Here is a 62,910-nt window from a genome sequence, read left to right on the forward strand (position 1 = left end):
TACTGTACCTGCCCGGGAGCTGACAGCTGACCAGGCAAGAGTTGGCAGGCGGTCTTCGACTTTACCAACCTAGACTTTCTCTCTCTCTCTCTCTCTCTCTCTCTCTCTCTCTCTCTCTCTCTCTCCTGATCTTTTACAGTCTATACTAGTGGCAAGCATTGTTTGGTATGGACAGCATATGAAAATGTGTAACTCTTACAAAACAGTGTAGCTCTTACAAAACAGGGTTATGATCAACCAGTTACAGTAGTTCTGGTGAGTTATTGAATGGGGTGAACTGGATAGAACTGGCTACTTATGCTCCTTAACCTTCACCGGGAGCAACAGTGTTCGTGTGTTTAAAATGTCGACAGTATAACTTCTGTTGGATTTCGCTGAAACTATAGTCTGCTGAAACAGACACAACTGACTGACGTTGACTTGCCTACAATAAAATTTACATTCACAAATATTTAAGTATAATACACACTCATTCTACAGTACAGTAGTAGAGAGTATATTCGCTGTGAGCTAGACTTGCTGCGGTGGATGTTTACCTACAGTAGAATACGCGTTCACATAATATAACTTAACCCTAGAAGCACAAGTTCCAGGATTTGTGAAAATATGCGTATACTACAAAATATACCAGGACTAGTCAGAAAATAATTATAAGATACGTAGAAAGGAAATTTCCATGGAAGGTAACCGATCCGTTTAATTTTCACTAGTGATGTATATGGCTGTTTCATCCAAAGATATAATAATGTTTGTCAAATGCTTTGTGCAGAGACTATATATTTAATTAAGATTTAAAATTTCTTTTGTTACCGAGAGCATCCTTTTTGTGTCAACCTTGACGTTGGTATAAAAAGGGGTTTTAATCTAAATAACCTGCGAGTCCATATTTTTACATTGTGTTCATTAGGTGCTCCAGTCAGTTGATCTAAGGTGCCAGTACAGAATGCCAAACACTAGGCTTGGATCGCTCATATAGTCTTATTACGTAACCGAGACTACATTTTAGGGCTTTTTGTTTAGGGCTCCACTTGGTTGTTGCTGAAGGACACATTCTAGCTCATTTCACTAGATCTACGCTGTTGTGATTGTAAAACGTTAAGTAAACACAATCTTCAGCGTAGTACATTGATGAAATATATTGTTTACGTCATGAGAACGTACGCGTCCGTCTGGCTGGTTATTGATTGGCTACTCCTGGAGGTGGGGTGGCAGGTAGCCAATGACAGCGCGTGATTCTGTTACGTCAGAACAGCATCATAAGACTCGAGGCATGTGGTAAAACAGTTGCCGCTTATCAATAATTGTTTCTAATTTTAAACTATTATTTTAGTTATATATAATATACCAACGAAGTAGAATTTCGAAAGGTTACGTTCACATAATTTCCGTGCCTATCATATATGAAAATATTAGAAAACGCTGGGTATTATCGTACGGTGCAAGGGTGCCACCTGCCTCTAGATATCGTTGGCATAAGCTGCTACCTACATGTCACTGTTAAACAGTTCTCGTTGCACAGTGCACTAAACTAGACGAAAACACGAATCCTCCTTCACCACAAGTCTCCATAAGTTAACATCCGAACCTACAGGCAAGTATTACACTCCTTGATAACATTGTCATTAGTAATGGTTGCATATGTATGTTCCAGCAACTCATGGATAATAGCATGTCCACTATCACATATCGATAAGAATCGGTGAGTAACGTTGAGGGTCAAAAGTATCGTTTACTTAATGTTCTTGTACAGTGATATTTGTCGGATTAACTTTCCATTTTTTAAACACAAGAGAAATGATTTTATGTCATCGTTGAGAATATCTTATCAGTTTTTGTGTGTTGTGATTGTCTGTACTGCATCCTGATTTTGGTTTCTTCTCTTGTTTCACCGCATATATAATGATTAATTCTACTTAACCTCCAGTTAGCTATAATTAAATTAAAGAAAGTGCATCAAATTCATTATACTGTACAGTATAGTGACTGCGTTGATTGTATACGTTCATTTGGAATCAGGAGACAAAATTAGCCTATATATTTTTTTTCTCGAAATATCTACCACAATACGCTCTGCTGACCACGTGAACATAACTAGTTTAAACAAATAGTAGTATAATAATTCTGATGTGTTTTATGGACTTAATTTTTCAGTTTTTACCTTAAATCAACCAGTTAGATGCATTCTTACTTCTTCACTTGAAAGGAATATTCATCGTACGGTCTTCTGATCAAGGTGATGCTAGGGTGTGCCTGGGATACAAACGGGTTTAGAAGGTGGGTGTCCTACGTCGCCCAGTATTCTGCGTATCGTCTACCACTCAGCATCCCATGCCCTTGACCTGTTTTCTTCCTTAGGTGATCTGTCATATCGCAGCTTGTGGCGTTATCTTACTGACCTGATCAGTTGTCTTATGTAGCTAGTCTTCTTGATAACTAATCTGTTATCTTACGTAACTGCGATTATTATTTGACGTAACTGAACTGTTATCTTACGTAGGCGAACTTATACATTACGCGATTGAAGTGTTAATTTACTCAGCTCAGTGTTTCCTCTAGCTTGAAGACAGTCTCATAATTTCATATGTTGTATTGCTAAAGTTATATTTCCTTATTTTCTTTACATAATATTTAACTAGGCTAATGACTAGTGCTATTTCTGTATATCAATGCTAAATATGTATATGCTGAAAATGAAAGCTATGTTTAGTCTTAAATATCGGTGTTGTTTTTTCTTAAATTCTGACAAAACAATATAGTCCTGCATTTCCAATTTTACATTCAATTCTGTGGAACGCGGTGCTGACTTACGTTGGCTTACTTGTACCATTAAGTGGCCGACTAGTGTATAAAGGTTGTGGACCCCCTGCTCTAGGTGAATTGTTATCGTACGCAGATTAAGTTTAATATTACACAGGTTAATCGTTACCCCATGCAGATGAAGTGTTACCCTATGCAAGTAAACTGCTGAATTGCGATCGCTCTTAACGTGGTAACATATTACGTAACTGAACTGTTATCTTTTTAAATTTAGTTACCGTTTTATATTATTCAGGTGTTTCCTAAACCTGCTGATTTTATCCCAAGTAAATAATATAATTATCTTTGATATTTTTTTTTACTTTGTTGAACCATTTGTAATACAGTACTGATTTTATCTTGCATGATTTTGTTATCTTACTTATCTACCTCCTTTCATCACTGACTTATCTTGCATATCTCACATGTCTTCCGTGATTGAGCTCGGTAGTCTCCTGAATGTGTTGAAACTTGAGAGTTTTTGTGACTGCCTTATAAGTAGTATATTTCGGGGTATCTTAATCAACCCAGTATCCGTCTTTCCTAAATAACACTTTTTTTTCTATCCGGGTTTTTCTTTCAAATATATCCTGTTACATTTGCTCTCCGCTGCCGGGCGAACGACGAGGGAATGGCAGAAAATGTAGAGCTCCAGAAGTTGGGGTGGCGCGGTTTTATAATCTAACCTTTACACAAAAACTAGATTACAATACAAAATTGGGATAAGAGTTGACCTTTAAGTAATTAGGATTGACAGAACGTTAGATCTATAATGGATTAATGGTATTTAATTAAGATGTGAATGTAGCAGTTCTATCACATAAAAATAAATGTGTAATACCCCCTGTACCATTAAAGCATTAGTCACGCACAGTATGCGTATGCAGTATATATTGTGTGGTATTATTTAATTGTCATATGAACTTTTGTCGTCACCACGTAGATTGAAAACGTAAACAATCTGAAAGACAAGCGTGAAAATTACAAAAAACAAAAACAAAACTCAGTGGGCAGCGTTGAATATTTTGCACTTCAATTGTCATATAAAGTAGATAGAAGAGGGAAAGCGTGATAATTACCTTATAACTGTTAAAGCGCTGTATAGCGCACTTTAAACACCTATAATTTTCGGTTAGATATAGTTAATTATTGATAAAACTTATATTACCTGATAAACATTTGGATAATAGTTTGTAGCTTGTTTACCGTGTTCCTTGGCAGTATAGTATATATCAGTTATGAATGTTAAAAACTGTTTAGAGTTAATGTATAGAAAAAAAATGATTAACATTATGACTATAATATTAGATCTGCTGTTTACAGTATAGTCCAGTTTGAAGTACTTCAAGTAGCAAAACAAAAAAAATGGCTGTCTACCCATGTACTCAACCCTAATCGAGTGGCGATTGTTAGTCTGCGGGGCCCTGTAGTCCATACACACTTCTGCTGGTGGCGATGACAATGGAAGATGACATCGTCCAGGAGATTCTCAAATTGGAGGAAGAGATGAGCATCGATGATACCCCGAGCACTAGCCAGTCCAGCACCATAAGCCCGGTAGTATTTTCCTCTCAACCTAATATCTGTGTACCAGGTACCTTTAGTAATTTGGGTCTTGATACAGAAAAACCTTCCAATTCGTGCCCACCAGGTGTGCCTCGAGGGACGAGTGCAGCTTCTGGGAACAGTCCTCAAGTAGCGGCCTTCTTGAAGGACAGACGAAGGAGAGAAATTCACAACTTCTTCGAGCGAAAACGACGATCCAACATCAATGACAGGGTGAAGGAACTTGCCGCGCTTCTGCCCAGGAGGAACGAGCCGTATTTTGAGGTTTTCCGTGATAGCCGGTGTAATACGGGACAGATCTTGAAGGCGTCAGCAGATTACATTAGGAGGCTTAAGATGGATGTAAACCGTAGCAAGAAGATGGAGGCTGAGCGGCGCACCTTGACACAAGAGAATCAGCAACTCCATAAGCGAGTGGAGGCGCTGGAGGCTAGGTTGTTGATCCGGGACGGCGACATAGAGGTGACAGTCACTCACCCAGATTCTGCTACCAGTTCTCGACAGGTCAAAGACGACACTACTGGCTCTTGAGTAACATCGATATGCGGCAGGTTAAGGGTGCTTAGAATAACGCGAAGTTTGAATTAAGTTATAGCTTTATTAATATATGAATTACTCTACATTGTGTCTACTAATCAACCAAATACATGTGAGAAGTGTATAAAGTAGAATTAATAACATTTTACTCATTTTGCTGTTGAAATATGTTGTCCATTGTTATACATGTAACTGTAATTAAAGTTTGTTTTTAAAGGATCTGATAGATTACAGAATATTTGAAAACATAAAAGTAAAATATGGAGATGGTGCAGTATAATCATTCTTCTTAGGCCACTACATACATACGATGTAGCATATGACAAGATATTTCTAAGTGTTGTAGGATACTTATTTAATTGCCTTATATACCGACCAGCATTGGGACGGCGTCATGTGAATTTATTTTTTGTCTTTAACTTTTAGAATGTACTCGCAAAACTTAAGCAAACTGCATTTGCCACAGCTTAAACGAATTGAAGTGGACGTTTGAAGTAACTATTAGTCCAGCGTATGGTGAAGCTCGCATAAATGTACGAGTAAAAAAATACATGGGTTAGAGGTCAGGGAAATTACGAAAGTTAATTAGTTGATTATGATAAGGGTTATTAGTTTGTAATCGGAGCACCTCCAGCTCACCCAGTTGTAAATGGGTACCTATATGTATACAGTAGCTTTATAGGTAAGCGAAGGCAGTCGAGAGAAGTGCTGGCGACATCTGCCTGTGTTCCCAAGGCTTAGTATTCCGTGTGCTGTATCCGCATACCAGGTAACAGGCTGTCAGGTCTGTAATTCTCTTACTTTCATCATTAATTTGCGAGATGTATTAAAAAAAAAAGAGCGCAGTCCACGAGGACCAAACATACATAATAATGTAAGGGAAAAAATCTTAAACACTATGTAAATCTACATAAGATTATTTAAAGATGAAAATGACTGTCTTTTTTTTAAGTGCAGGTTCGCAACGCATTAATTTTATATTATGGCATTTTAATGTGTTTAGAATGTTACATCTGAAATAGGAATGACATAATGCTAGGTCTGTACTATGTTTGCAGTATAGCTGCGAGTTTGAAGTTCTTCAAATAGATAAACATTAAATTGGCTGCCTTCACCAGACTCTTCCAACCCTAATCGAGCGGTGTTATCATACTGCGGGGTCCTGTAGCACATACACCTGTCTGACGATGGTGGAGGACATCGTCGAGATCCTCAAATTAGAGGAAGGGTTGGACATGTATGATGCTTTCGGGACAAGCCAGTACAACACCCTGACCCCAGGTCTATACAGGGTTTCTTTCGTGAGCTCTTGGACAAGTCCAATCGTAAGTGCCCCCCAGATGTGCCTCAAATGAAGAGCGGACCTATTGTTGGCGATCCTCAAGTAACTGCACTTACTTCAGGCAGGAACAGAAGGAGGAAAGAAATTCACAACTTGTTCGAACGAAGAAGAGCCAACATCAATGACAGGGTGAGGGAACTCTCCACTCTGTTGCCCAGGAGAAACGAACAATATTTTGTGTTAGCTCGTGGTCTTCGATATAACACTGGACAAATCCCGAAAGCTTTGGTAAATTATATATGGAGGCTTAAGGTGGATTTGGAGCACAGCAAGAAGGCGGAAATTGAATGAAGTGCCTGGAGGAAGAGAACGGAGGAACTAGAGGCGAGTCTGTGGTACCTCAGCAACGAGAGTGGTGAGACCAACGCCATCTTACTCTTGCTGCCAGCGCTACTCAAGCTAGAGATATTGAAGATATGAAGCAACTGCAATGTATTCACTAAGTAGCAAGGGGATGTTTTAAAGTTTGTTAATAACTGTTTCTGATAAATATATTAATTTCAAGTGGTTCACATCGCAAATACCTTTGAGTTTGTTAACTCAGTGAATTTACTAAATGTTAATTAATGAAACTGTACTGTAGTACCTCTGTCGTAAATTCACACCACTGGCAATGATGATCAGTTTAGATAACTGCGAGGTGTTTCAACACTATTGTACAAACTTAAAATATTGTAATTTATATCAAATAGGAACTTAATTGGTTATGAATGTTCATTAAAATTACAGTATTGCGGGATCTGATGAAAGAGTAAAATATCTATTGATGTAATCTCGTAATGTAGAATTCACATTTGTAGTTTAATCCACTTGTAATATCCAACAAAAAACTGGATCTTACACAAATTATGTTTTACCTCCTGTATCCATGAAATTATGTAGTATAAGTGAAAGGGTTTTCCTGTTTACTTATAATATTAGTAGTGATCATTGTATTTATTTTTACCGTGTTACATCATATAAATTATTACTTATTGTTAGTTACTACTGTTATCGCTAGAATTGTATTTTTTTTTCTTTCCACAACTTCATCGGTTGGGTAGTGCCGGTGGAAGTTAGTTGTACTGAGGATATGTATAATATTCCTTTTTGAGAATGTATGAGTTATATGGAAGAAGTACCAATGAAAGTTATAGTACAATGTTTCTGAAGGAAATGTGAATGGATGGATAAGCGTTGGAGTAAGAATAAATATATGTACCTGCAAAAGATATGTGATGGAGACAAACACAGCTGGTTAAGTGAGACCTGTGTACTGAGTATCTCAATAAAAGTTTATAACTATTGTATTACTAACCAACAATACACGCTTAAAGACCTTGATTGTTGAAGCGCGGTATTACATTATAACATCAAGAGCTGGTTACAAAATCGGTTCTTATTTAATGCAGTTATATTATTGCAGTAAAGATTAGACTACTATTTTACTAGATGGGGGGAAGGTGAATATTAAACTCTGGTATACGGTATATGCTATGTTAATGGTAGGGAATTGTAGTGGACACAAAAGGCATTCTGTTTCATGAAAAGATGCAAGTTTTAATTTTGTATATTTCCACAAAATAAATTTTGTCATAACATTCTCTTAATATCACTGTGCTTACTATAGTTTTTTTTTTTTTGCTGAAGATAATAGGCTATGGATACCCAATTCTGGCTCACTTTAATACTGAATTTTTTATGTATGTAAAGTCATAACTGCTTGAAAACATTAACAGGATACGCTGTGTTAGATATGAAATAGTCTTAGTGGGTGGAGGCTTTGTTTACAGGATGGTCACTGCCAATGACAGAATGATTTAATTCACATGTCATAATATAAGTTGAATGTTATATTACCTTTAATGTTATTAGTTGCATGTGTTGGCAGAAGAGTGAATGGAAGAGGATAGACTGTTTAAAATGTACTACAGTATATATTATATTTACAACTCGTTCATGTTTTTGTTTTTTATGTATTTATGTGATTCAAGAGCTAAGGTCATGATGCACATTCGCCGAGTTTTCACAAAAGACAACACGGATTACAGATTAAAAATATATAATTGTTCAACTTGTGTAATGTTTATATTTTTTATACATTGCATAATAAAGATAAAGCTGCAATATGGCTATGTAGCAAAAAAACATTACAGTGAAATAAGGAATATATGTTCTTGTATATGAAATAAAGAATCAAGCCTATGACTGAGATGGTGTTTATAGTTTCACCAATGAAGATAAACAATTAATTTTATATTCGTGTCTAAACCTCAAAGAGACATTCATCTATACTGTGTCCCAGGCATCAAGTAACCAAGGTAGTGTGGTCGCCAGTTACAGTTTTTAGTAAAAGAGGGGAGAAATAATATCAGTACAGTCATGATAACAAATATAATGGCCTCTGGTATCGTTGTTGTGTGGTGGCAATCTCGGGCATACATGTCCCAAATTTGTCTAAAGCAAAATTTCACACAATAAAGTGGGAAAGTGTCGAGTTGTGAAGGGTGAATCAGGGCGCTGAGGGCATGTTATGATGGTGAGTAGATTTTAGTTTTTTTAAGGCATGTTATGCTTGTTTTGTTTTGTGTGTGTGTATGTAATTTTTTACATTAGCTACTAATTAGGCAAAAGGGGGAGGTGGCATGTGTGGGGAACAGGAGGGCTGTGTAAGTCACATGAACATACTGTAAATAAGCTTGTCTTTTGTAAACAATTCTTAATTCCCTGTCCGCCCGCGGTCTGTTTGTGCGTATGAAATATTGCTGTCATCTGTAACGCGTACGTAACACTCACTTTTTTATCATGATTGTAGGTTACATTTTCTACATAGTTTGGTAATGAGCTGCTGGAACATAAAATTGTTTAATCAGTGCATGTAAAGTGTACTGGACTCTTACAACTTTGTGCCTTTATTATACTATACTTCCACTAATCTTTTATTTCTACGTAATTTTGTAATCACTGTAACTAATGAATATATTTCCACTTTGCCTTTTAACAGTGTACGAGTACATGTAATAACAATAGACATGTTGCCGTTCTCTGTGATATACTGTAATGCATTCTAATATATGATGTACCGGGCTTATAAGTGTAATAAAAAATAATAACGCCCTTTGTGTTATTGTCCCAGTCACGTGAGTTGAGTGCAATGACCAGTTGTTTAGCGGTCAGCTGGTAGGTTCTATAGTCTGGTGGTTGTGTTGAGGTCTCATGGTTGGCCCGTCGCCCACCTTAGACCTCCTACCACGCCTATTGCTGGCAAGTCTAACCCAGTAACCCACTGTGACACACTTCGGTTACTCTCCCGTGTAGTTTGTAAGTAGAAATAAGAATGTATTTATCGCATCCATAAGAATGTTTTAAATAATTTTGTGTATTGTGTTTTTAATTTGGGAGCAATATGTTATCAGGCTCTCACTCCCACTCTAGTCTGTTTAAATATACTCAGTAGTCAGCAACAATTGGTTTTAAGGTGACAGGTTTCGTGTTTCGCCTCCAGATAAACAACATTCACGAGAGCTCATTTCAAAGTCGTCAGGGACCTTACCAGAGTAAAACCTAATAATATTTTACAGTTCGACAAAGGATACAATACCTTCGTTTTCCTCTCCACAATTAATCAAGATTCTCTGAAGGACATGTTAAAGTCATCACAACATTTACTAACACAAACCTTAAAATTTTTTGCGTTCAACCAAAGTTTACTCATATCTATACCATTGATTCGACAATTTTTTCTAGGGGTATAGTTAAGGAGTCACACGCCTCGCAAGGATAAATAACAAACATCATTTTCCGAACATGACGTTATGTTTTGTCAGAAAGTAATTCAGACCTGTCGTTCGCCATTATATGTATATGGCTCGGCTTAAATTATTGTTTTTAAAAGATTGATTATATCTTTTGTGGTAAATAGCAGAACGTTTTGTCTCGTGGGCCATGCTTGTTAGTGAGCGATATCAACCAATCACAAGCCATCTATTATTTTATTATATTTTTTTGGTTGATGACAAGTGCTTGCCCTGATGTACAACTTCTTGACCATGAAAAATACACAATAAGATTAGACTAAAATACACTAGAAATAAAGGCCTTCGCGTTAAATGATCGCGTCTTAAATATTAGATGGATACTCTTCATAAAAAAAATTTAATTTGCATAGACAGATCATCAATAAAAGAACGTATAAACATGACAGATAACGTCCTTAATACCTGACAGGGATCGTTAATTAGAAGATAAAATGTTGACGGATAATCTTTGTAAAAAAAAAACGCAACTGTCTGGGAAACATTGACACACACTCACATACAAAACACTTGGCAATAAGAACTAGATCCCAAAATAACCGATTGCTCAACAGTTTGTGCTCTTTCATCTCATGGCGACCACACGTGAACAGTTTGAGTGAGACCCGCCAAAATAGACGCTGAAATTATACTTATTCTCGGGACAACGTTTGAGTGTCAGTTCTAAAGCCTCGTAACTCACAGTAAATATAGACCAGTAGACGGGAACGCTATTTGATGTACCGTAGTTACTCTGTATTTTGACACAGTTGAAAATTAAGATGAAATGGGCATTATGTCAACACGAGCTGACATACCAACGACAATTCTTTTCTATTACTGAACATTTTGTCGTATTCAAGAAAAATTACTTTATGATCATACCTAACTTGAAGCAACTTAGGTCCGATTATGGTGAAAATGCATGGTTAGTTAGGATGGGTTAGGTGAAAGTGTCTTATTAGGATGTGTTGGATGATGATGGCAACGAGCTATGATGAGTATGGTGACGGTAGATGGGGGTGGTGAGGGATTATTTTTGTGGGTCACGTAGAGATGCCCAGAAGTGCCACACCCTTGTGAGTCTGACAGCTATGACGCAACTCTCTCTCTCTCTCTCTCTCTCTCTCTCTCTGTCATATAATAGTATTTTTAGTTTACAAAGAGACTAAATATTGCCACTGTGTACCATTAACATAGTATACAGATAAAAGTATGCACGTAAACAGGTTAAAGCAACGGAACATTAGGAAATCCTATACTGTTGACATAGATAACATTGTTGAGGACATTTTTTAATATCGGTGTTACCAAGCGTTGGTCTATCCGGTACGACCTAAAAAAAAGAAACTTGCATAATATTTTTACTTCACAAATTCGTTATTTTGTTTAGTTTTACCAAATTAATGTTCCAGTCTTATTGTTACATGTTCATAGTGAAAATGATGCGAGCTTTGATTGATATTGATTCATTAAAAATAAGTAAAATAATAGCCTCGGGAAGTTAGGTTAGGTTAGGCTAGTCTTTACCCAAACTTATTCTAGCGACTATACAGACACAAGAACAGATACAGGGTACTAGTACAGGTCCGGAGATCTCAAAAGGATAACAGCACACACACACACACACACACACACAAGTAGAGATCGGGAGCTCTGATAAACATACCAGTTCCTGAAGTAGACAAACAAACAGCACTCAGCTTATCTCAGCTTAAAATTTCTCCTTATTTCCCTCTGTTCTTAAGGCCTTTGCTCTCTTCCCCTTTTATCATTCGTTCACTGTTGCCACGTTTATTGTTTTACGTCCGTTTTTTGTCTTTCTTTTTGCTCTTGTTTTGTATATTATTATTATTATTATTATTATTATTATTATTATTATTATTATTATTATTATTATTATTATTATTATCTTATTTTCCTTTTATTCCCTCTTCGTCTCTTATAGTTCTCATCTACTATTGCTCATAAGTAGCGCAGCCTCTCGCTAGTTCTCCTTCCCTCACTGTTCCATAAATAACTGTCCCCCCCCCCTACCCTTATTTCCCCCCGTTTGCTGTGACCAGTTTACCTTCTCCCTTGGGCTTCACTCTCCCTCGCTCCCTCCCTCCCTCCTGAAGACATCCCCAGCCCTCCACCCCATGTGTTAAGTTATCACTACTCTCCCTCACTCTGCCACGAGCACCTCATCCATCACGTGGTCTTCAGTCTCTCCCCTCCTCAGCCATTATCAACACTACCTTGGTTCTTGCCGACGGTGTGTTCAGGTTGTCAGGGGTTCATACGTCGATGGATATTCCTGTAATTGAAGATGTAAAAAAAAAGAAAAGCATGAACATAATTATGAGATTCTACCACACGTAGTAAATGCGTTTAGCTAACGTTCGTTCATTTTGTCTGGTTAAAAGTAATCGTGTCTAGTTTATGTATAGTCTCAGTATAATCTTGATGCTATTACGTGTTGTAGTTTAAGTTAATCAGTTAGATACATTTTCACATTTTCAGCTACGATGAATATTCACCTTAAGACCCTTTAAGAATCTTGACCTGGGGGGCCGGCACTTGCCGCCACTACGCCGGGCTTTATTTAGCTGGGTGACGCTGCCCTCACGTATCGCAGATGACCGCCTTCACTGCCTCTTATTTCCGTCCCTCAAATATTAAGTTTTTTTGTGACTCACCCACCATACGCCACACTGCATAGTTAATTATAAAGCTCTCCTGCACATCATAAGTGGCGCGTTTGGGCAAGGGTGAGGGGAAATAAACACTAATTGGCACCCTGGTTCTTGTTATAAAGCTGTCCCTTCTTTTGAGATGACCGCTCTTTTTTCCTCTTATTTCGACCCAACTCTCCTGGTGGTCCGTTGATGATCTCATCTTTGTGTACGACGCACCAAACAGATGATAATAACTCATCCAGCACCTGCTAATTAGTGCCAGGTAAACAGACAGGGCGGAAAGCGGCAAATAAAAATAATTCGGCAACTTGTCTCAGGAGGTATCACCCATTCCTGGGAGATGACCCTCCTCAGTCTGCTCTTATATTTCCATCCTTCACTTCTCGTGTTGTGTCATAATCTTATCTGAAAGTACGCCACACTATATATATATATATATATAGTTATAACTCCATCTAACACCTGGTAATTAGGTGTTTGAGTTGAGCGGATCGTGAGATAAACGCGCGGTGGCAACTGAGCCAGGACTTGGGGTAGGCTCTGGCAGACAGATTCGCCACGCGAGTCGACATAAGTTGTATTTACGTGGCCGCGGCCGCATCAATTATCACAGCCGCACCGTGCTACCGGCACCTTGCTGCAGTGATTAGGTGGGTGCTTCAGCCCTAACCCGCAAGGGGGCACGAACCCTGGTACAGTACTGTCAAGTCTCCGATGGGAAACTAACACCAGCAAAGGACTTGAAACATGCGTTCTGTTGATAATTTTCGAACTAATTATTTTGTTCTACAAATTAATTTAACGTGCAGTGACATTCATTCAACACTCGAAAGAAAAAATCAATTAAAGATCAATTCTTATGTCTGAGTGACGTTTTCGGAGGTTTATATATATTTGTGCTGTAAGTCAACAAATACCGGGTACATGAACAATTTGACACACATGATGTGATGCTTTGTGCGAGATGCTTCCCCCGTTGGCCTTGTCTGGTGTCATGGCTTGAAAGTGGAAAGTTGTGGTTTGTTCATGGTCGATCACCATTACTCCAGATGACAATTACAGATGTATTGTGAAGGTTTGCCTTGTCGTTACTCCCAGGTGGACCATAGCAAGTAAACTTTTCCTCAGTCTATCACCTGTTGTGTAATGGTGCCTTGGTATGCTTACGGTTCAGAAGTTTTATTCCGCATCATTTGGACACTATTTCACCTAAGATTAACCACCCTAATGTTACATTGGGGGGGAGGGGTAGGTTAGGTTAGAGTAGCGTTTGGGTGAAATTATTGAGGGGGCCAATCTTCTTCAGGTGATCCCCACAAAGACTTCAGACATGTTCAATTATCAAGGTGTGTTAGTTGAGGGATAATTTTAGTCGCATCAGCATGAAGTAAATGTTCTCAGTGATATAAAAGTCTTATGGTGTGACCTCCAACCTTGGCCCAGCGGGAGAGTTGTAATGGCGTGGTTAGATTAGGTTATTCGATCATCAGGTGACATAAAGGGGGGGGGGGTGCTAATCTTCATATGATCCCTTTCTTCTATTGTATATTTTCACACTGATTCATCTCTCTCTCTCTCTCTCTCTCCACCAAGGTATTTTGTACATTCTCAGACTACCACCACCATCTTAGCCGTTTTGTGTTGGCGGTGCCCATTGTCTGAACTGTATTACATTCAACACCCTCTCATACCGGATTCTTGGAGGTTCGTACGTTGAATTTTTCCTCGTAAGTCGGATAAAATAATACAAATAACAGTGATTTTAAGCCACACCTAACATTCCACTACTAGAGATTGTTAATGTACGGTAAACGTTATCTTAAAGCCAGTTGGGTGACGCCTGAGTAATAAGAGGTCAAAGGTTAAGGTCAAGTAAAGGATCACAGTGACTTGTAATTTATTGTTTGTCTTATATGACTTCTTAAATTATCTGCTTAGCATTTCAAGTTGTTTTAATTACCTGAAGAATCTCCACCTCAACTTATTTCACCTATAAAGATTAACTAACCACCTTTACACTGTTTGGGAGGGGGTGATTATATTACGTTAGCGTTAGGTGTTGTTAGGTTAGGTTAGCGTTAGTTGTTAGGTTAGGTTAGCGTTGGGTGAAGTTAATCTTTAGGTGAAGTAAACTGGGGTGGAGTTTCTTCGGGCCAGTGGGAGCGTATGGACCACTGTGGCTTACAAACAAACACTCAAATTATGTCTCTTCTGTCTCCTTCAAATTTGAGTTAAATATGGTAGAGTCTCGGTGAAGTGTCGGCTCCATTTTGGTTTTTGATTGGCTGTCAGGTCGTAGCTGAAGTGAACCAGTTATAATAATCAGTTACACTTAAGTGGTTTTATTGCGGGTGAAAAACATCGAGTAGTGACTGTGGAGAGTGAGAGAGAGAGTGGTGGAAAGTGAGGGTGAAAGCGGTGGAGAGTGAGGGAGAGAGTGGTCTGTCAGGGTGGTTTAGAACTAACAGGTACTTATAGAGAAGAGGATGTTGGTGGCTGGGACTGGTGTAAGATATTACTAACTACATCGCTTGGTTGATGAGAATTCCCCCGGTGTTTTTGAGGTGGTGGGAGGAGCCTACTTCACTACGGTGTGTGACGAGGATGTGGCACAGAGACTTAAGTGAGTCAGGGGGTGAGATAACATGTGACACCCACGACCTGGCTTACACACCTAGGCCCCAGGTGGTGGTGACCTCTGGCGCCAGGTGGAGCTGCCAGGTGGCGACAGTGGCGCCACAGTAGATGGGGTACACTGCAGGGCTCACCACCCTCTGCTCACCACATATAAACACACAGCCCGACGCTGCTGGCGTTCTTCATTTGTTGTGATACGAGTGTGTGTCGAGTCTTCACCACGGTCCTGACACTAATCCAGAAGATCCTCCACATCCTAAAGTCCCCAGGAGGGCCCCTGCAGCCTCCTGATCCAGGATGTGAGGATCGTTCTGGGGTGTTTGAGTTGACCCCTGGGGCCTCTTGGGCCTTCTGGGAGAACCTCACCTCCCGGGGCCGCAGCAGACAACCCACCAGGTCTGCTCCCCCACCACCTCGCTCATCCTCAACTGGTCGCGTGTGTCGAGGACCCCCGGAGAGTGTCAGAGCCTCCAGGTCCTTTTCCAACAGTCCCGTCTTCCGTCGGTGTGTGTGGGCGTCTCCCAGCCTGCCAGAGGCGCAACAGGAGGCTTCATCACTCTCACCGTGTGGTCGGCGAGGCTCCCCACCTTTTCTTGTGTATTACCTTGACGATAATCCCGATAGTTCACCTCCAGAAGTTTCTGATTTCCTCTCTGACGAATCCTCATCCTGCCCCAGGTCCTCCCCCGCCCTAGAAATGCCTCTGCCAGCCACCAAATCTCCGTCGGTGAGCTTCGACGTCCAGCCCAGGCCAGGACCCGAGGTATCTGTAGAGGGGGTTGTCGCAATAGCTGTAGAAGAATGATGCTGTGACTCCGCTTGGTCCAACAAACAGCTTAGTGCCGTGTGTTAGATGTAAACCTCCACACACTTCGCTCAGGACTTTGAGAGATAAAACTTGATTAATTGCTTCGTTAAACCCTTTCACTGTAGCACAACGAATACAGTTTAATCAAGTGTAATGACAAAAAGGAGGGCATCTAAGACCAGCATAATACACACCCTATCACCTCTGTGCATGGGGCCGACACACTCACCTATACGAAACTCTGCTTGTGACGTGTGTTTAATGCCTATACTCCCTTCCCAGTAGTAAAGGAGAACAGTCTTATGACTCTTGTAGCATTATTTTTAACCCCATATGTTATTAGTGGTTAAAGTTAGTTATGAAAGCTTGTCTTTACACGCTTACTCCCTTTACTGTTAACTAAGAGGAAGCAGCATTAGGGATCACCTGAAGATTAACCTCCCCACTTTATTTCACCTGATAATTAAACACCACCTATTCTACCTAAGTGAGGGGAGGGAGGGGGGTGGATTACGATGTTTAATCTTAAGGTGAAATAAACTGGGAATGGGAAATATTCAGTAGATTTAGTAATTTGTTTGATAGAAATAAAACCTTTATTTTTAGTGATGATGTTAGTCATTAGCGATGTCTTAATCATCCAGTGAGAAAGGTGGCAGGTTTTTTTTCCACTAGATTTTGGGGTAGGTGCTAACGGGAGGAAAGCCGTGTGATGCGAACTGTTATTGTCTAGTGTAAATGTGATAAATCTCTTGTAAGGTCTTTAAAATATTATTATTATTGTTATTATTATTATTATTATTATTATTATTATTATTATTATTATTATTATTATTATTATTATTATTATTATTATTATTATTATTATTATTACACCTTGTACTGTATCAAAAGGTAAGGGCTTTATGATACGGCTCTTAACATGAGTAAGTCTGGGGGGGGGGTTACTTGATTATGTACGTGTGAGGCGCGCGTGGTGGTCATATGCCTGGCAGTGTGATGTAAAGAGACGTGATGGTATGTGATAAAAAAAAACTCCCTCGTGTGAAGAAAAAAAAACTTTGTTACTCAGTTATTCAGGTAAGGCTGTATACCGGTTTATGTACAATACCCATATAGATACACCTAATTTACCGATATGGGAACACCTGCTTTACTAATATAGGAGCACCTAATTCACCGATATAGGAACACCTAATTCACCGATATAGCCACACCTGGTTCACCGATATAGCGACACCTGTCACTGAGGCAGAGAGCCAGGTGTAGGCTTGATTATGCGTTGAAGTCAAGTGCGTGCCAGTCGCCATTATGTGCGAAATAGGTCATCTGACTGTTGACTGTGGGAGGCTACTGACTGTCGTGGCTACTGACTGAGGGAGCTACTGACTGTCGCGGCCACTAACGATGAGGGGACTACTGGGGGAGGGGAAGTGGTGGGTAGCGAGGAGCCACGTGCCAGTAGAAAGGTATCACTAGGAAATACACAGAGGCTGACATCACTCCTGAGTTAACTCTTCCAATAGCTTGCTGGGAGGTGGGTGTGAGGGCAGGTAGGGTGGGCTAGGGTGTTAGGAGAGGTGGGGTGGGCTAGGGTGTGAGGGTAGGTAGGGTGGGCGAGTGTGAGGAGAGGTGGGGTGGGCGAGTGTGAGGAGAGGTGGGGTGGGTTAGGGTGTGAGGGTAGGTAGGATGGGCGAGGGTGTGAGAAGAGGTAGGATGGTCTAGTGTGAGGAGAGGTAGGATGGGCTAGTGTGAGGAGAGGTAGGATGGGCGAGGGTGTGAGGAGAGGTAGGATGGTCTAGTGTGAGGAGAGGTAGGATGGGCTAGTGTGAGGAGAGGTAGGATGGGCTAGTGTGAGGAGAGGTAGGATGGGCGAGGGTGTGAGGTTAGCTTGGTGATTAAAAGGTGTTTAAATAAGGTGTAACAGGTATTAAGAAGCCTACGGTATAAATACGATAAGGACACGTTTGAAGCACAAGGGAGAGATTAATAAAAACATAAATCACTTACTCCGGACCCTCGAAGGTGCAGCCGCTAGTTTACCTTTAATGTAAACGTTGGAACGCATCTAATTGGCTGACTAATAATAAAGCGATGAATTAAGTTAGCTGTTAAAATTTTATCTATGCCGTTCACCTCTCCTACAACCATATGATAAAGGCTGATACCGACAAGTTTGTTCTGAGTATGGCAGATGGCGGTATGGTTGTGTCAAAACGAAACGCGGGCGGTTTCATTAGTGTTTTTATGACTCCTATCTCCGTCGGTACGCTTCGATAAAGATTCCTCTTCTTGTCATTAACGTGATATTTTATCTGTGCTGGTAAGATTGATGTAAGTGTTTGTGTTTAGTCTTGTACCTCGCGTCACTCCCAGGAACTCAAGGTGTCAACATGGTGTGGGTTTTAATTAACTGAACTATAGTGTATTCGGAGTGTCCAGTTGTTAAAGTTCGATACCTAAGATATCTATTGTTTGTGTTTTATGTGAGTCACTCCGAATTTATATTACTAATATCAGATTCAGAAGTAACATTAGGAAGAGTCAGTGTTGTTTCGGGAAAGATACTTGAATGAATCTTAGGTGTGGCAGGGGTGCATCTGTACGGAATTTTTTTTTGAAATGAATTATTGGACCAAGAAAACATTTTGTTCCAACCTCCCATCGTCTTAATCCACCTGCTGATCCACCTCAAACCCTTATTGTTACTGATGCCGTATTAGTAAGATGGTGGTGAAAGTTACTGTGATATTCATACTGTATTCTTAATTTACCTCATTTCCCCGCGTTAGTCGCCTCTAGTTAGTCACCTAAAAGAACGCCTTCCTTGACTAAGAGAACCCCCCTTCCCCTCTCCTCTCTCCGTCTCCCGGCCTCCTCACAACACTCGCACCTAATCAAACACTTATCAGTCACTAGTGCAGGGATGGCCAGTTCTTGGTGGCCCTTGTTGTCTTAATCTTTTTTTTCTTAATATTTATGAGGTTTAAGTCATGACCATACACCTGGTTCTTGAGATCTTACAAGTTACATAAGGTGTTGGGATGTGTGTTGATGGTGGTGTTAAACAGAAGAAGACCTGCCTGTACACACACTGGTTTAGAAGCCCCTACGTGTCATATACTACTCAACTACATAATTCAACACACTGTAGAAGACACAACCACTGTAGTTTCATCTCTACATTAACTACATCATTATATATACATACATAAGAAAAAAAATAACCGGGTCACCACAATGATTTACAATACATGAAACCATACAGTACGTAAACCTTCTCTAGACATGTAAAATTAATTCCGGGTTGGGAACTTGGGTGGCATGTTAGGTGTCTGAAGGCTTGAGTCTCTCTCCTTCAAGGGCGGAGCGTGACCTTGGACTGACGTGTATCTCATTCCTGTGTGTATGTGTGTGTCATTAACCCCAAAGTACGTACGATAACAACTCATAATGGTGTACGATATTTTGTGCTTCTAAATGTATACAAGGAAACCGTATTCATATCTGCATGTAATCTTCGTAAGGTTAATTTTATTATTATTTCTGTTCGTTGTATTTTGTTATATTTGTTATTAATAATGGTAATGGTGGTATATATAGTGTAGTGCAGTATGTTGGTGTGATATTGTGATGGTATGGTGATGGTAGTGATGTTAATGGTGAAATTTCTTGGTGTTAGTGATGAGTGAGGGTGTGAATGGTGTTTGCTGGTGATGGTGTTATAGTGATGATGACCTGTTGGAAGGTGTGGTTCAGGTGTAGTGTGTGGTGCAGGTGTAGGGTGTGGTGCAGGTGTAGGGTGTGGTGCAGGTGTAGGGTGTAGTGCAGGTGTAGGGTGTGGTGTAGGTGTAGGGTGTGGTGCAGGTTTAGGGTGTGGTGCAGGTGTAGGGTGTGGTGCAGGTGTAGGGTGTGGTGCAGGTGTAGGGTGTGGTGCAGGTGTAGGGTGTGGTGCAGGGGTGTGGTGCAGTGTGTAGTGGTGGTGCAGGTGTGGGGTGTGGTGCAGGTGTGGGGTGTGGTGCAGGTGTATGGTGTGGTGCAGGTGTAGGGTGTGGTGCAGGTGTAGGGTGTGGTGCAGGTGTGGGGTGTGGTGCAGTGTGTGGGGTGTGGTGCAGGTGTAGGGTGTGGTGCAGGTGTAGGGTGTGGTGCAGGTGTGGGTGTGGTGCGGTGGTGCAGGTGGGGTGTGGTGGTGTGGGGTGTGGTGCAGGTGTGGGGTGTGGTGCAGGTGTGGTGTGGTGCAGTGTAGTGTGTGGTGCAGGTGTGGGGTGTGGCGCAGGAGGAGCTGGGTGGGTCGATAGCGCTCAGGTAAAACGACCTTGACATAGCTTTTTATACCTCCACCGGCCCCGTCCTGGAACCCACCTATCTCGTCTAGAACCCACCTATCTCGTCTAGAACCCACCTATCTCGTCTAGAACCCACCTATCCCGTCTAAAACTACTCCATCTTGCCCTAGAACCACCCTATAAAGCCTACCATCCAGCACTTTGTACCTGGTCCACTGTGTGTGTGTGTGTGTGTGTGTGTGTGTGTGTGTGTGTGTGTGTATATATGAATGTATGTTTGTATGTATGTATGTATGTTTGTTTGTATGTATGTATGTATGTATGTATGTATGTATGTATGTATGTATGTATGTATGTATGTATGTATGTATGGGGGGAGTTTAAAAGGGTAAAGAAAAGCTAGATTTTAAAGTATAATTTATTGTGTCACCTGAGCAAAACATAGATTTTTTTTTTTATAATTTCCTTGTTAAAAAACTTTCCAAATTTGTTGATTGTCATTGATAACCTTTATTTGTATACTGAGGAGCCCAGCTTCTTATGATATATATGGCTGTTGAATTATCTGAAGATTAGCCCCTCAGCTTAATTTACCTGAAGGTGAAATAAGCTGAGGGGGCTAATTAATCTTCAGGTGATCTCTTTTGTTTTATAGTGTGGTGACATATTTGAGCCCACACATAGTATATATATAACCCTTGTGTCACGGTGGTCACGTCCCGCCAGAGTGTACTGTCCCACGGCGTCCATCAGTCTCCGCTGCCCTCACCGCCCGGCTCCAGGACTTCCACGCCCACGGGTTATCGCACGCCCACCGGCTACCAGACCTCGGCCCCGTCCTCGCTAGAGGGCTCACCCATCCCACGCAGGAAGTGTCGCCCAACGAAAACCTCTACTTCTAGGAAGGAGGAGGACGCCGCGGAGATGGTGGAAGTAAGTGGGAGTGAGACGGGAAAAGGTGGACTCACTTGGCGGTCACGGAAGGAGGCTCCCAACCAGCGTGCGGTGCCTCCCTGGGCAGAGCCTGACGCTCAGCCACCCCCGCCGCCCTCACAACTCTATGCCAACCTCACACCGCCAACCTCACGCAGGACTATGAAGCCAGCCTCACCCCTCTCCTCGGCCACGGACACCAACCCCACGCCCAAACACTTCAACATACCGACGGCCGGAGCCAGCCCGGTCATGGTACGCAGGTCCCTCTTCCGCACAGAAAGCCCCGCCAGGGCCAAATCCGTTGACTCCCTTACCCGTTCAGTCCCCTGGGCTGAACGTAAGCTCCGGGCTACCCCAAGGACCGACTCGCCATCCAGGGCCGCGTCTAAGACCGAGGCACCGTCCTGGGCCATTCCAAGAACAGACGCACCAACTCAGCAGGCAGCCAGGACAGAGGGAGCACCCAGTTCAGCTCCAGCACAGCAAAAGGCAGCACCCAGTCCAGCACCCAGTTCCAGTCCAGCTTCACAGCAACGGGCAGCACCCAGTCCAGCTCCAGCACAGCAACAGGCAGCAACCAGTCCAGCTCCAGCACAGCAACAGCAGTACCCAGTCCAGCTCCAGCACAGCAACAGGCAGCACCCAGTCCAGCTCCAGCACAGCAACGGGCAGCACCCAGTCCAGCTCCAGCACCAACAGGCAGCACCCAGTCCAGCACAGCAACAGGCAGCACCCACAGCACAGCAACGGGCAGCACCCAGTCCAGCTCCAGCACAGCAACGGGCAGCACCCAGTCCAGCTCCAGCACAGCAACAGGCAGCACCCAGTCCAGCTCCAGCACAACAACAGGCAGCACAGTCCAGCTCCAGCACAGCAAGGCAGCACCCAGTCCAGCTCCGCACAGCAACGGGCAGCACCCAGTCCAGCTCCAGCACAGCAACAGGCAGCACCCAGTCCAGCTTCAGTACAGCAACGGGCAGCACCCAGTCCAGCTCCAGCACAGCAACAGGCAGCACCCAGTCCAGCTCCAGCACAGCAACAGGCAGCACCCAGTCCAGCTCCAGCACAGCAACGGGCAGCACCCAGTCCAGCTCCAGCACAGCAACGGGCAGCACCCAGTCCAGCTCCAGCACAGCAACAGGCAGCACCCAGTCCAGCTCCAGCACAGCAACAGGCAGCCAGGACAGAAAAACAACCCCAGTCGGTTCCCAAAATGTACACACCATCCCAGGCTACCCCCGGGAGGGACGTCCCGCTACAGAAAGGTTCTAGCAGCAAAGCGTCGTTTCGCAGTGAGGCCATGTCGTCTTCGTTCTCTCATGAGATGTCTGTGAGTGAGAAGGTAACGGTGTCATCGCGTCACCAAAGTGAGGTGATGACGCGCACCTCACACGCAACAACTGACTCATCAGCCACACAATGTACACCCCGGGACCCTCCATGGGGTGTTCATGGGGGACGAGACACCGGAGGTGGCACTCAGCCCCAGAGTAAGGCCGGGCAGGGTGCCAGTAAGGGTCAGGGAGCGCCTCGCCCACAGACCCATAGTCAGGCCACGGGCCAGATGACCCACCGCCCACACGGGAGCTCAGACGCGCCCCGGCACTCACCCGGGATGATGGTCAGCGCCAAAGCTGCTACCGAGGGTCAATCCGCCCCTGGGAACTTAACACAGGAGCAGAGTTCTCCCACACCCTGGCGTAAAACTGTCAGCCAAGTGGCGGGTGCCAAGGCCGCCCCCTCCCAGCAGCCATCACACAAGGATGATGCCAGTGTTGCTTCTGGTAGTGCAGAACCCAGCGCTGCCTCTCCTGCTTCTAGAGAGGGACAAGTGCCCAATCAGACCCTTCATCAGGGGCCCCAACAAGCCCCTTGGAGAAGAACGACAGGTACCGTGGAACAAGCGCCTGCTGTCACGCAGGCCAGCCCAGAACCTAATAAGTCAGAACCTAATAAGTCTCACGTGACGGGGAGTGATAAGCACAAAAAGGAAACTGTCTTGCAGGCAAGCAGCGCCGCTCAGGTGGCCGATTCTCAGCCCAGCTGGCGCAAACAGAACTACAAGAGCCGCCAAGCAGCAGCATCAACTGCTGCTGCTGCGCCTACTCAGCCTCCTGCATCCACTACCCCTCTGGGCAAAACTTCCCAACAAGTCACTGTCACGCCTGCCTCCAATGCTACCACTGTAAACAAATCTATTGTCACTGCTCCTGCAGGAAAATCCACATCGCTTACCCCTGCTGTACACAAACCTGCCTCTCCTGTCCCTTCAGCTGCAGACAAGCCTGCCTCTCCTGTCCCACCAGCTGCAAACAAACCTGCCTCTCCTGTTCCTCCTGCAAACAAGCCTGTCTCTCCTGCAAACAAACCTGTCTCTCCTACCCCTCCTGCAAACAAGCCTGTCTCTCCTGTCCCTCCTGCAAACAAACCTGTTTCTCCTGTCCCTCCTGCAAACAAGCCTGCCTTTCCACTCTCTATCACTACAAGCAAACTTGGATCTCCTGTCCATGTGCTAAGCAAATCCGTTACTTCTCTCCCTGCTGCTACCAGTCCAATCCCCACTGCGGTCAGCCCTGTCCCTATTGCAATCGGTCCTGCCCCTGTAGTGCCAAGTGCCGGAGGCCTTCCCATATCAGCACCAAGTCCGCCTCAAGTCAGCGGGGCGGCGGAGACCCTGGAGGTGGCCGCAGCTGAGGCCCAAGTTTGTGGCAACATAGAAGCCAGGCGGGCCACCAGCCAGCCGCTAGCACCTCCCCACACCACCACCCACTCACCAACACCGCCCCTCCCACCCAAACAAACCGCCGCAGCCATCGTCAGCGCCCCGACAGTGCCACAAGCTCCCAAACCAGCAGTCAGTCCCGTACAGCCCATTCCGTCCGCTCCTGTAACTGTACAGCCATCCTTGGCAGCACAGCCAACCCTAGCCCCTGCATCTGGGTTGTTAACAGTTGCACCAACACCTACTACAGCCCTGATTGCCTCATGTGTGACAGAGACCAGTCCAAGTGAGATCGCGGCCACAACTGTCACCACACCACAACACGCCATGCCAATCCCAACACCACCACCAGTGCCAGACGCTAAATTTCTGAAAAGTGGAGGCCAGATATTAACCTCATCCTCTGTGACTGCCACCCAAGGAATAAGTCCTGCTACTGCCCAGAAACACACGGCCATATCTAGTCAACTAGAAGAATCACCCAAGGAACCGGCAACAGGGATGAAGCCCCCGCAGCCTGAATTCCCGCCTCCACCTCCCGTGGATCAAATTGAAGTGCTTCCAGGATCTAGTGAACTTGACCCCGGGCTTCCACCACCCCCAAGTTTCACACAGGAGGAAAGAGCTGCCTCGTCCTTGGGGATCACGACGCGGCTTCAAGATCTGGTTGAACAAGAAGGGGAGAATTTACCCTCGCCTGAGTACGTGCGAGAGTCGGTAACGAAACGCATCAAGGCCTTCGAAAAGCAGGCGTCTAAAGAAGAGGAACCTCCTATAGTTGAACGTCAAGTGCCTGTTGCTAGACCCGTGGCACCCTGGGTGAAGAAAACTTCCTCGGGACTCGTCCACCAGGATCGGTACTGGGATATGACCTCCCCAGAAGAGCCTGACGTCATCTGGCCATCACCTCCTCCACCGCAGCAGAAAGAAACCGAAAGAACGAAATCACCCTCGATTCCCGCTCCGTCCAGCTCACCCCTGAAGGTATCGTGTGGCCCTCCTGAACCCCATATACACACACACACACACACACACACACTTCTCTTGTCATGTACTCTTTTCCTCCTCCACTTAATAACCCCTAAATTGTTGTCTTTGGCATCGTTGACAGAATGAACTAACCTCAAAACAGCGACTGTGTATCTGAAACCAGGAGGACTCAAGTGCACCAACTAAAAGAGTTCATCATTACTATAACGTGTGCTAACCCTGTTGTATAAAGTCCTGATGTGTGTTATATAAGCAGTGTAGCAGTAATGAATGTAAACTAATGGCAAATAACGACTCCTCTCTGAACTGTTTACTTACGATGTGTATTAACGAGCAAGATATATTTTAATGGTGTGAATTATTTTGTGGTGATCCTTTTGTATATTGTGATTTTTTTATTTTGTGTGTACATATGAAGGTGACTCCTGCAGTGTGTTACTTGTTTGTTTATTCTGGATATATATATATATATGTATATACAGTATATATATATATATATATATATATATATATATATATATATATATATATATATATATATATATATATATATATATATATATATATATATATATATATACATGTATTTATTTATTTTCTTTGTCTCAGAATATCCTTGCTTACAGTGTTATTAGAGTGTTGCATGTTTAAAGCCTGTGACGTTAACAATATATCGATCGAAAGTGTTACGGTGTGACGCTAGTTGGTGTGATACAAGTCTCTCTCTCTCTCTTTCTTAACTTGTGTTGGGTAGTTTTAGTTACAAAGCTCCACTCATTCTCCCTCTGTTATTAATTTATTTATTTTTTTGGTCTCTAAGAGCTGCGCAGTAAACTACAAACTTATTGGCTATGAAATATTTATTAGTTACTTTACCTCGTCCTTGTTGTATTGCTCCTTCCTTAGCGTCTGTTTACATATAATCCAAGCTCAGGTTAATCCAGTTTAGTCGATGTGATTATAGCTGGAGTTGTGTGTGGATTACTATGCATTGTGTCCGAACTAATTTCTGGAAAATCTGAGACTTCACCAGTGGAGAAAAAAATTACTCTTGGAACCAAATTACATTAACTTTAAACTTTGGTGCTTACGGAAGGGTGAATCAAGGAACAGTTTGAGATCTTTCCAAGACGGATCTCAAACACTTATTCCTTCAAAGTTTTCACAGGGATGAGAAACAATTGCAGCAGATATAATTTGGTACCGTAAAGAGATTTTTTTCCTATCGAGTAAATATTTAATGTATTTTTGAGTGGATACATTCTCTCAGGAGATGGTGTAGTGATGAGGGTGACACCTACGTAACATCCCTCCCAGGTGAGATGTGACCTGCTGTGACCTTGCTACAGTAATATGCTTTCCCTCTCTTCCGCAGGCACCCTCGGCCATCCCCGTAGCTCCCCCACCCAAGGCTGCCGCTCCAGCAGTGACACCGGGGCCAAAGGTCAGCCCCCTCCCCGTGACCGCCTCTAAGGTTGTCCCCCCACGCGTTCGACCCCGCCTACCCCGGGAGAGGTCCGTCTCCGTCGGCGATTACCACGCCCACTACATCACCCCCGACGGTAAGTCAAGGATTATAATATAGTGCATGGTCAAGGATCAGATATGCCTCACGATGGACATTAACCACACCACACTCAACACACCACAACACTCTTCCATACACCTTAATACACATCACACTACCACAGACACAGACACACACACACACACCACATTCCGACGCTGCTATATTAAAGCACTGCCTTAACCAACAGTCTGTCACTGGAGCACAAAAACAGAATTAACGTCAGTTCCTGTATAAGAGTAAGTGGGTGGCGGAGGGAAGGAGAGTAGGGGGTAGGTGGAGGGAAGGAAGGTGGTAGAGGCAGGTGAGAAGGAAAGCAGCCCTCCTGACACTGGTTATGGGCTTCAGTATCCCTCTCCCCCTCGCGTCTACCGACAGACATGGTGAGAAACCAGGGATGGAATACGCTTGGCTTGGGCACACATACCACACCTCCACCACTACCCTACATACCACACACACACACACACACACACATGTACGTATTTACTGGGAGGCGTCAACCAAGTTGTGTCGGGGAATATTAATGGTTTGCTCTTCTTTAACGAGATCATTAATTTTTCTCCTGTTACCACTGAGGTGACGACACTGCGTCAAAAATGATCGCACTGATAATCAAATCAGCCCTAATGAACGTAGCCTAGCCATTTAAGATAAGTTCCTTGGACCTCGGGGACCGTTAGGGGCAGTATGGATGCAGCACCTGTGATTATACTTCTCGACCATAGTAACCACACTTCATCTCCCTTCACGCACTCTCGAACCGGTATTCCCACTTTTCGGTCATAATACGCTCATATCTTAACGCAAGATATTAACTACATAAAATTAGGAAAGTAATGATTAGTGATTTTGTTTCGGCAGACCGGCAGTACTAACTCGTGTGGCTCTGGGAAAAAATTTTGATGATTGAAAAGGAGACTTGACCAACACTGGAGTAGGTTCAGGTACATTCAGGAGCCGGTGCATGCCCAGTACTTGCCAGCAGTGCGTAACAGAGACGTGACCGATCGCCCAAGCGGCTAACGAGCCGATCAGTGGTGAGGAGGATAAAAGTACAAGTAAGAGATAACCAAGGTTAAAACTGCTAAGAGTGTAGAATTAGTCTGGCAATTTTCCAACGTAACGAACATTCACCCTGCAGATAACTAGCAAAAAAGTTCTTTTTCTGGTTGTGACGCTTCCACGGCCAAATGGCAACAGCAACCGACTAAGTTGAGACTTGGGATAGCACTTGTGTTTCGTAACGAGAGTAACCCGTCCGCATTCGTACAACTAATTATCATTGAGACACAATTAAAATTTAATTGCAAACTTGACGCATTGCACGTGATATTACAGTGATATAGTAGCACCCCATAATCAAGTTCGTGCCTTTGCTTATCTTTTTGTTTGCCACACTGAGCAATGACGAGCCAGCGGCGCCACTTTGACTTTGGAAGATGGGTTGTAGTACGGTTTTCCGTAATTAATAAGTCCCATAACCAAGCCTAACCTATAGCAATTCATTTTTGTTTAGGGTGTGAGTGCAGGACGACCACTCATTCGTAGTTCAATACAAGTAAACAAAGCACTGGGTCATTGACATTAAACTTCCGGTTTCCATCAGCAGGCGTGGTGTCTTGATCAACAAATATTACGATGTCATTTGTAATGTGAAGATTAAAACATTCTGGTGCAAAAGGTATGGAACAAATATTACGCTTTACTTACTTGAAACTCCAGAGATCTTTTCTTTTACATGCTTCTATCCATTTTCTTGTAAGCTTGGCACTCCGTGGAAATCTATGAAAATACAGTAACTAACAAAAATAAGACGAATTTCTTCTATGGCAATTTCTGCGCTGACGAGAAATAACGGAGATATGGCGAGTTAAAAAAAAACTACAACATTCACTCGAAGAGCTCTGTTCTCGGCAATAGGTAAACAATTAACTGAGGAGAATGGTGCATTATGGGTTTTGTGGTGCCCGGACTCGACAACTGGCTGTTAGTACCAGAAATGAAGGTCAGATTAGTTAGAACCACAGCAAGAACCATAGGAAAAAAAATATGGAAAAATCGAAACCTGGCTACTATCATAAATTGACCAAACCTTTTCTTATTCTTACACCGAACCCTTCGAGAAGCTTCTGCACAAGCTACCATTGTTAAAAAAATGTATGAACTTGATCACTTTAAGAATCGCGCCTTCACTGTTGACAAGATGACCAATGGAAAAGCCAAGTGACGTCACCTTAGTTGACCCCTCAGCACGCAGAACGAGTCGCTGAGTTGTCATTAATTTTCTTTATTTTGTACCATGCCTGGTTTGCCCAGGAGACTTTACCTTCGTTCTCACTCATAAACAGTATATAATAATCATTACTCATACAAATCAGTGGAATAACTTACTCTTAATGATGATTATATAGTGTTACGATTTCTTTTAACTTTTAACCTGCAGAACTTCCGCTTGTCAAGATGCCTGCTGAAGGTGCCACAACTGACTCCTCCCCTGAACATGGAAAAACTGCCCCAGTTAAAGGTGATCCTCCATTTGACCCATGGTGTGACCCCAAGAATCCTAGGGTCATTAGCTTCCAGGTTTGTCCCCCCAAAATTATTATTTCAATAGCAAGTAGGATTTGTTGAGATACCTGCCTCTCTATCCACCGCGTTTCTCTCAAATGTCAATTATTTTGGGTAAAAAAAATATTAACATTTTATTTGTTTTTGCATGTTTGTAAGTCCTAGGTTATATGCATGTACAGTATATAACTAGTTATAAATAGAAACTGGACAGTGGCATATATAAGTTTCTGGAGGGGAGGGGGGCAAGATTTGAAGATGGGCCACTATTTTATTTCTTTCCAAGGGTGTAAACAGGGAGTGAGCCCATACATCTGGGGTGTCACTGTTTAACTCCCCCCCCCCCCATTTTTTTTTATTGACCAATTTCAAGTACTTTTTGAGGCCATATGCAATGAATAATAGCGACATATTTTATGGATACTATTAGTACAGTACTTTTGTTAGAGGCTTTCTCCCCAGACTATAGGCCTGAATTAATGTTTAATTCCTTATTTCCTTGGGAACTGGTTAAGTTGGGTTGACAGTTGAGGGCAATTGCAAGAAAGGGGGTGGGGCATGGCCACTTGGCTCCCTATATATGCCACTGATGAAACTTTTCGAATTAAAAATAGCAAAAAAAAAATATTGTAAATTGCCCAGCATTATACATACAACTGTACAATATGGCACTTAGCGTGTTCAGAATCACCCTTTGAAGTACTATTACTAGGACATCCATTTAATGAAAACTGATCGAAATGCCTGTTTGTGATTAGAAACTTTTCATGCCATGGTCAGTTGTGGACAAAATTCCCTGGACTTGGCAGTATCTAGCGTGCAAGTACAGTACCCTGTACTTGAGGATCATTAGGTGAAGGGGATAGTAATTTGAACACGTTTTTTTTTGTGGTTGTGACATAATAAGCTATAAAAATGAGTATTATTATATATAAACCAATTTATTTATGACCCAGAAGTACATGCTAGATATTGACAAGCGTTCAGGGAATTTTTCTGAAACTATACATTAGATTTATGACTTGATAGGCTGTATGTATAATAAGAAAACTGTCTTGGATGAACAGGTTATGTAAGAACAACTTAAAGGTCACAACAGTTAAATCTTTGACATAACATTCCAAAGAGTCACCACAGTCTGTCTTTCCATGGTTCAGGATGTGAGTGCTGCTGCCTTCAAGATCAAATCTGGGATCATGAACACTCCATGTACCAAGTCCCACATGTCCAGCTTCACTGACATGGAAATATTCTTCAAGAAAGAGTTCAACCAGTACACTGGCAGCTTTAAGGTTAGTATATCCATTAATTGTATCTTGAGGTGGCAGAGATAAGCAGTTGCTCGAAAGAATATGGCCAAATTTATTCATGAAAGCACTCATGAAGAAATAACTTGGCACCTAGTCTTTCACTGATGTTCTTTTCTACTTATTTATTCTTATGGTTTTATGTAATCTCCTTGTCTATCTAGCCTAAACAACAATCATACTTTGAAATGCTTTTATTTTACATTGTAAGTACATGTTAAGTGTTTCTGCAGAATTTGTTAACATTTTCTGAGGAGATGTTTATTGGTAAATATCTTTTGGGAAGATTACATGGTATGTACATGCTTAAGTGTCGCTTTCCAGGTCATATCAAGCGACTATACTAGTAGGTCTTATAAGAAGAGCATTCACACATCTAGATGGTGCGACCCTCATAATGCTCCTCAAAAGTGAGGTGCTTCCCCTTTTGCAGTACATGTACTATCACTCCAGTCTGGTCCCTGAAATATGCTAGAGACTGTCTAGTTTATTGAAAATGACCAAAGGAGGTCCACCAAATAGGTACATTCCCAATGACATTTCAGTTACCCAGAGAAATTAGAATGTCTGCAGTTGCCTAGTTTATATTATAGGCAGGCAAGGGGTGACAATAGAAATCTACTATAAACACCTCCGAGCTCATTACACAGTCGAGTGTTCATACCTAGAGCTGGCAGATGCCTGCCCCACAAGGGGTCACAGCTTAAGGTTAAAGAAGCCACAGGTTCAGAAAATTGTCATTGGAATTTTTTTTGAAATGAGAGTTGTGAACTCTTGGAACACCCTGCCGGAGACTAATTGTGAGAGCACTGAGTGTAAGCTCATTCAAGACCAAACTTAACCAACACTGGCACAGGTATGGATACATTCTGGAACCAGTACATGCCCAATACTTGCCAACAGTAGTGTGAAACAGAGTTGTGATCAACCACCAAAGTGGATAAAAAGCCAACAAATGGCAGAGGATAAACTGAAGTAAAATATGTGGCACTGGAACCTATGACTGTGCATGTAGCAGTACGGTATATGTTGACATATAGTATCAATAACTTCATTACTTTTCATATTTTTTTAGGAGCGTGGAGCTAGGTACACACTCTTGATGTTGTCAGAGGAACAACAGAAGAAGGGAGTCATTGCTGCTTCAGCAGGCAACCATGCTCTTGCCCTTTCCTACCATGGCCAAGACCTGGGCATTCCCGTCACAGTGGTGAGTTACATATACTGTACTTATTAGTTTTTCCATGTTTATTTGATTTTCAGAGTTCACACTCAGAACTATAGGTTCTGTAGAAAGAATTATTGACTTTGTGTGTGTGTGTGTATGTGTGTGAAGTTTCATTTTAAGTTGTAGAGGCAGATTAAACAAAGAACTTGACCAATTTAATCTATTTTAGTGCTGTATGTATAGGTATTTTGACCTAGAAATGAACAGTCGTATTATTTATCTTTTCATCTTCCTTACCTGGCTATAACATGTGTATTTTCTTTGTACTTTACACATATTTTATATGAAACTACTATACTGTTCTGTATGTAAAAATTGTATTGCCATATTTGCAAAACTATCCAGCTTTACAATACTGTACTGTACCTTCTTGCAATAGGGTAAAAATAATCTAATACAGTACAGTACATGTTATCAATACTTTTTACATATGTTAAAGTAAATAAATCATCCTTACAAAGTACTCAGGCTTCTGAATGCCTTTGTTCAGGTGATGCCCCTGGTGGCTCCCATCATGAAGGTGCAGGCCTGCAGGCAGTATGGTGCCAACATCATCGTTAAGGGGAATGACATCGGTGAATGTCGCGAGTATGCCCTCAAGATTGCCCAGGAGCAGGGTCTCCTCTACATAAATGGGTAGGTGTAACCACATCAGTTTGTAGTCATCATGAAGTCACTTATTATTTAGGTCACATGTACCAATAGGTTAGATAGCATGGATAAACAATGGTTATACAGTATTGGTTAAAATTTGAATTGTGAGCAGATCAACTGTGGCCAGATGGGAGTTACAAACACCAATACCTATGACATCTTGTCAGGTATGACTAGATTTTCTCTATTTGTTACAGTTGATGGAAAAGGTTAAGATAAGTTCACCATCATATACAGGACAGAGTGATAAGACATTTTTTATACAGCATTTTAAATTGCTTAATTGTAAGTACTGTACAGTATTGTGGTAGTGGAAGGTGAATGCCATCATGCTGCCTCCTAATCTTTCAGTGCCCAGTATATTAGTTGTTAATATATAGTACTGTATTGATTATAAGTGTTCAGACCATAAAAGTTTATGTGTTGCTCTCAGAGTGCACATCCTTTTATAGTGAAGTGTCACAATTAGTCAGTGTTTATACAGTGGTGACCTAATTTCTTGGCCTTGATAGTGTATATAACTGATGAGTAAACTAGTTGGCTCACCTCACTATATTTTACAAATTTGGTGATGACTATTTACATGACTCATTAGCCGACTGTGGCCAACCTCCAACCATTGCAGGAAGCTAATCAATTTGTATTATAGATGCACCTCATCATCAGATTTTATTATATGGTCTGTATAATATTTTATTTTATTGAAAATTATCATATACTGTACTGTAGCTAATAGTTACCTGAAAACAAACATTTGTAGGTGGACACCAAGTAAAATAAAAGAATTCAACATTGTGGCTGCTTTAGTCATGGCACTTGATATTAACTGGGGATGTAAGAATCTAAAGGTTAATATTTGCACAGAGACTGTGTGGACATGGCTGTAAATAAACTTTTTGTGATATTCTTTACTCGGTACTTTTACAATAATTTATCCCTTTTTTTTTATTGTTATCCTTTTAGGTTTCTTAAGACAAAACATTTTCACATCTCTCTCCCACCTCGAAGGATGAAATTATTCCTTAATATTTTTTATATGACAGACACTTGAATGTTAAAAAGAAATTAAAGAAAGATAGGAAGGGGAGAGGATACGACAGCACAGCACAGAGGTGAGTTACTATTTTCCACCACTTTAGTTTGCTCTATTTGCTCCTACAGATATGACCATCCACACATCCTGGCAGGTCAAGGCACCATGGGGCTAGAGATAGTGGAGCAGGTGCCTAACATTGATGCTGTGGTTATTCCAGTTGGTGGTGGTGGCCTTATTGCTGGTGTGGCACTGGCTGTCAAGGCTCTTTATCCACACGTCCAAGTCATTGTAAGTGTCAGCCTTGCAATAGTCATTAGAAGGTACAAGATTAGGATTTACAATTAAATCAGTTTTATTCATTGGCTTCAATGAAACACACTAGGCCAACTCTTCTTATTAAAGGTGAATGAGAGGCTTTTTTGCAAATGGTAAATGCCATCATGCTGTCTCCTGTTTCTTCAGTGCCCAGGATATTGTTCCTCTCACTGAAGTTCCCAATGAGGCTTTATTAGTAGAGTAAAAGTATTAGGCAATCTTTGAATAATAATTATGAAAAAAAAAAAAATAAATAAAAAAATAAAATAAGCTTTAGAAATTTGTATTAGCAAACCTCATTTGTGTGTCTGGCTTGGTAGGGTGTGGAATCAGAAAAATGTGCCAGCTTCAGTGCTGCCATGAAGGCTGGAAGACCTGTTTATGTGAAAGCCGAGTCCACACTGGCTGATGGTTTGGCTGTTCCCATGGTTGGCATCAATGCCTTTGCTACTGCTTCCAAGCTGGTCGATAAGGTGAGTTAAGGTGGTAATGTACAAGAGTGATGGGTCACAATGCCAGATAATTTTACAGTGAAATGTCTTAATTCCTTGTACAGTACATTTTAGTTGCATTTGTAACTACGGTACAGTATTGTACATGTTCTCTGATATCATATACAGTATTTATCTGATTCATATATCTGCCATGGAATAAAATTTTTACATCATAAGGTTGTGACAGTGAGGGAGGAATGGATAGCCATCTCCATCTTACGCTTAGTTGAGTGTGAGAAAGCAGTTGTTGAGGGTGCAGGAGCCACAGCCCTTGCTGCTATTCTTGCTGGGGAACTGCCGGAACTCAAGGGAAAGAGGTAAATCTCAATAATAAATCTGCAATTACACAATGTGAAGCAATATTACTGAGCACTCAGTGTTTCATTACAGTATTATCTATTTGTAGATGGGCAACTTGTAAATGTAATGTTTATTTTCTTTTCACTTACTATTATGCAATACCTTTTAGGATATAATCATGACTAGCAGTGGCAGTGTCACTTTAACAACTCATAGACTCAAGTTAGATTTAAGAGGTAGCGTAATTTTGTCTACATGAAAGTTACTTTAAAAAAATGGATAGTTCCCTCCATAAGAATTCTACAACCAATTCTATAATATAACATAGATGGTTATTCATTGAGTCCTATTAACTTCAATCTTACCTACTTCTATCCCAGAGTGGTGATCCCCCTGTGTGGAGGCAACATTGACACAACAGTATTGGGTCGCTGTTTGGAGCGTGGTCTTGCCGCAGATGGCCGTCTTGTCAAGTTCACTGTCACTGTCAGTGATAGACCCGGAGGTTAGTATAATGAGCATGAGGGAAGCAGAAAAGATGGTCGATTGTCATATATAAGACAGAATTGGTAGTTAGCAAGTTAAATAGTCAGACTGGAATATAATTAGAGTATAGTATTTAGCATGAAGGGTAGCTCTTAAATTTTAATAAATTAACTAAAAACAGGAATCTTAGTAAGGGAATGTTAACTTTGAAGATGATGAATGAAACTGATTTTGTAGTACTGTATATCCTACCTTAAATTTGCTATACAGTACCTTTACATATCTTTATGAACTTTAGCAAGTATTCCACAACTGTGATTACAAATGTTACTCATAACAATACATCTCTGCTTTGTCAGATTTAACATTAAACTAATTTGTAGGATTAAATTAAGTCTCACTTTTGTGTCTCAGGAATCGCTGAGTTAACACGGCTGTTGGCAAACCTGGGCGTCTCCATTAAGGATATGGTTCATGAAAGAGCGTGGATCAGGAGTGACATCTTCAGTGTAGAGGTAAAGTAATATGAGAAGGTGTACAGGATGAATGTATGTTGAGGTTGAGTAAAGAGTGTGATTAAGCACCCAGTAATCACTGATCTGAAATTAATGAATTTGGAGGCATTGCTGGTATGAATTTTAATGGGTACCAGAAACTAAAGAAAAGACATGCTTTGAACAATGTTAGAGTAACTTATATACTGTACAATACAATATTACTCAAAATAATTTTAATGTTGTCAGTATGAAAACATAATGAGAGTCTTGAGACTGCATCATTAGCATCGAGATGTACCTGAGTTTGTCTGAAGACATAAATTGTGGAAGCACATTGTCATCTGTTTTGAATTCAGATGTTAGATGGGATTGTATTTTAATTAATTACCAGATTTCACCTTTTTGGAGTAACTGAAAATCACCTGAAAGAACATTCCTCAGTCAAATGTACATATGTGGAGTTAGTGGATGGGTGCTTCACCTGAGGTCACAGCTTTAATTTAAAGATGCTATTTGGAGAGAAAACTGACAGTGCAAACTTCTTCAGAGTAAGAGTTGTGAACACTTTTAATAACCTGCCTAGGAATGAGCTCTAAACATTCAATAGCCTGTGCAAGCCCAGTACTTGCCAGCAATGAGTAAGAGAGAACTGACAGGCCACCTGACTGACGAGTAAGCTGACAGTTGCCAAAAAGGATAGAGGAAACTAAATAAAGAAAATGTCAGTTGCATTGAGGCACAAAAACAATGTTGTTATTAGTGGTCTTGTTAATCAGGCAAAAAGATACTAAACTAATAAAAGAGTAGTTTCCTACTAGATAGTTCTGTTTTGATTACAGTATTAAGGTGAATCCATTTTTTTAGACCTGGACTAAAAGAGTGGGGTGATATGGCAATTATATTGGCTACAGGTGTGTGCAGCACGTCTTCTCCACTAGTGGGCAATTTTGTGTTGACCTCCTCAACAAGTCCTAATTGTATTAGTAAGATATTTGTTGCACAGTACTGAACTTAAATAGGATACCTGTACAGTATTATTGTTTAAGCTGCCCTCAGAGTTTGTGGAGGATTCATTTTACTGAACAAGTTATGCTCATTGAAATTTAAAAGGTCAGGTGTTTCTCTTTGTGTCAAGGGCATGTGCTGTTATACCAGCTACTTGTGTTTAAACTTGAAAATGTAGGTTTGTTTGTTACTGTCTTTGTTCATTAAACATTACTTCATATGAACAGAATAGATTTTTAGTTAGTATCCAGCTTTTGTAATACAGTAGAATGTATTGCATTAAAGTCATTACAGTTAGTGACTGGTGTGCATGTGAGTGTAAAACAGATATTATTTTTTCTGCAGCAAATTATGGAAGTTTAACTCTGATCTAAATAATCATAAGGGTAATACTGTACCTTTTATCTTTATGTTATGAAACATGAAGTTAGAGAAGTACAGTACAGTGAACAAAGTTCAATTAAATACCAAAAGTATAAGATCTTGCCTGCATGAAATGCAGGAAAGCTTATGCCAAACCTCAGTGTCATAGTCATTGTTAGTGTTAACAGTCACTAACATTTTTTTTTAAGTTTGTAGGGATTATAATAGTGATGATGTCTGTCCATCTGTCAGTTCATGATAGACTTGGATGCTGTATGCTAATTTTCCATAGACTTTGTGGGTTGTTTTCAATTTTGGTGTGAAAAGTATGACGGGTATTGCTCGAGTTTCTTAGATATGCTGCTAGCCCAGGTAATTTTAGATTTATAGCCCTTTATTAGATAAACTCATATAGATCATGAAAAATATTGTAGGATATACAGGAATACTGTACTAGACTCAATCATTTGAGACTTATAGCTTTTGATTTCTAGAAATTCAGATACTGTACTGCACAGTAATTCATGACCATTTTACTGTAGTTTCAACCTGATTATTCCTCATAGATTCTGTGGACTCATTTTCCTCTTCTCCAAAGTTCAACAAAATGTAGCATTAATATTGTGTTTCTGCCTCTCAACATGAATATTTTTTTTTCTGCTTGATAAGTTTCCTCAGTCTTTATGGATTTATTTTTGGTCTGATAAGTATTATAGCACATTCTTGGTAGTGAATATTGGCCATGTTGCTAACCCAGATAATTTAATGCCATCATAACCATATTTGTTTGGTGAAAACACCATTTACATTGACACCTGGATGTTATTTAATCACATTCGACTAACCCTTTACTCATTTGGTTTATACTGTACTGTACTTGAAATATATATCACTGTGCACTGTAGGCAAACTTGCAGGTCTTCTGACAATCACTACAGGTAAATTTAGAATACATACCTCTGTATAAAAGATATACACCTCAGAAATTTCAGTAACATGAGATCTGAAGGCCCTCATCTTTTTACAGCTTTGAAGGTTGACTTTTGAGTTTCACAATGAATACTACTGTTAGTTACTTTTTTTGTTTGAGAATTATGATAGATTTTGAGTCACATGTAAAACTTAGCTTCAAATGTGCCCAATAATTTTATATATATATTTTTTTTTAGAGAGAGAGAAATGATGGAAGGTAAAAGTTAACATTTGATACTGTACAGTAGTACATGTTAATCCCAGGTTTCCATTCATTTTGCTTTCTCTGTTTTTTTTATGTCTTTGTTAATTATTTGTCATGTATTAAGTGAACAGGTATGAAGGGCTTCTCAGTAAGTTATGAAGCATACAAGCAAACTGGAGTTTTAATCTCACTAATATGAAATGTATTTAAGTTTAGAGATTTAATACTGTATTTCAATGAGGACCATCATTTGCCATGTGATCTTGATAATATAATTTTGGTAAGCAACTTGGCTGTACAGTACAGTAAACTCCTTCAGCCAGGAAATTATAATGTGCAGGAGCTCATTTTGTGGATTTTATTATTATTTATTTATTTTTTGTTGTACTCTGGAGTCTGTTTTTATATTGTGGAATGGGTTTTTAAATTTGTGCTTTGGTTTATATTGTTTACATTGTGGAATTGTTTTTTATTTGTACGCTGGTTTCTATTGTCAATTTGTAGACTGATGGAAGGGAGTAGGAATGGTGCTAATGATTCATAATGATGTAATCACTATTATTCATGTGCTATAATCAACTTTTTAGTCATGAATATATGCACTGAATTATCAAAGCCCTGAACTAAGCTGCCACTCCAGAGTAATTAGGGTGCTTACAGTATCTGAATTTATGAATAATAATGGTCTTTCCAGTATATGAAGTGGATATTACTCGATGTTGATAACTGTGTAAAGTAGTGGTACGGTGGTGATGGTCATGGTGTGGTGGTGCTAATAAGATTGGTTTTCTTGAGCAGAGGTAGTGGTATTGGTCATGATAAAGTATTTGTTTAGTATTCATAACAATAGTGTAGTTTTGTACAAGCACTGGTCTAGTATATGGTTAAAAAAGTGGTGATCATGGTTGCTGAGTTGTGATACCATGGTTGTGTTTACATGAAGGAAAGATGATAATTTTGTGCTGAAGTAAACTGAAATAGGTCAGGTTTTATTTATGACTGAAAATGATACTGCTTTCATTGTGTGGCATTTTTATATACAGTAACAGCATAGTGATTGTGAAAGGAGTTTATCTTGTGGGGAAAGGTTATTTTGAAGCACAGTTTTTGTCGATGAAAAGGAAAGTGACTGCACAAATTCATAATTGTGCAGATATAGATATAGCATGTGGTGGTGTCTCACAGGTGAAGGTGCTATGTGAGACGAGGGACAGAGACCACTCAGAAGAGCTACGTACTGCATTGTTACAGCGGTACAAGATACTGCGCTTCGGCACTCAGTCTACCACCAGTGGGGGCAGCCAATAATTATCTAGTGGTTCTTCCCATCTTTGTATATTTATGTTGAGTATGTATGGTTTTTATATACAGTATTAATATTAGTCCCGTGCAGTGCTCATTTTGAACACTACGGTAGATAGTCGTGTTTATGTTCTTCCCACTTCAGTTTCAGAACAGGTGTAGTGGTTGATGTTTTTGCCTTCTTTCTTAAATTTGCAATGTCCGCCCCTGCTTGGTGTAAGTGAATATGCATACGTACATTGTGTGTTGTATTTTTCTTGTAATTTTTTTGTTTAGTATAGTAGCATGAATTTTGTTTTGCAGTCCTTCAAGACGGCACTTGGTTTTTATGACTGATGTGTTAAAGCACTGTAGATTCGTAGATACCTCAACAAATTTTCTTTGTAGTATGATGTACTGTATTCAAATTACCCAATTTCTGTAAATTTTTGGGCTACTTGCATATATCTTAAGAGATATTGCAGTGTGATGGTAATGCAAATGTATTTTGTGATATTCATTTATCAGTACAGTACTGTACTTGTAAATTTCACCACATTTCCAATGATAATGTTACATTCTTAAGTTTTCTTTTTGTGATTATTAAATAGAGAAAAGCTTTATCATAGAGGATATTGTCACATGTATTATGATAATTGCAAAGAGTGCAATATACTGTTCAGTAGAGTACAATACTGTATTGGTTGGTTTTGTGTAAGGCTAAAATAGCTTCGAAGAGACAATGCTGAAGGTAATGGATACAGCCTTATTGGTGTTTTGGGAAAGCATGCAGCAAGAATGGTGGAAAGGAAGCAGAAATACTTATTGTTTATAGGAAAATGGATTTGGACTTTGAAGATGAGTAGACTATACTGTTATATTATCTAAAGAATGAGAGTTTTTACAAAGAGAGTGCCCTCATAAAGGTGAATTAATATGGCAGGGATATGTGGCAAGAAATAAAGGAGGATGATTATAACATGAAAACCCATTTTATAACCAAGGGCCTGTTCAGGTTCCCTCTTTTTCTTCAGGTTTAGATTGATCTTTTTTGAAGTAATTGTTATTTTTGACATGAGTTGGAAAGAAGGGACATAATTTTTTGTTAAATTTTGCAAAGTTCACACCGGAAACTTATTCACCCTACTAAGAATAATGCCACTTTTACAAGGTATTTGGTGTGGTCCCATACAGTATGAATCCTCTAGGAAGCTTTACCAAGCTTGGGTCAGTGCAGTGGGACTGTGTGGCATTTGGAAATTTGTAAGATGTATATTTTGTACCTTATAGGGTACATGCACCTTATAGGGTGCGTGTCACATTACCACTTGGGAGATTATTTTATCTCTTCCTCCCTTTATCTAGTTGACACTGGATACAAAAGTTGCCTAGAACAGACATGAGGTTATAAATGATGGATCCTAGGAATTCCATTTCATAAAAATCTGTACAGTACTAGGTGGCTGATACCCTTCAGGCTCCATCCTCTAAATGGAAATGCCATGAGGTTGGCTGGTTATTATTGGCTTAGGTCAGGCAGTTCCACTATGGCTAACAGCAGTGAATAGGCAAAGTGCACACAGCTCATCAGTCTTCAATGGCAGCTTTTCCTTTCACATATCTTTGTTTAAGGTATATGGTTGTAATGGCAAGATATAATTAATCAGTATGACAGGCCCAGCTGTCAGTGTCAAGGAATTTCTCGAGTTTTCTACAACTAAAAACATTGGTGATTATACACACATTACCCAGAAAAGACTTGGTTATACAGTACAGTGCAATAGAAATTTTAGATACTTTTTTTTAGTTTCAGATTCTAGTTAGTTTTATAAATCTCCACTTCATGCAGTGGTGTATCCATGTTACAACTTACTTGCATAAATTAATTATCAGATATTGTATGCTCCTCCTAATTCTTATTCCAAGTACCACTTCTCCCCTTTTCACCATGTTATTTGTGGGCATTATCAAGTACCCTATACTGTACAGGCACACCTCTTTTAACACTCCTGGAGAATGGAGCACTAAAAGAAATAGCTGGACAAGAGGTCGGTGTAATGTGGTTCCTTAAGAGATGTCTTTGGGACAGGAGTATTTCTTGCAACAAAAGTATAATTTTTAAATAATACTGGACAGAAAAAATACAATACGTTAGGTACTCACCAGTGTATTCAGAGGGGCATGCGTAAGACTGACCATCGTCTCCTAAAATGATCCTACACCACTTTCATGTCCAACCAGCTCTCCATCTTCTCCAGTAAAATGCTCCATGAACAAGTTGTCTTGGTTGCTGTTAAAAAGGTGGTTGATGTAGCCAAACCCAAGCTACAACCATTTCCAATCTGATGCTCACCTTTCTCCACACATCTTATGACCTGTATTTTTCATCCATTCTGATGTTTTTCACTGACTGTTTTGGAATATCACTAGCAATATCACTTGCTGGCATTTTTCTAGACATTGTGGTTCAAACATACAGGCAAGTTAAAAATAGAGTTAGTAACACAGTATAGTATATATATTATTGTAAACACGTGCCAGAAGTGATCAAAACTGGCAGAGGAGGCACTGAAGCACATGGCTCAGAATAAAGGAGAATATTAATTGTTGCATGGTTTTGCATGGAACTTAGGAACATTTTTATATAATTTAATAATTTATTTGTTTAAATAAAAATTTCTTCCAGAAAAAATAGCATTATACTCTACAGTATAATGAAATCGCATTCTAAGAGGTATGCCTGTACAGGGGTATAGCACTTCAGATATATTTACTAGCTACTAAGTCAGGTATAGTTTTGGGGTATACAATATATTAATTGTTAGACTCTTTAACTTGAAGAATAATTTAACAAATTGTGACATTAAACTGGTATATCCTTTAAATTCTATTTTGACATCTTCCAGGATGCTAGTGAAGGTTATTCTATATACTGTACTGTACATTGATGACTTACAAGAGACTAATCTTTGTTTTTTCCAGAATTCTCTTAGATATGCAGTTATAAAATTTTGTTGTATAATGCAAATTGTCTCAACATTGAAGTGGCTGTTACATTTAGCTAGTTCACTCAGTTTATCTATGTTAAGGATATATACATAACTTGGTGATCTCTGCCTGTCTTAACTGATTTGTGCCTGCAAACTGTTAATAACCCACGCAAGCAAACCAAGTTTGGTATATGATGTTCACAAGTACCACACCTACTGTACTGACCTTATTTCATAATCTGCAGAACCTTGGACAATGGTTATATATTGCTGTGTATTAAAACACCTCTTGTGACTGGGTGCACTGATATTTCAACAAAGAAGTGTACAACATACCTGAATGATTTGTATCACTACTGTACTTCCCATCATAGCATTGTCATGTACATGTATTTTCTGTCATGAGTGTTTTGTGAAATTTTAAATTTCTTTCAGTTACTACAGCACATGATGTCTGAATTAATCCTATACTGTATCAGTTTAACAATATTTCATGGGTTTTGTTTTTTGGAATGACCAGGTTGGAACAGGCACATACAGGGCATTTCAAATTATCCAAAGAATTTTTGGAATGCTATTTAATTTTTAGAGGAACCTTTTCTTTAGATTTTTTTTTACCATTATTTACATTATTTCTATCTTTTAAATCAAATTACTATGTAAATTTATGTTCTTGGAGATACTGTACTTCTATTCATCCGAGATGTATTTTCAAAATTACTGTACTGAAATAAATAACAGTACTGTATACTGAACTGTACTGTTCATGCTTCTAAAAGCTACCTGTCATGACATTTAAATTATCCATCCATAATATTTTTAAGTAAGGTACAGGTACATTTGTATTAGAAATACTTATACAATATTTGCTTCTTTCAGGTAAAAGTAATGGCAGAAACTAAGGACTATGATCATTGGCTGGAGCTCAAAGCAGCCCTTCAGTTACGTTATGAGAGGGTCCGCTTTGCCATGCCTCACCTGATCCACGATGACTCCACCTTGTAGTGGTGCACTGCTGCTGCATCATGTTGCATTCCACCACTTCAGCAAAGTGTTAGCAAGCTGTTCTACTCTATTATTTTAATAAACTTTTGACTGATAAACTCCATATCTTAAACAAAGCTGCACTATACTGAAAAATGCCATGACAGGAGTTGTCAGTTTGTTGCATGAGAGGAAGTTAAAGACAAGACATAATGCTCCAAAATTATACCTGTTACAGAACAAGCAGGTACTGTACTCTCTTCTTATCCTCCATTAGTTGAAACTAAATTTATAGAAGCCACTCTTTTGTTTTCAAAGTAGTGTATACCTGTATACTGTACTGTACATAAGGTTTTCCAGATTTACTTTTTTGATTGAATTATTTTTATTTTATTTTTTTCAAATGGTTATAATTTAGATAAAAATACTGTACTTCCTTTGGAGTAAAGCAAATTGAAGAGCACCAAGTTTGTGCTGTACTATTGAGTGTCTGTATGTACTGGCAGGACCATTGCAGCACAGATATTCATGTGTACAGTGTGCCACTATCAGATAACTATGATATAATTATTTATCCCCCTTTTCCTAATTGTAACATCAAGGACAATCATTATAGTAACTGTTCCGGCCAAATCTACTGTGTGATATTACAGAATTTTCATTGATGGCTTCTAAGTTGGCCTTTTATGGGCAGAATTAATGCATGGATAATATTATAACACTGTATATACATATACAGTAGTAGCTCATTCAGATACACAGTAAATACTGTCTAGTCTGGGAGCTTACTAATAAATCACCTAAATATTAAATTTAAAAAAAAAAAAAAAAATCTTGTTAAGAAGCCCATTGGTGTTATTTTTTTTATTACAAAGTTTGATTCTAGAAAAACAGTACATCATATCTCAAGTTTTGATTGTTAAAGTATAGTTAAATGCACAGCCACTTAGGGTAACTCCATAAGGTAGTACAAAGTTAGTAACTTTTGCAATAGCAAATGACAAAAGCAATAAACTGTAGCATGACCTTAGCAAGCCTTTGTGTAAGTCAGTCTTTGTTTGTAGGTCACTTCTTATTAATGTTTTGGTTTTTGATGTCAAGAAATTTAAGTCAGATAAACTTTACGTAAGTGTACAAAATTGTCAGATGACAAGCTCATCATTTGTGAAAATACATGTTTCAAACCTAAATTTAATTTAGTTAAAATTAATGGTACACCATTGTGCTCCATGTGTAATACATAATTTTAGACAGTACTTACAATAGTTGTTTTAAAAATAAAATAAAAATATTGGTCTTTTCAATAATGTATCAATCCTAAGTAATGTGATGTTCTAACCTGATCTGTTTGCTCATTGAGTTCAATATTTTCAAGGTTTAAAACTTATTAAAAATAGATTTCTATGCAATCTCCTGAAAATGCTTTGCACTAAAAACTTATTGTATCCAAAGTTCTCAGAATATAAACCTATGAACGAGTAAGTTACTACAGCTATTTACTTACAGGTGTTATAACTTTGAAAGGTTTGTAACTCTTGAACCACAATTCTTAGTACTTATAGACAATGATTTATGATAAAAAAAGTCAACAATCTCACCTATTAAAGCAAGATAACATGTTAAAACTACCATGATCTGTTATTATGACTGTCTAGTTCTTAAAAGTAAAGAAAAATTAGCAAAAAGGATGGAAAACTACAATTTCCAATTTGAAAATACATTTTCATAATTACCAACAATAAAACTATGTAACATAAAATTGAAGCATTGTATATCCTTTTCACTACAATATCCTCCAAAGAAAACATATCCATGAGTTCAAAGGAGAATATCTAGTGTGGGATGCATCATCTTTGGCTTGGAAAGATCTACTTACTGTGTTTATAGTTTAGTAAAGAATGCCAAGTCAAACAGTACAAGGATATGTTGCAGGATTAAATGAAAATATAGGTTTAATAGAGATGGCTGGAGGCATACTTAGAAATAACCCTTATTCTTAATTCTGAATAATTTTTCTTAGTGCAAGGATGAGGCGAGGCATCACTCGCTACTTGAATGGGTTAGTTCCTTGAAATCCATTCTGTTAGCGAATAATATAAATGGGGAAAATTAGCGTGGAGAGGGTATAGTGCACAATTTGAATTTTCGATCAGACCAACATTCAGATGAGGAATATCACCTTTGGATAGCGAGATGAGGTGCTAGAATCAATGGAAAGATTTCTCAGCTACCCAGAGAGATTAGAGCACCTGCAACTGCCTAGTTTATACAACAAATGGGCAAGAGGGGACCTAATTGAGGTATATAAACATCTCAAAGTCGAGTGTCCATACCTGTAGCTGGCAGACACCTGCCCCACAAGGGGTCACAACTCACGGTTGAAGAAGCCGCAAGTCCAGAAAACTATGAGGGTGAACTTTTTTGGAGTAAGAGTTGTTAACTCTCGAAACAGCCTGCCAGAGTGTGTTGTGATGGCACCGAGTGAGAGCCATTTCAAGACCAGACTTGACCAGCAGTGGAGCAGGTTCAGATATATTCAGGAGCCAGTGCATGCCCAGTACTTGCCAACAGAGATGTGACCGACAGCACAAGCAGCTATCGAGCCGTTCAGTGGTGAAGAGGATAAAAGTAAAAAAAAAACAAGATAAATGTGTGCTATTGTAAAATGAATTATCCTTACAAGTACAACAACTGTGAAAAGGAAAATATATATATACCTTATATATAAATACTGTAATCTGAAACAATGCTGATTTACACTCTTGGAATACATTACCAAGACAAGTCATTATTGTGTATCGGTATGTTGTGCTAAAAGGGTGCAGGAAGGAAGTCAGGATGTGGACTTTAGGGATGGTTAATTCTCAACAGCAGGAAGCAATGAAGATGAAGACTTGATTAAGGAGACTATTCTGAGAGCCTCACGTTTGCCAGTATCCATGGCACCATCGACAGTACCATATCGTGTGTTGTGGGTGTGTTCTCCTGCCCACACCACCACCTGCAATATTCATATCACTTGAAAACAATTTGTAACACAGTTTATGAAATTTATCCACATTTTGTTGTTCAACATGAATAAATAACCATTATTTTATAAGATTTTATGATTTCTACTACTTATTGGCTTATTAGCTGTTCGAGTGGCTGGTCTGTTACTTTGTAATGGCCCTCACTGACCAGTCATGGTACAGGAGGAAACTGAAGTACCTGGAGAAAAGTGCAATGTTTGGTAAGGTCACACTAGATAACAACCTTCTCACATCTAACCAAGGCCCAGGATTGAACCCACAACACAGTAGTGAGAGGCATGCAAGCTATCAATGTGCCACCAATTGCTAAATTTTAACCATTCTTCCACATCATATTCCAAGCACACATTTCTTTCTTAAACTATTTTTACTTGAAATATCATCAATACAGTACAGTATTGAAGAGTTGTTTACTTAAGTGATATGAAAATAAGGAACTTAATTACATGTCTCAATGGATGTGGAAACATCATTAACAGAGACCAAATGTGAAAAGGGCCTAGGTGTGTAAGTGAACAACGAATTGAAGTACTCAGACCATTGGGAGAAGAAGGTGAATCAACCAACTAAGCTAGTTGGTCTTATAAGCAGAACATTCACAACCTTGATGGTCCATCCCTCATAACGATCCTCGAAAGTGAGGTGCTTCCCCATTTGGAGTACTGTCTGGTCCCCGAGATATGCTAGAGACTATCAGCTGATTGAAAATGTCCAAAGGAGGTCCAGTCCACCAGACAGGTGCCCTCACAATGGCATCTCAAGTTAACCAGAGATATTGGAATACCTGCAGTTGTTCAGCTTATACTTTAGGCAAACAAGGGGTGACTTAAGTCTATAAAAATCTCCGATGTCATTACTCAGTCAAGTGTTTATACCTGTAGCTGGCAGATGCCTGCCCCACTAGGGGTCACAGCTTAAAGTTAAAGAAGCCACAGGTTCAGAAAATTGTTAGGGCAAACATTTTTGGAGTGAAAGTAGTGAACTCTTGGAACACCCTGCCAGAGTGTGTTTTGACAGCACTGAATGTAAGCTCATTGAAGAGTAGACTTGATCAACACTGGCATAGATACAGATTAATTTTGGAGTCAGTACATGCCCAAGACTTGCCAACAGTTAGCCGAAGCGGCCGACAAGTGTTGAAGAGGATAAAGTAAAGATGAAGCTGCACTTACTGCTTTGCCTTTGGAGTTGGTGAGTGGGACTGCTAATTGGTCACGATGGTGTATTCCTGCTTTGGCCCCAGATACAGTTATGTAGCTGGAGTATGATCCCCGTGTCCAAGGGTTACTGCTCCACCTTGACCTGGAAAAAAATAAGTAAACATGGTAAGAAAGCACCATACCCCCAAATCTTCATCAGTGTATCACCCGGTGTCCGTAACTACCGGTAACCAATTCTTGCTAGTTGAGGCTTACTGAGGTCTTAACTGAGTTCTCACCATAATCCTACCTTGTCATCAAAATGCCTACCCGGTATCTGTACATCTCATTCTAAATACTTTTGGAGAAGGGGAAGTTTGCCCTTCATGGATCAATGTCAGTAAAGGAGGGAATCAGAGTACCTAAAGAAAAACCTACAATGTTCAGTAGGGTACACTGGACATTCTTCTTTTTGCTTCTGACTCAGGATCGGTGAGCACTGTTTGTCGAATGAATTTATGTTTGTGTCACCAAAATCCACCCCACTCATAAAATCCTGCATTCTGCAAATGAATGTTGCAATAAAGTAATAAGATATATCTAATAGTTCTTTAAGTGATGACCAGGATGGAGGTATGAAGAGACAGAAAGCCGAATGCCTTAATTCACCACTTCTGTCAGTGGGGAACAATAACATTACTAAGTTCTCACCTCCTAAAGAAGGTGGGCTGAGGGATGTTTTCACCAGTAACTCTTTTGAGGAGGTAGAGGACATGCTTCTTAATGATATCCTCGGGCAAGTTCTCCACGTGAATGGAATTAGCTCCTGTGACAAACAGCTGCAACACCCCCCGATGACGATGAATGCTGTATATGTTCACCTCACCATACAGCCATGACTAGGATGACAAGTGAAAACAATTTCTTATGAACACATTTTTTTTACTAATGAACTTAGTTTAATGTAAAAGATAGTAACGTACTTTTTTCATGAAACATAGAGGATTTAAAAAAATATATGTTATACTGTACTATACAGAATACAGTACAATTGTTTCAACATATTGCATAATATTTAAAAATAGCATGGCATACATAATTCTGATTTAAATTAATTTCTTGTAAAATAGGGTGAATTTAAACTTCTTGACAAATACAAAATGTTCCAAATTCACTGTGAAGTCTACCTACCATGTCCAGTGGGAGGTCAAAAGTGGTCCAAATAATGTGAAGATCAAGTGGGTCAGTTCCCCACCAGGGTTCATCCCAGCCCACCTGCACCTTATTTGCTACTCCCAGATGTACAGCCTGGGGAGGAGTTGGGTTTACATTACTGTACAGTACTTAAATTTTGTTCAGACAATAGAAATTTTCTACTGTGTATGTTAGTATGTACTATACTTACTGTACTCAATTTAAATACAGAAAATACAGTTTAAATAAAAATATATATGGTACACATACTGTACTTTATTTAAACAATATTTTTATTGCAAAACTCTTCAACACACTGATTCACACAGATTAAGAATAAAACCTTTTTTAATTCGAGTAATGCAATAAGGTTTACTAATGTTCCTTGAAACAATTTAAAAAATTTTCATATGATAAATACTCTTTTTCCATTAAGTTTCAGTCAATAAAATGCAGTCAATGAATGCATGTGAAGAGGATAAAAGTAAAAAAAAAAAAGTAAAAAGTAAAGCATGTAATCATATCACAGGCAACATCAAGATCTGGGTATTTAAAGATTTTATCTTTTTTTACCATGAAAGCTGTGACTAAACTTGCTGGAAGCTCAGGACTGAAAATATGTTTGTGTCGCTCTCGTATATGGCCAATTGATGCAGTGACAATGACGTGCTGGGCCAGAAAGGTGTCACCCTCGAGTGTAACCACCAGCACCCGGGCTTGATCAGGAGTGTCCCAAAAGATCTTGCATACTGGTGAGGATAATTTCATTGTTGAGTCAGGAATGCCCACCTGTTATGCCAAAAATAATGTATAGTACTTAGATGTACAAGAATCTTGGGAGATCTGACATAATGCAATGAATTATCTTGCTCTGACATTCTGCACTAGAAAATCACACACTCCACAAACAGGGATGTCTGATACCATATATGAGATACCACACTCATGTAAGACTTGAAGAGGTGAGGGAATGTTACTGTATATCACTACTATTTACTACTTATCCTCTTTGCCACTGATAAGCTCAATAACTAGTCAAATGGTCAGCCTGTTCTCTGTTATGGAATTACACTGTATAATGCAAAATACTGGGCATGTATGGCTGAAAATGTAACTGAATCTATCTGATATAATTCAAATGCACAAAAGAAGAACAAAATGATGGTAAATGCGTACCACATAGCACACTCGGCATCAGGGGTCATAAAAGCAACTATGGAATCCCTTGCACAAGATACATATGAGTTTAAGAGCATGATGAGGATTTTATCTATCACCTGAAGAGTATTAATGAATCCCATTATCCAACCTTCAGAAACGAAACATTCATTACATGATGAAAATAATCAAATAAATTATCCGAACATAATGAAAGTAATTAATCTGATATGGGGCCAAAGATTATGGTAATCAATTCTACTATCTTATTTTGAAAATTATGAACTTGTTAAAACTTGAAGGTAAATAATAATGGTTATCTTAACATGTTACCTAGGTATTCATTGATCACTTATCACCTTTACCTGAATTTAATACAGTATGAGCTACCTTAAGCATAAGGTAATTTATAAAAAGATCTTGCCCTACCGTGAGTTGAGAAATTAAGGTGTCATAACCATCCTGCCACTGGTGGTCATCCCCATAGTTAATGAACTGGTCAGCATCCCTGGCAGACATATCCTGCCAACTGCCTGTTCCTTCCTCATAGTTAACCATCTGATGAAGAAAAGCTTTGAGAATGCTGGCTTAATGCATTAATTCTTAACAATAATTATTTCCTTCCCCAAAAGCCATAAGGTACAGCTATAAGGATAAAGCTTTCACTAGGACCAATAATGTTATCACTTCTTCTATAGAACATATCAGCTAAAATTTCTTGTTTCGCTAACTTCTGTGCAGAAAGAGTGTGACAAAAATTTATAAATAATGACTCATGCTTTGAGCACAAAGACAACTGGCAGAGAATTTATGAATTAGGTGGCATCACTAACACTTAACAACCTGCAACAAATCAACTTCCACATACTCTGATGCTTGTTAAGGATGCCAAAAGTGAGCAGAACTTAGATGATGGGTCAATTACTGTACAGTACTTCTAAAACTAACTTTTAGGCTTCAACTTTTTTATAATTTTTATTGTCTTTGTCATTTACAATAAGTGTTACTGCTGGTATTGGTGATGTCATATCTAAACCCCCAAAAAAAAACCTGTTTCAGACTTACATGCTCCAGATAATGCAGAAGAGCCTTCCCTGAAGCAGTGTTGTTCCCAGGCCTATAAGCTTCCTGAATTCTGAAATGAGAAATAATGCAGCAAGGACAGGTGTAGATATACTGTACTGTAGTACGGACTATTACATTATGAAGTTGTTATTATTATTACTACATATTCTCTACAATAAGTTCTAACTGTACAATGTAATGTGACAAATCTACAAACACAATATGCATCTACTCACACATGCCCTCACAAATATACTACATCGTATTGTGTATATACTCCTGTAAACTTAAACACCCACACAAAAACATAAACACACACACTGTACAAACACAAACATCCACACTCAAACAAAGACACACACACGCAAATTTGGTAGAAGCAGTGGAGGTACCTACCTATCTATATAGTACTGGCCATAGCTAGTATTGTAAAAGGGAACCAGCATCCCATTTTCTTTACACTTATTCATCAGCAACTCCGCCAATTCATAGACTTCCGAGTCAACCAGCCTGCCATCCTGGGTCACAAAACGGTGGTCTGCATCACAGAATGTGACATGACATTATACGTACTGCAATGCTGTATTACTGTACATCTCTTTTCATCTAAATCAACATTGGAAGAAACCATTCTTTGCCCTTACATTTGGTTTCTGGGTACTGTATAAGTCTGGATTCATTTCTAGAATTATATACTGTACCTGTATTGTATTGTATAGAAAACAGTTTATACAGTACAGTATTAAGAATAGTAAATATAGAAGTTTGCTGAGAGGGTATATATACAGTACATTTTAAAATCGGGTCGGTCTTTACATTAATACACCATGTACAGTATTCCAAAATAATCACATTCTTCTTAATTCAATCTCATTAGCTAATAGCTCACCCTTCCTTCTTTTCCTTGTCTAGAAAAGCACGACTAGACTGCTACAGTATTTTAGGCAAATGTTTCCTGATTTCCTTCACAAACAATACAAAAAAGTAAATATTACCTCAATAGGATATGTTCTGTTTTCATTTACTGTACGGTACAGTACTATCTATAAAAACTTAATCACCTTATGATTATCGCATTCAGTTTTGGTTTGCAAAAGCAGGAATGAACTTCATAATACAGTGGGGTATGCTATAACGAACGGATCCTACTACGAATATTCCTATAACGAACGGTTTTACCTATAAAATTGAGAATGCTATAACGAACGCAACTCCTACAACGAACGCAGATGAATACGGGACTATTTCGCCTGGCGCATGAATATTGTTGTACCGCGACCCACAACAAGAGCGTCAGGCGCCATCTTTGTCTCATTGTGTAGCCAGTGCACCACTGTTATTGTTGAAATTTCGTCTTTTGATGTGGAAATTCGCGTTATTTGTATAACTATTTTGTTATACAAGTATACAATTGTAACAATGAGTCGTCCAAAGCGAGTGAGAAAGCTAATAACCCTTGAAACTAAGAAAGAAATTATAAAGAAAAGTGAAAATGGAAGAAGCATTGCGAAACTTAGTGATGAATATGGGATGGCTAAATCGACTATATGTATGATTTTGAAGAATAAAGAGGAGTTAAAAACTGTGCAAGTGGCTAAGGGAATCTTTAGACTTAGCAAAGCAAAGTGTAATGTGATTGAAGAGATGGAAAATTTACTCTTAGTGTGGATAAAGGAGAAAGAAATGGCAGGTGGTAACATTAGTGAAGCTATAATTTGTGAGAAGGCCAGACAATTGTTTGAGGACCTTAAAGCCAAGACTCCCAGTGGAAGTGATAGTGATGTGCCAGTGTTTAGGGGTACCTGCATGCTGAATAACACTAAGGTAAGATAAAGTACCGTATTTTTTACATTTTCCACATAATTTTTTCAGTGTTAAGTGGTTGTATTTGGGGGCCTGGAACGGATTAATCCTATAACGAACGAATGCTATAACGAACGAGGTTCTGGAACCAATTACGTTCGTTATAGCATACCCCACTGTACTGTACTAAGCAGTAGTACTTTGCAGTCAAATTCAAATTTTCAGGGAACCAAAAGACTTGAGTATTAAAATTAAATGTTTTAACACTATGGGTTTTGGAAAATAGTATTCATGGAGTCATAATATTTTGGTACAGATATCTGACAGGTGAACCTTGTCCAATGTGTCATTTAAAGTATGCAGTGATGTGACGTGACAAAATGCTAGGATAAGCAAATAACACTATCAATGCTCTCCAGTACAGCACTATGAGTCTAGTAGTCTGCAAAACTGTTAAACAGAACAAAAAGGTTAGATAATTAATAGTTGTTTTTCATTCATCTTTAATACCTTCCTTTATGACACCAATGAGGCATTTGGATAAGGTTTTTGTTAGATAATTAGCAACCCTCAGTACATTATAACTTATTTCAGATTAATTCCCAATAAAATAAATTTTCAGCACTATTTTTATATTATTTTCATTACTGATCAGCTTACTAGCAATTCGCACACATTGGTGAGAGATATGTGCATTACAATTGTAATATGAAATACTAGATTTTAATTATTAAAAACAAATCATTTTTTAAAAATATTTTGTTGTAAATTTACAGTTATGAATTTATGATTGATCAGGTAATGCTGCAGTGCTGTAGTAGGGTAGGGACAACTGGGAGTATGCTGGGCTTATGTTGCCCAAATCTCTAGCAAAAGGAATTTTACTCAGTGATGACAAAAATTTATTATAGATGGGAAATTCCAACATCAGAATGATTTTCACAGCATATTAGATTGATCTGAATCCTATTTACTGGACATGGATTTTGGAAAAAAAGTGGGTTAATATAATTTAAATGCATATTCTTCAGTTTATGTCTGGCAGTGGCATATCATTTTAACCTGCAAGAGGGCAGAAGAGATTACCGCAAATAGAATGATGCCTATTCGAGGGACAGATTTTCATGTGGCAAAAGCTTTTGTCTTGCAAGTTTCAAAAGTCTGGACTCCTTGTACACAGCAGGTTTAAATTCACTGAGATTAAAAAAAAAAATCCAGAATTCTATACTGTATACAATTAAATAATATGTTAACTAAACAAAGATATATTAATTTTGACGGAAAGAATTTTTATACGGTAAGCAATGCTTACCTTGCTTCTTAGGAATACATGCCACTGTATGTAAAGTATGTTAATTATTGTATTTTGTGAAGAAAACGATGCTCAAGCAATTGTGATTGGTCTACTGTCTACTGTGATTTGTGTGTTACCAATTAAGTACAGGTAGAGTATTGTAACTATTGTATTAGAGTTGGAACCCAAATATACCCTCAATGTTAACTGCAGGGACTAATTAAGTGATTGGGCATGTCTCCCCATAGCAACTATGTTCTTTAATGCTTTGAGGATGATAGTCTAACTATTTGAGGAGGCTAGTTTAACCCTCTTCCTGACAATGTCTTAATTCCTTTGACGAAAATGATTTAACCCTATGATGATGATGTTTAACCCACTGATAATGATACACTAGTTTAACCCCTTTCAGGGCAATGACTTAACCCTCTTGTCCATAAAAGGGTTAAAACAAAGCCCTGTATTAGAAGCAACAGTTCCTATAGTACGTACTTAGAGACAAATGAGTCATGACATTACCCCCAGCACGTACACCTCACCTGCCAGACCATGAAAGAGTTTTAATACAAATATAAGACATACAGAAATATAAATACAGATGGCATATGAAAGATATAATAAGAATAAACGACAGAGAAAAGTACAAAATTACCCCAAGCATCATCAGGCAGGTTGGTGTCTACAGCATCTAGCTTAGTGGCCAGCCTGTAGAGGGAATTCTGCTCCCCACCATGGATCCATTCTGCCCCTTCCTCCACCAACACTCCATCTGTCCACCAGTACATGATTAAGTTACCACAAATATGATGATCATTTCAGAATTACTTGTACTTCAGTGTAATCCTGGAGCAGATAGATAACACCAGAACGAGTTGTTTGATTGCGTTTATTTTTTCCACAGATGTTTTTTGGATGATAGTATGGTAAGTAATAAAAATGACCAAACCAACCTATCATTTTTATTACTTACTATCTTCCAAAGAACATCTGTGGAAAAAAACGAACAACTCCTTCTGGTGTTAGCCATCTGCTCAAACATTACCATTACTTCTAATAAACTATGATTTCTCCCACAGTTTAGCAGGATGGCAATTATGGTAAATTTTAGATATGAGATAGGAATGCAGGTCAGAATCGTTCAAAACCTATTGGAAAAAGATAATTTCAACGTAACCTAACCAGTAAAATTTTAGTTTCGGTCATCCCTGTATTTAGATATTCAACCTTACGTAACCTAACCACAGAACCCAGGAGCTATATCTAATCTAATCACGGAGGCTTCATCCCCCCCAGACCCCCCCTTTCTGGTGGGGGTTAAATTCCTAAGATTCCCCGGATGACCGCAACTATAATAACAGTACTCTGGTTTGTATGTGCATGATAGTTAACCTGTGAATCCATTCCAGTCAAAGTGTGTGTGCTCTGGTTAACCTAACAATCTGATTAACCAATGTGTGCACTCTGGTTTCGTCTATGTGTACTCTTTGGTCCCAATCAATGCAATGTAGTTCACCTTTTCTCCATGTACTGTATATTTTATCTGCTTTAGATCCCCCATTCATGCTCTCTAGCTCACCTTGCCTGATGGTATGCACTCTTCCCCCGAGACGGTCTTGAGCCTCAAGCAGTAGAATGTCCTTCACTCCGTGGGTGAATAGAGTGTTGAGCGCTGAGAGGCCAGCCACACCACCGCCGATCACCACCACATCTACGTTCACTGCCCGTGACAACCTGTCCACACATGTCACAAGGCTAGTTAACAAGCAGTTGTTATTATAATATACATTATTATTTTAGTTTCGGTCATCTGGAGAATCGTAGAAATTTAGGTGAGGTTAGATATAGTCCCCGGGTTCTCTGGCTAGGTTAGGTTAGGTTACATTAGGTTAGGTTGGGTTACATTACGTTAGGTTGGTTAAGTTACATTACTTTTTACTGTTATCCTCTTCACCACTGATCGACTTGTTAGCCGCTTGGGCGATCGGTCATGTCTCTGTTACACACTGTTGGCAAGTACTGGGCATGCACCGGCTCCTGAATGTACCTGAACCTGCTCCAGTGTTGGTCAAGTCTGGTCTTGAAAGAGCTCACACTCGGTGCCGTCACAACACTTTCTGGCAGATTGTTCCAAGAGTTCACAACTCTCACTCAGAAAAAGTTTGCCCTGACAGTTTTCTGGACCTGCGGCTTCTTCAATCTTGAGCTGTGACCCCTTGTGGGGCGAGCGTCCGCCAGGTTAAGTTAGGTTACATTAGGTTAAGTTGGTTAGGTTAGTTAGGTAGGTTTGGATATCTAAATATAGGGATGACCAAAACTAAAATTTACCTAATATACTTCAACAACTACGGTCTATATATACATATTCTATATTAGCAATACATTAATAATACACCATTAAAAATTAATAAATGCATCTCTGAATCAATGGTTTCGATATTATTATCATTTCAATCATGTAACGAATTTTAGGATTTTCAGTTTTGTAATCAGTAGTTTAGACAATTGTAAGACACTTTTCTTCTGTAGAGTTTCCGTAGGAAATTTAAATTTTTCGAGTATTTAAATCAATAAAATGACCAACAACATTACTTGTTTAAAGTGTGCAGGGCTTTGAAGGAAAGGGAAAATGTGGGGTAAAATACTTAAAATAATACCCAAAAAAAAAAAAATTTCAAAACCTTACTTAACGTTTCCTCACTTATAAAAAATGTTGAGAATCACTTTCGAGTTTATGGATCCCTCCTCACCTGAGCACCCAAGACAACACCGACACATTAGTACATTACTACCTCAGGCAGTAGGTAGTAAGCAGCTACCAAACAGTACAGTATATCGTTTTCACTCTTGATTTTTTTTTCGTTTTTGTATTTATTTATGGTTATTATTATTATTTTATTTATTTTTATTAATTTGCTATTAATTTTATCCATTGTTGTAGTGATAATAATATTAATAGTTAATATTACTGTTGTTGTTATTATTATTATTATTATTATTATTATTATTTCGCCCCCCAGGCCCTGATGTGGGCTAACCCTCGTAAAAAAAAAGGTAAAAACCGAAAACACCCTATTAGTCACCGCAATCATGGTTAACTTTTTACTTTTATCCTCTTCACCACTGATCGGCTCGTTAGCCGCTTCGGTGATCGGTCACGTCTCTGATTACTTTTCCTTTTCTTTTATAATTCTAGAATTTTTAGAGGTAGGAAGCGTTGAGTGAGATTTTCAAAAGTTTGTTTAGTGTATTTTAGTATTTTACCCCACATTTTTCCTCTATTTAAAGCCTGCCCACTTTAAACAAGTAATATTGTTGTCAATTTTATCGGTTAAAATACTCGAAAAATATAAATTTCCGACGAAAACGCTATAAAGGAAAAGTGTTTTAGAATTGTCTAAACTACTGATTTCAAAACTTAAAATCCTAAATTCGCTACATGACCGAAACGGCAATTTTACCCTAGTTTCTCACTTTAGCTTATTACATATCTTAATTACATATATTTATCGATGACATCATTAATGTTAACGTTTGTGCTGACGCAGTCACCGTATTAACTTGACAGTGTTGTCAGACACAGGCAAACTTTCTGAGTGAGAGTTGTGAACTCTTGGTACAATCTGCCAGGAAGTGTTGTGACGGCACCGAGTGTGAGCTCTTTCAAGACCAGACTTGACCAACACTGGAGCAGGTTCAGGTACATTACATTCAGGAGCCGGTGCATGCCCAGTACTTGCCAACAGTCCGTAACAGAGACGTGACCGATCGCCCAAGCGGCTAACGAGCCGATCAGTGGTGAGGAGGATAAAAGTAAAAGTAAAAGTAGATTTATTAGAATCCTGTGATGGATAATAGTACAGTATTACTAAACTCTTGTCTTTTGGTAAATAAAATAGACTGCTAAGCTCTATTCGGTGTATTTCAACTATATAAGCTGACGTAGTGGTCATTGTTACTGAGTGGCTCTTGTATAGCTAGAAGTTAGCGGAAGAATTTGGTGTGTAAGGAAAGGTAACGTGGTGGTGTGGGTTGAACAGGTGGTAAGAAGTGGTGGTGGAGAAAAGTTGCATAGTAGAGACGTAAGTGGTGCAGATGGTGAGTTGTGAGATAGTGAAGTGGTTCTAGTGGAGGTAAAGAGTTGTATGGTAAGGAACGGATAGAACGTATACGTCATTATTGGTAGTGGCAGAGGACTCACCATGTCTTGTAGTCGCCGGTGAGGTGGTCACAAGGGTGGGTGATAGTGGACGGTAGATGTGCCATGGTACCGGGGTCTGCTGATTGGCTAGCTGTGGAGAGTACACCACCCTTAGTACATGTTACTATTATACCCTTCTCTCAGGTTCCGAGATTTATACACATACCTTCTTAGGTAAATATTTAACATTTTCTGGACTTTGACAAGCTGTTACAAGGAAGTACTATGCTCCACTACTGAACGAACATCCCAGGATGCTCCACCGCATTGCACGTCATCAGTACACGCCAACAAAATATATTACACCAATATACTCCACCACAATATATTATACCAGTATGATCCAGAACACGGTATAACATGTCAATCCGTCCACCATACGAAATATAATTCAACAGCTGCAACAGCATGATTCACAAAAAAACTATATGCACAGAATGTCAAAATTGTGATTCACTACACAAAACCTACCATCGAATTGCGAATCAGTGGAAATGGCCAACAGCAGTCTATCACCTTCAATTAACCAATCCTGGGCTTGCGGGTTCTCACTTCACCACGTGCGCACTGGGATACATCAGCTCCACAAGGCTGAGTGGGAGACTGCTGGGACTGAGAGCTAGATCCGCTTCGGTGATTTGATCACAGCGTTGCGTGACGTGTCGCATTGTAAGTACAGGAGTACGAATATACTGTGTACTTACCCCTTTGCTTACTGTATGCAATGATACTGTATGTTATGTAAGTCAAATACACTATATACAATTTACATGGTTACACATTTGGCTAAAATAATAAGAATGTGACCACAATGCGATTTTTCCCATTTTAAATGTTCACCAGAAAACAATAATGCCAAAGGAACAATCACCATCATCATCTCCAGGGCGTTTTACATTCCTAGAAGTGAATAAAAAATTATTTTGCATACCAGACCATAATTAATAGCAAGGAAATCCTCGTTAGATGTACTTGTAGCGTACCGTATGTGGCCTGTTATCTTAGTATGGGCACACAAACGTACGTACGTATATGGAGATATCTCACACTCAGGAATGAGGTAGAATAGAAACTCACGATGCGCTTTTTGTATATATATTGTTGTATAGCGCAGTGCTTAGGAGTGACTAGGTGGAGAAGCTTGCTCAGAGGTCCTATAGGGCGAGGAGGAGGAAGCTGGGTGGTGAGGAGCTGTGAGAGATGTTGCTGGTCCGGTAACCGAGTGTAGAATGGTCTCCGTGGTTCAAGTTTAGAAGCTCCAAAAAAAGTTGTTGGTAGCGAAAGGCAGAGTGGGGAAGATGACAGAGGAAGGAGCAGGAGGTTAGGAAGGGAATTGTAGTGGGAGAGATAGTGCCGTGGCTTTACACGACTGCGTTTATTTGGTTAGCGCATAGCGCACGTATTTGGTTTTGTCTGTGTTGGGTGTGTGATCCACGGGTCACCACTCCTCCGGATTGTGTCAGTTCAAGTTTAGAAGCTCCAACAACTTTCCCTGAATACGAATTCGCAACTTTTCGATTTACAACAGGTACCTACTTTACTGCTAGGTGAACAGGGACCAAGGGGGCTAGGAAGAGTGTCCAAACAACTTCCGCTTGCCCGGGAATCGAACCCGTGACATCTTGCTTGCAAATTACTAGAATCAATCATTTCAAACTCTATTCGAAACCACCTGGAGAAGCACAAGTTGATCAATGATTCCCAACATGGCTTCACAAGCAGGCGTTCATTTCTAACTAATCTATTAACATTCTTTTCATCAGTTTTCGAATCGGTGGACGAGAGGCACAATTATGATGTGGTATATCTCGACTTTAGCAAAGCCTTCGACAGAGTCCCCCACGAAAGACTAATTAGAAAGGTAGAAGCGCATGGCATCAAAGGTAATATCCTTAAATGGATTAGGGCGTGGTTACGGGACAGGAAACAGCGAGTGAGCATAAACGGCACTAAATCGCATTGGAGCAACGTTACTAGTGGAGTTCCCCAAGGCTGAGTACTTGGACCATTATTATTTATTATATACATAAACGATATAGATATCGGCATAGACAGCAACATAAGTAAATTTGCTGATGACACTAAAATAGGACGTGTAATTAAATCTGACGAGGACTCTGCAAAACTACAGGAAGATCTAAAAAAAAATTTCGAATGGTCGGAAAAATTGCAGATGAAATTCAATGTGGACAAATGTAAAGTACTCAGTATAGGAGATGTAAACAGGGAAACCAGTTACCAGATGAACAACGATGCCATTGTGGAATCCGACTGCAAGAGAGATTTAGGAGTAATGATAAGTAGGAATCTTAAGCCAAGTAAACAATGTGTTTTTGCTCGTAACAAGGCTAATAAAGTACTTGGGTTCATACAAAGGAGTGTTAGTTACAAGACTAGCGAGGTCATCTTAAAATTATATGTAGCGCTTGTGAGACCTCACCTGGATTACGCAGTTCAGTTCTGGTCACCGTATTACAGAATGGATATAGAATCCTTGGCAAGAATCCAGAGGAGAGTGACAAGCCTAATCCCGGGCATTAGGAACCTTGAGTACAGAGACAGTTAAAAGCATCTTAATTTGCACTCCCTCGAGAGACGTAGAGTGAGGGGCGACATGATAGAGGTGTATAAATGGAAGTCAGGGTTAAACAAAGGGGACATTACAAAGGTACTCAAACTATCTAACCAGGAGCGAACTCGTAACAATGGTTTTAAATTAGACAAATTTAGATTTCGGCGTGAAATAGGTAAACACTGGTTTGGAAACAGAGTAGTGGATGAATGGAACAAGTTACGAAATATCATCATTAACTCGAATACGCTGGATAGCTTCAAACATAGGTTGGATGCTTATATGAGCAATAGGGGTTGGGTATAAACGGGACTGCCCAGTATGGGTCAATAGGCCCGCTGCAGTTTCCTCCAAGAGGAGCTCGGTGGCATCACATTATGTTTATATGAGTGTTTATACGAGTGTGCTATTATAAGCAACTATAAAATAGCTGATATTTCACGATTTACACGGCCATAATGACCCAATAAGTATTAGCAAAAACTTAAAGAAAAATGCTTGAATTGTACAGAAAATTGAAAAAAAGGGGAAATTTTGGTTATATAATTAGGGATTAGGGGACAATAACAGAATACTAATCGGGAACATTGAGGGTAGGGGGGGGGGCAGGGAAGGCAGAGTTATAAAACCTTAGAGGATTGGTTTAAACAGCCCGAGAACGTTTAGCGTGGAGGATTGTTGTCGTCAACCCTCAGAAGTGAGGTCGGTATTCTAATTGAGTGATATCCTAGCAAAATAAACGAGGATGAACTTGCCTGAGATAATTTTACTCTTATCATGTTAGTCGGTTCGTGGGTTTGAAGCAGCATCGTTACACATTTACATAGGTTACATGTAATACAAATAAACAATACATACAAAATCTTACGCACCTTTGTTTTAATTTTACTTTATTTTATCTACTTCGCCACGTGGGCGGTCGGTCACGTCTCTATGCATGGTTGTTCTACTGGCTCCAAAATGTACGTGAACCTGCACCAGTGTTGGTCAAGTCTGATCTTGAATGAGTTCACACTCGGTGCCGTCACAACACTATTTGGCAGATTATTCCAAGAATTCACAACTCCAAAAAAGTTTGCCTTTATTTTCGTAGCTGAATTTGTGACTCCCGGTGGAGCGGGCATCCACTGGTAACTAGTTTTTCCTAGTATGATCACTCGTCCATAGCGTCGTCCGCACATATTTGTATATGAGTGCATAACATTTGGTATATCATTTATGAACAAAGAAGCAACGGTCACAACTCACTGCTCCTTTGCTTCCCGCCTGTCAAGGATACACTACACAGTACTGTACACATGACGATTTCATGCTATTAACCACCACATCTGCTTTCGGTCATGATGAGTCTGTTTTCCACGCAGGACGTTCCCTCAAATTCCTTACCACCCCAGTTTAATTTTCAGCTTCCAGAATGTGTTCAGATCCAGCACCAAGCACAAGCATCCGGGCATAAAACCGTACTAGCACACTGTGGGGTTATGTGAGATGTTTCTCCTCCATCCTGTGTGAGTGCGAATCTCCGGGGGTCACCATTTGTGGGGTTTCGAGTTGTTTGGTTCACACTCAGGATGGGATGGAGAAAGGAAACTCACAATGTGCTCTCTGTATACATATTGTATTGGATGTACAATGCAGCTTGGTGCTGGGAAGGCAGCGTGGTTACAAGCGTGATGTAGAGAGAGATGGTTGGTGAGGGTGCTCAGAGGACAGCTTATGGGTCGCCATGCTCGCCGGCGGGAGCGAGGGCCGCCAGGCAGGAGTAGAGGAGGAGGTGTTGCTTGAAGACTGGCTGTAGGTAGAAAGAGTGGTCACCACGAGGTGAGATCTTATATAGCGGAGGTAGGTGTGGCTTAATAGTTGACCTCCGTCATGTAAGGCGGCGCTGGTTGACCTAGACACGAGGTGCGACTGGATTCGTGGGTCGGCTCGTCAGCGACAAACAGCGTTTGTAGGGGAGGAATCCACTACAATACCTTTACGAAGTTGTTTCGCTGATGTTCCATCACTGCATCGCGTATAATACTTTCTAATACTTTACACACTGTGCTCGTCAAATTCATTGGCTAGTAATTAATTATTTGTGCAAAGGCCATCACACATGTCATTTTCCCCAGGACTTTTAT

The 62,910-nt window shown here is 39.8% G+C and overlaps 3 protein-coding genes across 8 annotated transcripts; 2 read left to right on the plus strand and 1 right to left on the minus strand.

Annotated features, from left to right (window-relative positions):
* Positions 1–2,158: 2,158 nt before the first annotated feature.
* LOC121878337 (transcription factor E3-like) lies at positions 2,159–9,335 on the plus strand. The gene has a single exon (XM_042384496.1). The coding sequence runs from the start codon at positions 4,252–4,254 to the stop codon at positions 4,891–4,893; it is 642 nt and encodes a 213-aa protein (XP_042240430.1). The 5' UTR covers positions 2,159–4,251; the 3' UTR covers positions 4,894–9,335.
* A 5,853-nt stretch (positions 9,336–15,188) lies between these two features.
* Positions 15,189–44,161, plus strand: LOC121878334 (nascent polypeptide-associated complex subunit alpha, muscle-specific form-like). Of its 2 annotated transcripts, none has more exons than XM_042384490.1 (14): positions 15,189–16,095; positions 21,153–21,851; positions 22,306–25,068; positions 26,450–26,636; positions 29,088–29,227; positions 30,370–30,504; positions 31,595–31,729; positions 32,238–32,383; positions 33,563–33,725; positions 34,073–34,225; positions 34,424–34,563; positions 34,927–35,051; positions 35,447–35,547; positions 39,260–39,395. In XM_042384490.1, exons 1-14 carry the CDS (start codon positions 16,030–16,032, stop codon positions 39,380–39,382), a joined length of 5,076 nt encoding a protein of 1,691 aa, XP_042240424.1. In that variant the 5' UTR covers positions 15,189–16,029; the 3' UTR covers positions 39,383–39,395. The 2 variants fall into 2 exon arrangements, with proteins under 2 accessions (XP_042240424.1, XP_042240423.1); XM_042384489.1 differs by lacking the exon at positions 39,260–39,395 and adding an exon at positions 43,225–44,161 and having other exon boundaries at positions 15,373–16,095.
* LOC121878335 (peroxisomal N(1)-acetyl-spermine/spermidine oxidase-like) lies at positions 33,772–58,837 on the minus strand. Of its 5 annotated transcripts, XM_042384492.1 has the most exons (12): positions 58,684–58,837; positions 58,213–58,303; positions 55,591–55,745; positions 54,667–54,783; positions 51,314–51,455; positions 50,918–50,987; positions 50,282–50,410; positions 49,268–49,483; positions 48,692–48,808; positions 48,212–48,399; positions 47,534–47,663; positions 41,852–46,330 (listed from the first exon to the last, which is right to left on the minus strand). In XM_042384492.1, exons 2-12 carry the CDS (start codon positions 58,275–58,277, stop codon positions 46,187–46,189), a joined length of 1,473 nt encoding a protein of 490 aa, XP_042240426.1. In that variant the 5' UTR covers positions 58,278–58,303; positions 58,684–58,837; the 3' UTR covers positions 41,852–46,186. The 5 variants fall into 5 exon arrangements, with proteins under 5 accessions (XP_042240428.1, XP_042240426.1, XP_042240429.1 ...); XM_042384494.1 differs by lacking the exons at positions 41,852–46,330; positions 58,213–58,303; positions 58,684–58,837 and adding exons at positions 33,772–41,645; positions 56,713–56,865; XM_042384495.1 differs by lacking the exon at positions 55,591–55,745.
* Positions 58,838–62,910: the final 4,073 nt, after the last annotated feature.

This window comes from Homarus americanus, unplaced genomic scaffold (assembly GCF_018991925.1).
Source record: "Homarus americanus isolate GMGI-L3 unplaced genomic scaffold, GMGI_Hamer_2.0 scaffold41027, whole genome shotgun sequence".
Lineage (NCBI taxonomy): Eukaryota > Metazoa > Arthropoda > Malacostraca > Decapoda > Nephropidae > Homarus > Homarus americanus.

What these genes read in the sequence shown, in the direction of transcription:
- LOC121878335 (XM_042384491.1), bottom strand. Translation starts at nt 56,789, where the DNA reads ATGTGTCGGTGTTGTCTTGGGTGCTCAGGTGAGGAGGGATCCATAAAC. An exon ending in CCTGCCTGATGATGCTTGGG is followed by an intron (nt 51,456 to 54,666) that starts GTAATTTTGTAC and finishes TCTGTGATGCAG; the next exon opens with ACCACCGTTTTGTGACCCAG. An exon ending in CCTTAATTTCTCAACTCACG is followed by an intron (nt 49,484 to 50,281) that starts GTAGGGCAAGAT and finishes TTGGCATAACAG; the next exon opens with GTGGGCATTCCTGACTCAAC.
- LOC121878334 (XM_042384489.1), top strand. Translation starts at nt 16,030, where the DNA reads ATGCCTCTGCCAGCCACCAAATCTCCGTCGGTGAGCTTCGACGTCCAG. An exon ending in AGCCCAGGCCAGGACCCGAG is followed by an intron (nt 16,096 to 21,152) that starts GTATCTGTAGAG and finishes ACGTCCCGCCAG; the next exon opens with AGTGTACTGTCCCACGGCGT. An exon ending in CAGCTCCAGCACAGCAAAAG is followed by an intron (nt 21,852 to 22,305) that starts GCAGCACCCAGT and finishes GCACAGCAACAG; the next exon opens with GCAGCACCCAGTCCAGCTTC.
- LOC121878337 (XM_042384496.1), top strand. Translation starts at nt 4,252, where the DNA reads ATGACAATGGAAGATGACATCGTCCAGGAGATTCTCAAATTGGAGGAA.